Genomic DNA, 63,882 nt, shown 5'->3' with positions numbered 1-63,882 from the left:
ATTATATATATATAGCACCACTTATGTTGTTGACATGACAGAGCAATTGGTCTTTTCCCAAGTCTTCACGACATCAAACATTGGAAATTATATTTAATTTTAATATATCATTTATTCAATTTGAATTGATTGTATTTAATTTTATTTACTTAACATGGTAATTTAAGTATATTGTTCAATTTGAAGGATATTGTTGAAACATTTGTTTCCTCTGCAGATGAATTGAATGACTTGTCGAAAGTGCGAGATTTTTATGTGGGGATACCTTATGGAACCCTTCTTTCTGCTAGTGGCTTTTTGTACTTCATGCTAAGTGGAAGCACTGCTGCCCTTAGATTTGGTGTTATACTTGGAGGTACTATTTTGGCCTTAAGCGTCTCAAGTTTACGATCATGGAAAAGTGGAGAGTCGACTTCACTAGCTTTAAAGGGACAGGCAGCCATTGCTACCATCTTATTTGTCAGAGAATTTCGCATGATGTTGCAGAGACCATTTATTTTCAATTTTGTTACAGCCATCATCAGGTTTCATATTTCTAACCCCCAGCATACCTTTTTAATGCTACACTCTGTTAGTTTGCTGGTTTAGTTTTGCTCATTGTCCTTCTCAAAGTATTCTCTTTTTCTATCTTGTCTTGTCCAAATAGAAGGAAAAGAAGGATTTGACAAGAGGGGACCTGGGGCGGGGGGGATTTGTCTTTATGCGAGCTAGCTCTAGATTGGGAGATTATATAGCTACTGATAATAGGATGAACATGTTTACTTAGAACAAGATAAACAAGTGCACCAGACTTCTCCTCCCTTTTTCTTCTCTCTTAAGCCGAGGGTCTTTCGGAAACAGTCGCCCTATCTTTTAAGGTGGAGGTTAGGTCTGCGTACACTCTACTCTCCCCAGACCCCACATGGTGGGACTATACTGGGTTTTTTGTTTTGTTGTTGTTGGTAATTTATAATTTCTTCTTATACAGAAGATTTATTTATTGTAAGAATTACTACACCAAATCATTGTATTTACACATCTATAAGATAAAAAATTACACCTAACCCTTTAATTTAAACAAATTACATTAACCAAGTCTCAATAGTAGTGTCTATATCAAGTTGAGTCGACTAAACATTAATCAAGCTTTTGTAGTCTTGCTAGGACTAGTAGTATGTAGTCTTTAATATGTCATTTAGTCAATTTTCTCTTTTAAAACTCTTCATTGTCTGTTCTTAAATCTAGAAATACACACAGCCTGATTCTCGTAAAACTGGAGATATATAGACGACTTCATACTGAAGTCTCGGCCGCAACATTCTTCACAATTCTACTTGGTCCCATTAGCATCATCTCGCTAGTCGATCAAAACCGACTATCAAGTCAATGTCTTTGCCCGACAATTCATCCTTTATCATCGAGCAAAGAGAGGCAGTTGTTAACATCCAATTTTGACCGACCTACTGCTATTTAATTAAATGTGCATTTTAAATCTTTTTCTTTTATTGTATGCTCAAGTTTATATTTAGTATAATATTCAAAATTTTATTATTGTTATTATCTAAATAATAATATTTATATATTTCATAGATTATTAATTCAGAATATTTATTTTTATACTCTCAAGTTTTAGGTATTTATTTAGTATATTATTATTATTATTATTATTATTATTATTATTATTCGTTCTATCTTTACAAGGATCTTATAACTCCCTCCGAACCATTTTAAAATGTAATAACATATTCTTATGTGTTGAGGTGGCACATAGAGTGTGTTCACTCTCTCTAAGTATGTAATAGGCTAAAATCTGACCAATATTTAATACATATCTTTTTTAATTAGATACTTTACAATTAATTAAAACACATAATTATAAACATTAAAATTATATATTTTTACTTATTTTCCTTTGATTATTTGTGAGATATTTATTTCCTCATCATTTTTAAGTTTTATTTCCTTTTTTTCTCTTTCATTAATTTATTATCTTTTCAATTTAAATTAATTTAAAAATATTACGTGCATTTTTATAAAAGAACAATTAAATTTTTTTCAAAAAAATATCCTTTACTTTTAAATGTTTTGATTTTCTTCTCTTTTTAATATCCATTCGAAATTAACTTAAATCAAATCCATATAATATATAGAAAATTATGCTTGTTAGTTCATGCTTATTAATGAATAAAACTCTAATTTTTATTACTCTAATTTTTATTGTAGTTAGATCAAATTAAATTTATTCTTAATTTTCTAATGTAATACCAACTACTGGAGGTCGGTTTGAATAAAATATTTAAATAAAAATAAAGTATCAAACTTTGGTGGTCACTATATAAATAATTTAATATAAATCAAATTAATTATGTAAAATTTAATATTACCGACATTCAAAGGCCTGTATTATAATTTTTTATTTTTATTTTACATATAACCGTCCTCCGGAGGATAGTTTAATTTAAAAAAAAATCATAACACTTTAGCAAACGATCCCTTGCATAGTCAAAGATTATTTTATATTTAGCTATAAAAATAATTTCGTAGCAAATAGTTAAATTGTTCAGCTATGAATTTTAAAACGTCTCTATTTCAACAGTGCATATTCTGTGACAAATCTATGTTGTCACGAAATCATGGGTTGGTTTGAGAAAATAAAATTGATCGTCACTAATTGCATATATTATTACTGACAAAAACTAAGGTCACAAATAAATATAAAAGTTTATGGCTAAAGCTTACAATATTTAACTACGAACTCTAATTTGTCGCTATTGTAACAACGTATTTTTTTTGTGACGGAACCTTTTGGTATCCAAATTATAACTAATTTTAAGACAAATAATAGATTGTCACAAATTGGATCATTATTAGCGACAACATGATGTGTCACTAATAAATTTCAATTCATCACTAATGATACTTAATAAATGGTGCCAAATTATTTTTTGGTAGGAAACTTTACTGGACAAAAATTTTCTGCGAAATCATTTGTTTCGTCACTAAAAGTATATTGCTTATGTATTTAAACACAAAATATACTTTTTGTCACAAAAGATGAATAATTAGAGACGAATTTTGTGTTGTACCTAGTGCGGAAGTGATATTTCCAAACTTGAAAACAGAAAGTAAAATAGTGCAGCTAAGCATTTCTTATTTAATTCTGGTTTATTCAAGCATTCCAAAACATAGCTATAAATAATGTCTCCAAGTAGTACGAACGACTAATGTTAACTTCTATGTTTCCAGAAACGTGTCCTTGATTTTGTAGAAAACCATTCAAGAAGATTTACTTGTGCTTGCATCTTTAGTAATAGATAATCTCGCCAGCAATCCCGATAAACTTTTATCCCATCACTAAGGGATAACTTGTGGGATATATAATTTCAACACTATCTAATATCTCCAACCAAACGCAGGATAAAATAATTCTACATTTTATCGCTAAGATTATTACACCTTATACCTCACGCTAAACGTCTCGTTAAATATTAACATACAAAACGTTATTTTTGTTTAAAGGTAAGAATTCCGTCTACACTTGTACTGATAAAGACTATCAATTTGTGTTTGACTAATTAATTTGAGAAAAAATTGATGATTTCGACAAATTTTTATTGCAAAATCATCTCACATTGGCCAACTTTATACAGACAAAAACAAGAAAAGACAGGTGAGAGTCTCTTGTGTTTGCGTAAGTTTAGGGGCAAGAGAATTGATTTAAGAATAGTCAGTCAACCTGCATTATTAAGAAAGAAAGAATAAAATATATTTATTGACATTATTAAGAAATAAATATAAAAACATGTGGATATATATATTATATGGTCCAGGACCAAGTTAATGGAAGTCTCCACAGTCTAAGCATGGGTGGCTCAACAAATTTTGTAGTATTAAGACAAAATGATATTAAGAGGCCTTTAAGTTTTTATACAATTTCTAAACAATAGATTTTAAGACAAAGAATAAGGAATTTAAAAAAAAAAAGAGACTTGAAAGAAGAGCACAAAGAATAAGGTGGTGGATTATCGATGTTGAGGACGAAACTCAAATTGAAATTTTGATTTGACTATAATCGCAAACAAGAAAAAGAAAAAAGCATACAAAACTTAATAGCTGAAGTTTTGAGCATAGATAGTGTCAAAATATATACACCTTCGATCAAATTTCTGATTAGTTTAAATAATAATTGTAGTTTATTTTATTAAGTAGCACTCATTAGTGAATATTTAAATAAATTATAAAAAATTAATATAATATGTTTAATTAAATGTAAAGGAGACTGATGCATGAATGCTTTTGTGTTCATGCAATTTCAGAGAATATGGAAAAAAGAAATTCATTATATTATCAATATATATAACTTAATTCCTATAGAAAAAAAATGAAGGGTGAAAAAAATATACTAACCAATGAGAGAAAAAAATTATCATAATTTATGATCATATTGATACAAAATAACCTCAAACAAATAATAAAAATTATATTGTAACAATTTTATTTATATACATTATCTGATACATAATAAATTTTATATAACAACAACAACAATCCATTGAAATTCCACAACGTGGATCTAAAATAATCAATTTTATAATAATATTAAAATTTTAAAATAAATTGGGGCCTCAAAATTTTTGAGGGCCTAAGACAATGGCCTCATTAGCCAAGCCATAGAGCCGCCCATGAGTCTAAGATAAGTTTAGGAAAAAGCATGTTGTTTGACCTTTTATTATTGGGTGAGTACAAAATTTATTTGTGAAATTTTTTTAATTGTACTAAATAGTGAACATGAACCTATAATATTAAAAATAAAATGTATTCAATGCTGATTAGAAAATTTAAAGGTAAATCCTAAATTTGTCTTTGATCACGTCGTCAGTAATTGAATAGTCTATAAAATGTTGTTATAATGAACACAATAGCAAGTCTGAAATTACACGTATATACAAGGGAAAAAAGCATGATATGTCCCTCAATTTACTTTTTCACTCATTTTCTTATACAATTTATTTTTTACAAATGCAAAAATAAATTACAATATAGCTAGATGCAAAAAAATATTATTTTTAAATTTTTTTCTTACTTTTTTCTCTTTTTCCGTTCACACTTCCTTCTTTCTATTCCTCATATTTTTACACTAAAAATGAAAAAATAAATAAAATACGAATAAGAAACTCAAATAATGATAAGTAAATAGATTTATAAAAAAGATATTTAAACATGTCATTATATTTGTATTATATTTGTCTGACTATAATTTAATTTATTTATTTCCTCATTACAAAATATGAACTATTTTTTTTTACAAACGTATTAATAAAGTTAAATGGTTGTGATTTCCACAATTTTGTGGGGGTATTACACATTATTGAAATCTCATCACATTGAGGAATTGCGTAAACTAAGGGGTAAGGAAATTGATAGAGAAGAGTCAGTCAACTTAAATTATTAAAAATATATAATATAAAAAGGTTGCATTATATATGGTCCAAATCTAAGTAAACGGAAGGTCATGCAATCTAAGATAAGTTTGAAAAAAAGGCATGTCGCTTCAACTTTTACCAATCATGTTTAGAGGTGGATTCGTGATTTTAAATTTATAATTTTTTATGACGATTTTAAATTAATATATAATAATAGTTGGATTTATATTTATAAATATTTTGTGAATTTTTTAATACAATATAAAATTTGAACAAAAGTTATTAAATTCTTCTTTTTCTTGTTCAATCTTTCTAGCAGAATCCTCAAGTTTTTACTGTCAATTCAAAGTACTACTTTTTTAAATCTCAAAGAAATATATTTTTTCTACTATCGAAAAAAGACAAGTAATAAAAGGTGAGAGAATCTTAATAGCTCGATTGACTGATTTTCTACTTAAACCTTCATCATCAGTATTATCATTAAGCTTGTAAAGCTCGGCCTGGCCAAGTTTGGGGGCCAAAGGAATTGGTCGACTAATTATCATAAATCAGTGGTATAATACACATCAAACACACTTAAAATCTTGAATTCCAATCTCATGATACCGAAATACTTGAAAAAGAAGACTTCATTAATGAAAATGCAACGAGCATTTGGGTCCGGCTTGGCCAAGTCTTGGGGTCAACTAAATCAATGACTAACTATTGAAGAATCAGTGGACTAATTAACATACACTAAAAATACCTAAAATCCTGTTTTGTGATATCGAGTCCAAGTGATGTTCCTCTGTACCATTTTCCTGTTCTGCATCTAAAGTCCAAGAATACAGTAATTTCTCAATTCACTAATTGTTTATTTTTTTCCACACTATCACAGAGAGTTCAAAAGAAGTTTATTGAATACAAATGAACATAAAGCAAAATAGTGCAGCTAAACACCTTTATTAATTTCATTCTGGTTTCTTTATAGCTAGCATTCAAAACATACAGGTTCAAAGCCACTCAAATGAAATTACAAACAATACATGACTCCAAGTAAGTACTATACGACGACTTTACTAAAGAAACCAAAAGGCATCAGAAAAGAACACTATCGAAAGAGATGCTGATCACTTCTATCTTTCCTGAAATGTGTTCTTGATTTTGTTAAGCCTCTTGACTACTTCTTTCATGGTTATTCTTGATTCTGGCATTTCCTTTGTGCAGTCTAAACCCAATTCTATCATGGAGGCTATGCAGATTTCACTTTGGGAAGTGATCTGTTCTTCCTCGGAAAAAAGATTGGCATCCACAACGTCCATTATAGTCCCTGAAAATGATTGTGTGATCCATTTCCTCAAGTCAAGATTTTCATTGCATATCTCTTCATCTGTTGGCCTTCTTTTGGTCAAAACCTCCATCAACATGATGCCGTAACTATAAACATCACCACTAGCAGACACTATTCCCTCCGAGCCATATTCTTAAAAAAGGATTGAAGATAAGTTGATTGAAATACAACAATAATTTTGCATAAATAAAAACTTGCTCTTTTTACTTGTAGAATTTGGAGAGACTTAATTATGATAAGAGAAAATCAAAGAGAGTAGATTTTTTATACCTGGTGCAATGTATCCAAGAGTGCCCAATGTCTCAGTATAAGCCATGGACTTGCTTATGGCTAAAATTTTAGAGATTCCAAAATCACCAACACGAGCCACCATATCTTCATCGAAAAGAACGTTGGCTGGCTTTAAGTCACAATGAACAATTGGAGTAACATTACCATGATGTAGATATTCAATTGCCATAGCTACATCAAGCATTACGGCGACTCTTTGATGAAGGTTCAAGTGGCAATCTTCTCTGTACAACCAATTCTCAAGACTCCCGTTAGGCATATATCGCAGAACAAAGGCTCTTATATAGTCACTAGAACAAGTAGTAATCACCGGAACAAGATTTCTGTGTCTAACATTTCTCATCACTTCGCATTCAGTATCAAACCTTCTGCATACTTGCTCATTTTCCAAATCCAGAACCTTTATCGCCACTACACTTCCACCAGATAATGTGCCTTTGTACACAGAGCCAGAACTTCCCACACCAATTAAATTTGATTCATCAAAATTATTTGTTGCTCGTTGAATCTCGTGATAAGAAATAAATTGATAAGTCCCGATCTCCTGTTCTTTTTCCACATCTTTGGACTTTCCTTTCTTCTGTCGTTTCATTATCCAAATTGAAACCAACAAAAATATCAGAAAGGATGAAATAATCACTGGAGTAACAATTTTTAGCACAATCTCCTTTAGCATTGATTGTTGTCCAGGATTGGTGATAGCACAAGAAGGAATCTCCAATATGTGTGCTCCACATAGACCTTTGTTCCCGAGAAATGATTTCAGAGTGGAATTTGCAAACACACCGTCACTGGGTATTTCACCTTCTAAACCATTAAATGAAACATTAATGCTTTTCAAGGACGAGAGTTTTTCCAATGACTTAGGAATAGTACCTGACAATGCATTTAAAGACAAATCCAAGAATACTAAGCTTATCAAGTTGGCAAAAGATAATGGAAGTTGGCCAAAAAATGAATTGTTCGATAGGTCAAGAAACTGTAGGTTTTGGAGTTCCCCGAATCTGGTTGGTATCATGCCTGAAAAGTGGTTACTGGAAAGATTTAGTTCTACAATGGCTTTCAGTCCTCCAATATCTGATGGAACTTCTCCCTCTATAGAATTTTGTGACACTCTTAGAGAGAGAAGGCCACTCATCTTCCAAAGGCTCAACGGAAATTTTGATGAAAATTTATTAGAACCCAAATAAAGATGTTGTAGCATGCTAAGATTTCCTAAGCATTCTGGAATTGATCCAGAGAGCTCATTACCATGCAGAAATAATTTAACCAAATTGGATAAATGGCATACCGACTCTGGAATATGTCCCTGCAATTTATTGTTTTGTAGATACATCCCTCGGAGTTGCTTAAGCTCACCAATCTCAGAAGGAATATTCCCTGCCAAGTTGTTTCCTTGAAAGTCTAGGCTCATTTGACCGCTTATGTTGCCAATACTTGTGGGGATACGGCCGTTGATGTGTGCATCTGATATTTCAAAGATTTCAATTGTAGATGAAAGATTCCCAAGAGAATTGGGCAGAACACCAGTCAATGGATTGGCACCCACTTCTAGATATTTCAACATCCTACAGTCTGCCAAAGAATTGAAGAATCGCAACTCATGCTTTCTTGGTTCATTGGTAAGTTGATTATCATGTAGGAACAGCGCTCGCAGCTCATGAAGATTTCCTAAATTAGTAGGAATAGCGCCTGTGAGAAAGTTTTGTGCTAGCACCAGTTTCTCAAGCTTGGAAGCATTTGTTATGAACAATGGAATTTCCCCTTCCAGCTGATTGACTGCCAAGTAAAGTTCTTTAAGGTTCGGAAGATGAAGACCTGTAGTGGTTGGAATTCTACCAGAGAGGTTACTGAAACTGAAATCAATGAATTCCAAAGAAGATATATTGAAAATAGCCTTCGGAATTTGACCAATAAGATTATAATTATGGGCAAAGGTTAATTGACTCAAATTTGATAGCTTCCCTAATTCTGAAGGAATTTGACCCACTATGCGATTGTTTGCACAATAAAGATGTTGCAGAGTGGAAATATTTCCCAATGAAGTGGGAATAGTCCCTTTTATTGGATTATCACCAATATAGAACCTCTCGAGCTTGGATAAACAACCAATATTTTTTGGTATGTCTCCATTTATGTTGTTGAAAGATATGGACAAAATTTTGAGCTCTGTGAGTTGGCATATATTGGAAGGAATGCAACTAGAAATTTGGTTGTGAGATATATTTAAATATCTCAGATTTGACACAGTATTCCCTTCATCTAGCAATAGAGGACCAGAAAGGCTATTGTTTCCCAGATGTATGGAAAGTAGAGACGAAATGTTAAACAGTGCTACAGGAATGGAACCAGTTAATTGATTATCAGTCAAGTACAAATCTGTAAGTTGGCTCAAATTACCGACCTCCTTTGGAATGTTGCCACTGACTCTATTCCCAGACAAACTGAAGTTCATCAACTTTGTGGCATTTCCGACAGAAGGAAGGATTATACCCGTGAGGCTATTGTTGGTGAGATCAAAGACTCTAAGTTCGGGTACATACCATGGCCCTTTCCACATTTCACCACCGAGTTTATTGAAGGCCAATGAAATTACTTGAACTCTGCGGTGTTGAAATAAACTTGCTGGTATACTTCCTTGGAGCTGATTGTTGTCGAGATTGAGACGACTGAGAAAGGACAAATTGGCCAAAGATGGGGAAATTGTGCCTTGCAGTTGCAAATTAGGAAGAGCCAAGGCCACAACTCTTTGCCTTTTTGAACTGCAAGTGACACCGAACCAAGAGCAAAAAGAAGTATTGTTGGTCCAATTAATGGCCAAAAAATGAGTGGGACTTGTAACAAGATTTTGGAAAGCTAGTAAAGCATGTTGGTCAGTCTCATTTGAGGAAGCAAGTGATATAGAAAATTGAATTAGAAAGAGAAGAATCAATAAGACAATGTTCTTCTTCATTTGTAGAGACTGGGAATGGAATGTTTGTGTGTGTGGTATTTCCAATGATCAAAGTTACTCCACTATATATATATATATAGCACCAAACCAAATACTTAACGTGTTGAAAAGTATAGACTATAATTTCCAAAATGTGAAAACAGATTCATACAGAGGAGGAAAATAAGTAGCTAAAAGAAAAAGACACTAATTGGGTTGTGTTTCCCAAAACGAAAAAGATGTTTCTATCAATTTTCAATATATTGTTAAGAGCAAAGTCAATAGGAATCAATCTATCAAATCAACCTTATAAGGTTGTGTTATATGTAACAGAAAATAAAACACAATACACATTCACTAAGATTTCCTGTATTCACATAAGCAAGAACTAACATTTACGTCTTTTTTCAAATGTCAATGGCGAAAGCTAATGTTCAGTTGATTGTTCTTCGGCAAGGTATTATCTAGTGATCATCTAGACAACTTAAATTTATCTCAAAGTCAGTTTTCAGTGCGTGAAATTCTTATTTTTACATGTATTTTCTCATTATTTTTTAAAAAAAAACGATAAATCAATAATTTAAAAAATAATTAAAATTGTTACCAAAAACGCTAAATCAATAACTCAATATTGATAAATCAATAACTTTTTCTTCGATTCGGATAATCGATTTCAATTTGATTTTGAATAGTCCTAACTAGACAAGTGTCTAACGAGACACAGATGTGTTTAGTTGAAGTGTCCACTTGATTATGGAGCAAGTCAAGGTATCAAATCGATTGTTGAAGTCAAGTTTGAATGTTTGTTGATAGAGGTGTGCAAATATCAAATCAACTGAAAAATCGAGCTGAAAAAAATATTATTGCTTATTTCTATTGGGCTATTAGATTAATGGTTATTTAATGATATTATAAAAAAAAGTTATTGAATTATTGATTCGGTATTGATTTTTTAATATTGAATCATTGAATAAATCGATCCATTAAGATTATAATATTTACTAATTTAATTTTTAATTTTTTACTCGTACACAAATATCAAATAAAAAATATTAATATAAATATATAATCAGTTAATTATTCTTCGGCAAGGTATTCAAGTTGCTACGATGACAATGGTAGGAATCATATATTTATTTAATAATATTTTCTTAGTTAAATTGAATTGCTTAAAGAATAAAATCAATAATAAATATCTTATTAGTTTAGTTATCAATTTAGTATATTTAAAAAACAAAAATTAATAAATCAAACTGATAATACTTAAAATCAAATTGAACAACCATATACACCCCTATTTGTCAATGCATTTTGTCATTATATATAAATAGACATTTTAAACTTAATTTTACTAACAATTGAGAATCATAATTTTCATTATGATCATCTAAAGTCTTGATTTTAAGTTAGTCTCATAAACATATTCATTTGGAAGATCTAATGCATGAACTACCCTAGCCAATGATGAAGCAAAGTAACAAATAAAAGAAATTAATTTTATGAATGCAAATTATCATATGTATACTTCTTAATAAGGGATATTTAAGTTCATTATCACATGAACATGCATTTTTCAACTAAGTTTAAAATAATTCTTTGTTATAAGTGCATGTGTTTTGTGCACAAGTTTTATTACTTAACCATTGTTGGTTTATGTGCCTCACATTTATACTTTTAACTATGGTAAGTCAATATAACGTTTGTTTAAATTAATTTATTTTAAGTGTTTAAAAACAATTTTGATGTGTCCTGAAACATTTTCTTAAGCCAAAAGTCATGAATTAAAAATTTTAACTTAAAGTTATGTACATATATATGTGTTATTTATATTATACTCTCTATGCTCTAATTTGTATCAAAAAGTTTGATTCAACGTGAAATTTGAAAAGAAATTGACAATTTTTTAAACTTTTAATCTTAAAACATATCATAAAAAATTCACAAGTTGCTCAAAAAGATGCTACTAATGAAATTTCCTCATTTACTCAATGGTTCAAAGTGAATAAATTATTTTCAGAATTTCTTTAAACTATTTTTTGTCGAACTCATCTTAATCCAAAAATAAGTTTTTAGAAAAAAACAAAAAATAACGAAGGAGAATGAATGAAGAAGAAAATAAGATGTAGACGAGCAACAATCGAATCGTCAATAGGGAAAAATGACGATCGAAACGATATCTCGCCGGTATCAGTTTGCCTCCTGTAAATTCATATAAAAATGACAAAACACACCAGAAAAATTGTTCATCATTCGATCAGAAGGAGGCATAAAACAAATATACGCAGATCTTATTCCTATTTTGCGAAGATAAAAAGACTGATTTCATATAATTATTATGAAGATTAGCATATCTATGAATATTAGAGAACAGAGGCTGCCATGAATTGTTTAAAAGAGTGAATGTATTGAGAGCTATTAAGGTCATTTATATAGATGACCAAACCCTAGAAAAACCTTCAGAATTGCATTACAGTAATACTCATGGGCCAGGTTTAGGCCCATTTAGGACTTTATGGCTTTGGCATTTGTTTATGTAAAAATTACTTAAAAGATTACTTTTTAATAAATAATTACTGATTTTAGTGATATTTTTTATTTATTACTATTTATGACACTACATAGTAATATTATGATAAATCTGTACTATGTATTAAAAGTGAATTATATAAATTTGAGCTATGTATTAAAAGTGAATTGTGCATGTAACATAAATGTATTATTAGTGTTTTAAAAATATATTACGCTTGCTTAGTAAAAAATTGACACAATGTATTATAATTGTAATAAAGTGTGTGATAAATGTATTATCTATCAATAAAAATTGTATTATAGGTGTTTTATAAATTATTCTTTTGTAATATGTATTAAAACTATATTTAAAATGTAATATAAGTATTCAGCGAAAATAAAAAATATTATTGCTATAAATAATAAATATTTTTTTAATATAGTATATCTGTGTAAGTTTTCCTTTGTTTATCAAGGGGCAAGTTTACGACGACCGCTATTTAATGAATAGCCAAGGTTTATAAATTTAGCCGGTTCAAAATTAACTTAGACTTGTGGATTTATACATATATTGTTTTATGCAATTTTAACCTCAAATATTTATGTAGAAAATTCAATTGAGAGATGAATGATCAAGTCAGCTTGCTTATAATCGAAATTGAAAGTAATTTTTATAGTGTCAATGTATACTCAATACTCATTACCCATCAATAGAATTGATGTCATGTATTTGTGGATGAGCTACTCTGAATCATATGAAAGTAAAAGTATGGAGGAAGAAATGAATCGTTTTATATGATATTTGTATTGTCAATACTGACTACTAATAGAGTAAATATTTTGAAAAGATTTTGATATAACTCAAATAGCACAATGAAATGGCCATCCCATAATTTTTTACGTTTATCAACGACATAAAATTACGAAAAAAGGCTCAAATATATCATCGAACTTTCAGAAAAAACTCATTTATGTCATCTGTTAAAAGTTTGGCTCATCTATCCCATTGCAGTTTGAAAAAAATGTTCATCTATGCCATTATTTTTTAATTCTGATTTTGCAAAACCATTCACACAACTTTTAACACTTTTCAATTCGAGTTTTGGATCAAATGTACTCTTTTTGCTCCTTCTTCTTCAAGACCACCAAGAACACATGAAGAACACTAAGAACTACAAATTTTCAACTTCTTCAATTTTTCGCAAAATCACCTCAAAATTCAATAGTGGCGTCCCTCCGAGCTAGATAACAAAACTCAATATCTTTTGAGCTTGAATTCAACCTAACTCAATAAGACACACTTAAATTTTTTCAAAACTTCAACATCTTTTAATGGTAGACTAAAAATTTCAAAAAACCTATTTTGATTAAAAATTTTAAAAAATCTATTTTGATTCGTATTTTTGTTGTTGTTTTTGACATTTGATCCTTGTTTCCTAGCCTTTTGAGTCTATGTTCAAAATTTCAAGTGATTTAGAGTTGTGGAGAAAATTCTAACATTAAAGGAGGTTTTATAACTCTTTCATTGATACAGTGGAGGTTTGGTCTAGTAATTTTTACTTTACACACTAAAGAGGTTTTTACGTAAATTAGGAGTTTCGTATAGTTGATTTAATTTTGTTTTGCCATATTTATTTAGTTTCACCCATCAGTGGTACTATTATTTCTTTAGTCTCCTGCTTTCTTAGAATTCAATTTTATTATTAGATGTTGTTTTCTTTCCTTCGATATTCATATTGATTGTTGTTGCTACTGATATTATTTACTGTATTCCCCCCGCCCCCCCAAAACTTGTTTGATATGCTTTACTTAAACGGATGGTCTATCAAAAGCAACATCTCTATACACTTACAAATAGGGGTAAACGTCACTTGTAGTACTATGAAGTTCGATTTTGCAGGTAAATCGGGCTTTCTTAGATAAACATGTTCCCCAGCTTAATTGAAAGGGAGGAAACCAAAATTTACTTTTGTAAAGTCATTCTACTAACATCTTTCAAAACATGAAATTTAAATTTGGAATTGTGAAGCTATTGGTTAAGTTAAGCGAATTGGAATGTTAGTGATCTAGCTCATGTTTGTTCATATAATTTATTGAAAAATAGTTTATTCATGCACTTCGTTATACTTTAGGGCCAATTATACCTTTACTATTATACTTTGGGCCAAATATGCCCTTGAGTATAACGGAGTGTCACGTGTCGGTTTCTCAATGACCAACTTATTTCTCCTCTTATTTACACAGATTTAAAAGATCAATTTAAAAAAAAATAGATTTAAAAAGCAGATTTTAAAACAGATTAAAAAAATAGATTTAAAAAACATATAAAAAACAGATTTAAAAAAACAGATTTAAAAAACATATAAAAAACAGATTTTAAAAAACAGATTTAAAAAAATAAATTTTAAAAAAATATTTAAAAACAGATAAAAAAAAACGGAACAGATTTAAAAAGCAGATTTAAAAACAGATAAAAAAATAGATTTAAAAAACAGATAAAAAAATAGATTTTAAAAACAGTTTTTTTTAAAAAAAAAAAAAACTGATTTAAAATAGATTTTAAAAAAAAATTAAAAACAGATAAAAAAACGGAACAGATTTAAAAAAATAGATTTTAAAAACAGATTTAAAAAAATATTAAAAAAACAGATTTAAAAGAGGAAATAAGTTGCCCATTGAGAGACCGACACGTGGTGCTCTGTTATACTCAAGGGCATATTTGGCCCAAAGTATAACGGTAAGGATATAATTGGCTCTAAAATATAACGAAGGACGTGAATAAACTATTTTTCAAAGTTTAGGGTAATTTTAATCTTTTTCCGTATAATTTAATTTTAGTTGGGCAATCACTTTTATTAATTCAACTCATTTTAACTTATTGAAATCTCATCAAACTCATCCTAACTCATCAAAATACGGTCTAAATTGCTCATTTGTCACCCTTAGCAATAAGGGCCTGATTTTAAAGATATTTGCCCTTCCATTAAATATGTTATTGAGGTAAAACACATTTTCGAGGTTTCACACACCTTAACTATCATCTATTCTCTTTCTATACTATCATCTATTTTCTTTCTATATAAACTATCACTGCCATGTAATAACCACACTTATTTCACTATCTACTCAATTAGATGTAATCTAATACATAAATAGTGTCGTTTCTTTTTTTATCTTCCTGTCCCGGCATAGCTCAATTGCTCTTTGCTTACAGTTCTTCAAAAGAATCATAGCACTTTCTTCCTGTTCTTCGAAAAAATCAACTTTACGGCAGGTCTCCCTTTCTTTTATTGATTGGGGAAAGGAAACTATCCCAGTTGGGAAGTTAGACATCAAGCAAATGCTTTCAAATTGTGTTGATGATAATTTAGATTTAAAAAATAATAATACCTAATAATTGAAACGTAAAACTCAAAAAAAAATGATGATTCAAATTCAAATATGCGTTTTACCATTTCTTTGACATTCAGATGCTAAAAAATAGAAGAAATTTCACAAATAACTATTATAAATATCTTAATTATATGCTCCATAACTATAGTTTCATTTATTATATGTATTTTTATTTATATATTTTACTTGCCAATATATAAACAAAATAAGTATATACAAATACTATATTTATATATTTAAGAATTTTGCATAATTTTTCCTAAAAAATATATTGATATGTATCAAACCTTCCAAAAATTTACATTTTTTAATGACGTATATAGGATCTTCTAAAAATTAGACACTTGAGTACCCCATACAATATAAGACGAATTCGAACCAAAGGACTCATCAGTATTTATCACAAAGGAACTTGACAATATTTTTTTTTTTTCCAACCAAAGGTGAGTCTCAAAGGTAAGCATATCAAATCGAAACCATACAAGATCTCAAATTGAAAATCTCAATCTCACAAGTGAAACATTTTCCTTACAAGATCTCAAATTGAAAATCTAACTTTATTATTGTACAAATAGACATTTTTAACTATTCAAAACTTGATCAAATAAACACATTTATCCTGACATTCTACATGACAATTTTGTGTCCTATGTAACATCCTACATGTATTTTGCCACGTAGGACACGTGTATCTACTTATTCGATTTTATACAAATTTAAGTGTGTATTTGTGTACATTCAAAATTAAAAGATATAAATATAAAATGAGGTCAAGTTAAAAAACATATTTATATATTATGCCTCCCACAAATAACAACCAACAAATCAACAATAAATTCATATAAGATGGATGATGAACTTGAAATATAACGAAGTCCCACAACCATCTCTCATCCAACTCTCTCAAACAAAAGCCAACTCATACCTAAGAATCAAATAAATAAATCCAAAACAAAAGGAAGTAAAAGTACAAAATACACACAAAAAAAAGTTGATATAGAAATTAAATAAGCATTTTATTTTTACAAAATAAAACATATAAAAAACTATATAGTCTTTTTTTTTTCACTTTTGAGGACTGGCTTTCACAACAGTGACAGGACATGTTGCATTTTGCACCACGTAGTTACTCACACTTCCAAGTAATACCCTACAAGTATTAAACAGTTGCAAATTAACCCCCAAAAATTGTAAATAAATAAATAAATAAATTAAAACTTAATAAGAGTTAACGTTCGTTAACCCATTTTTAACCAACTCATTTTTGTTCAAATAACCTTTAATCACACATTCTGAGTTCCATTATACTCATTTATTAACTCAGTTATATTAACTCAGTTCATATTTATTAACTCAGTTCATTTTGATCTGTAAAAATTCATATAGTATAAGCACTTTGATTTGTTACCTTTTAAGAATTCCTAAGCCTCTGCTTCCAATTACAAGTGAATCAAGTTTGAGATTTTCAGCAGCATCACAAAGTTTCTCCCTTGCATCTCCCCAATACACCTTTGACACCACTGTCACCTGTTTATTTTTATAAAATAAAAAAAACCACAAATTAATTCACAAATTATTATTAATTAAACATTTTCTTAGTACAGACTCTTCAAAAATAAGGTGGTGTTGTAAAGATAATATTTAAATAAATAATAAAAATATACTTTTTTAAAGCGCTTATACTTTTAATAATGAGTTATCACATATTTCAATATGACATCTCCCCCCATAAAAAACAAAAAATCATGTTTTTAATTTCATAAAATAAAGAAATAAATACATAAAATAAATAAATAAATAAATAAAATATATATACGAATTTCAATAACAATAAAACAAATTCTTTTACACCAGATTATGAACACATCCAATCAGATCCTGTCAAGACTAAGCTGAATTTCTCAGTTATTATTCGAATTCCTTAAAAATGAGATAAAAAATAAGAAGGAAGGGCATTTTTGGGAAAATCAAATGAAAGTTCAGAAGAACACGTGTCGTTAACTAAATCATCGTGATTGAATTAAAAGAAGCAAAGAGCAAGAGAAATTATAAAGGTAAAATTACCCTTTTACACATATTCCCCTAATATATTTACTTTTATTCCCATATACACCAAAAAATTTCCAAATTCTCTCTTTTTCCTTTCTCTCTCTATACCTCTCTCATACATCCGCCTATTCCTTTATTCTTGCCCTAATTTGCTCTAGTTAATTTGTTACTCTTCAACTGTTAATCAATTTCAAGGTTCCAAATAAGGTATATTTCAATCTTTCCTTATATGGAATTTTACTTCATCCTCATTCAATCTGATTTTTCCTAAAATTTGTATATTTTGATTTCTTCTGAAAATCTTTGAAAAATCTTCTAAATTTTTATCATTTGTTTTCTTCTGTAAATCTTTCTGTTTTTGTTTCTCATACCTTCAATGGAATCCGTTCATGGTCTCAAACAGTCCACTAAAAATCAACGAATTCTTGTTTCTCCTGGTTCTGATTCGTCTTGGGAAGGTTACGACGAAGTTAGATCCAAACATCGTAACGATCCAACAGTGATGAATAAGCTACGTGAGAAATTGAAGTCGAAAGCTACAGTTAAACATGCACCCAAAGAAATAGACAACAAGATTGAAGGGGTTACAACACGCCCTAATCTCCCAAAGGTATGTGTTCAATTAAGTTTTTTGTTTTAGAATGAAAATTTTGTGAAGGTTTTAATGATTCTGATACATATCATTTATGTATCAGATTCATAATGTATTTTTAAAAGGAATTTTTTTTGGAGATTTTATATTTCTGATACATCATGTTTAAGTGTCAGTTTCTGTTGTTTTAATTTTTAATGATTCTGATTCATATACATTTATGTATCAGATACATAATGTCTTTTTCAAATGTATTTTTTTGGAGATTTTCTATTTCTGATACATCATGTTTAAGTGTCAGTTTCTGTTGTTTTAATTTTTAATGATTCTGATACATGTACATTTATGTATCAGATACATAATGTCTTTTTCAAATGTATTTTTTTGGAGATTTTCTATTTCTGATACATCATGTTTAAGTGCCATTTTATGTTGTTTCAAGTTTTAACGAAGCTGATACATATCATTTATGTATCAGATACATAATGTCTTTTTCAAATGCAATATTTGAGATTTACTATTTCTGATACATTATGTTTAAGTTCCAGTTTCTGTTATTTCAAGTTTAATGATTCTGATACATCTACATTTATGTATCAGATACATAATGTCTGTTTCATATGCAATTTTTTGAGAATTATTATTTCTGATACATCATCTTTAAGTCTCAGTATTTGTTATTTTCAAGTTTTAATGATTCTGATACATATACATTTATGTATCAGATACATAATATTTTTTTCAAATGCAATTTTTTGGAGATTTACTATTTCTGATACATCATGTGTAAGTGTCATTTTTTGATGTTTCAAGTTTTAATGATTCTGATACTTCTACATTTATGTATCAGAATATAATATATAATTGTTTTTGATACATCTTCTGTATGTATCAGATTCTCATCTCATGCATCAGATATTTTAATGCATATGATACATCGTATTTATGTATAAAGTTCAAGTTGTATTTAATCATTTTCATGTCAATGCAGGGAATGAAATACGTCATCAAGAAGATCCCGTCCCACCCATTGAGATTCGGAACGGCATATAGGGCTAATTTTCTTGATGATTTTGAATCATCAATAGGTGGAGATATTGTTGTCAGAAGGCCATGGATGGTTATGTTAGCGATAACGACGATCCAAAAAAAACTAGGAGAGACATCTCTCCAAACCAAGGAGAACTGATTGATGTCCAGTAGTTTTTTTTTTATAGTAAACATTTTAGGTGATTCTGATTCTTTTAATGTATCTGATACATAAACTGTAATGTATCAGATTTAATATGTTTTAATATTTCCATACATCAGATTTACTATGTTTTTCTCTGGTGTCAAAATCGAATATAAAATCAAAGTTTATGTTTTATATTTCTACTGTATCAAACTTGTATCGAGTATAATATTCATAAGTGTCACATTTTGTGAATTCTGATACATGAATCAAGTTTTATTTATTATGATACATCATGCACATGTATCATATTCTCATTTCTCAATATTTAATGATTCCGATACATTAATTTTTAAAATTCACGTACATAACTGTCGCCTTCTTTAATAGATCAGTAATTGATATAAAGAGCCAATCTTTTATCCATAAATAGCTGATGTGCATTAACTATTCTATAGCTAAAGTTATGTATCAGATACATAACTTATGTATCAGCAAAAGTGAAAAAAATAACTGAAATCAAATTCGGTATGAATTGATGCTCTATTTTTTCCATTCGAGACGACGCTCTGTTTTTTGGCTTGAATCTTCATGGACATAACAATTGATTTTTTTAACAATTGATGTATCAAATACATAACTTATGTATCACCAAAACTGGAAAAAAAAATTGAAATCGAAGTTGGTTTGAATTTATGCTCTGTTTTTTTGGCTTGAATCTTCAACTTCACAACCGTTATTTTTTTAACCAAATTAATCTCATTAATTAGATTAGTAATTGATTTAAAGAACCAATCATCCCTTATATTAAGATATTATCCATAAATAGATGATCTTCATTAATTACTCATTAGATAATTGATGTATCAGATACAAAACTAATGTATCAGAAAAGTTGAAAAAAAAGGGGATATCGGGTAATTTTGATACAATGAGGGATGTATAGTAATTAGACTTTTCCATTATGGGATTTAGGTAAAGTTTACAATTATAAATACTTGTGTTAGAGTGATTGTCTATATCACACTCCATAAGGTGTGATTCTTTCTCAAATAGAGTAAATACAGAATACTTTATGCATCAAATTATCGTAAGGGAACAAGAAATACGAAGAGTGAATCATTATTAGTTACCTTTTTGAGCTTAGAAACAGGGTCAAGCATATCAATAACTTCTTTATCAGGATTTAATCCATAATACTTGGACACATTAATCTGTTTAAATTCATCCAAAGGTATCAAAGCTGCAAAAAGAAAATCAAAAAAAAAAAATCGACAACAAATATGTTTAATTTACAATAAATAATAAACAACATATATAGGTGAAATCCGATAAGAGTGTACGTAATTTTATTCCTATTTTAAAAGGAAGGGAAAAAAAATTATTTTTGATAAAACCTCGACTCAAAAATTAATTGATTAAAATTAAATAAGCAAACAAAAAAAGACTTACGTGATCCACTGTCTTCAAAGAGTTGTTTGCTTGTTGGTTCAACTTTAGAAGAAACAACATGAATAATAATAATTGTATCACCTTCTTCAATTAAATTATCAATTGCCCATTTTAGAGCTATTTTGCTTGTTGCTGAATAATCCATTCCAATTCCTATTGTACGTGCTTTCCCCATCTTTTTTTAAATTTTTTTTACTAATATTCTATTTTTCTCTCTTTAATTTTTTTTTTCTCTCTATGTTATTTGCTTTGTGGTGTTCCTGTATATTTATATTAATCTTTAGTACTGGATTCTAATAATCAAAAAGAGAAGAAGTTCTTGAAGGACCTAGAAGGTAGAAGACCTTTATGTTTCTTAATTAATATTTAAAAAGGAAAAGAGTTAAATTTTTCTTTGTTAATGAAGACAAGATTCTTGAATTTTACAATTCCGTGGGCGCTACTGCTGATTATTTAGGTTACGAAAATGAAATGAATAAAAATATCTTATTGTTATTTAATAAGTTAAAAATGCCTTTTTTAAAAATAAATATATATTTTTTCTAACACAAATTTTTTATTTAATATTATTTTTTATTAGCAAATGTTTATCCTACTTTAATTCGAAAAAAATAAAAAAATAAAAATATTTTTTGTTTTTATTATTATTTAAATAAAAATATGATAAATTTACTGTGATTTTATATATATATATGACATAAATTATCCATTAAAACTTAAAAAAATGCATTAAATTATTCTATTTTAATTGATAAAATGAGATTTAGAAGAAAAAAATTATTTCCTACATTTTTATTACTCAAAATGATTTTTTTAAAAAAATAACAAGATAAAGTTCTTTAAAAGTAATTTTTTTTATAAGGAACAACATTTTTTTAAAAAAAATTATTCAAAAAAAAGGCAGTTTTTATCCATTTTGTAATAATATGGGTACCTTTGAATCAAACTATCAATAGTAAAGCTATTTTTAGACCAAACTATAAATAAAAAATATTTTTATTCATTTCATATAATTTAAAAATAGTTTTAATCTTTTTCTGTTTAAGATAAATATATTCATTTCACAATAACATTCAATGTTATATTATTATTTATTAAAGCAAGGTACGTGATGATTTGGAAAAAGGTAAAGAATATATACCGTGCTTTTATTATGTCATTTATGAGATGACAAGGGACTCGATGATACAGTCTCGATGATAAAGTTTGTCGCAATCTTATAATTAATATATGATTTAATGTCATTTTCATACTTTTTAAAGTTTTTAATTTAATTAATAAACTCTCACAATTTCTAGATTTGTTCTGTGTGCATGTCAAAAAATAATTAGAGAATTATTTGTGCCTTTTATTTTCTAAAAATAAATATAATCTGTAAATTATTTGGTTTATCTTATAAGAATGTAACATATGTATTTATGTTAAAACCAAGAAAAGCATGTTGGTGGATTCTCATCTAAACTTCTAAGTTCTAACCTACTCATCTGTCTTTTGAATAATGACCTCATGATTTTTTATTGTTGGGTTAGAAACGATGAATCTTTTTATGATAAATCGATCTATTTTGCAAGCTCGTTATTATAGATAGTTCCTATAAAGAATTGAATTAGTGACATATATAATACTTAAATTTATGTAAATACTACATAATTGATTTTCATATATTCTTCAGAAACTATAAATATAATAAGAGCATTCGTCGATTAAAAAAATCACCCTAAAATGATCATTTCGTGATCGTTAAGAACGAATAAAATCAGATGATCGAAAAAGATTAAAAATTCCTCCTTACCAAACACACCCTAATTCTACATCACATTTAGATACTAATAATTCCTGTCTTCATATAAGAGTAAGCTTCTGGAGACAGGATCACTACAAAATAGAAGTGCAAAATTCTCATGTTCCCTTGTTTAAATTCACAAATTAAGGGCCATAACATATATTATATATTTAAAAATAAAAATATATTATAATATTATATATACATATTACATTATATATAATATAAATTATATATTATATATACTTCTTTTATTTTAAATTTTTTGTTGGTTTGATTCGGAGTATAAAGATCAAACTAATTAAAATTTGATTTAAATTAGAATCTTCAATTTTTTTAAAATAAAATTTATATATTTAGAAATTATATCAAAATTAGTATATGTCATCACAGTTGTATATAATAATAATAATAAAAATATCAAAATAAACAACGTTACACTCCCATATGCAACTTCATTTTTTTCATCCCCTTTTACTTGGTACATAGATTGATACAATTGTTGGACCTTGTTCCAAGTCTCCTATTAGATAAGAAAACAAATAGTGGTATGGGATAAATTAATTTCTCTCATTTTCCCCCCCAAAGTGAGGTGTCTAATTTTTTAACAAACGCACACATCTTTGTGTGAAGTGCACCCGATCGAGAAAATTAAATGATCACTCCATGTGCTAGTAATTAAAAAAAATCGTTAAAAGATTGTGATGTAGTGATAAATATTTTTTATTTTGCGAAGTTTGATAAAGAAATAGATTTTGAACTGGTTTAATCTGAAACGCTATTTTACAACAATAACTCAGTGAAATTCCACAACGTGGGTCTGGGGAAGGTAAAGTGTACGTAGACCTTACTCCTATCAAGGTAAGACGGTTGTTTTCGAGAGACCCTCGGCTCAAAAGAAGCATAAAAAAGGGTCAGATAAGGCTAAGAAGTTCAAATCATTATGGGAAAGCAAATAACGAATAATGCAGATAACGAAAGCGACACAGATAAAATAGAGTAATCAAATTACAAGAAATTATAGTGCGTTAATGCGCCTACTAATACGGAAGAATAACGAGACTATGTACTAACCTTCTACCCTAATATGAGTCCTCCACACCCTCCTATATTTTATGAGATAAAAATTATTCAAGATCCTAAAAAGTTGATGAGAGATTCAGTATCATGACTCGAATGCTAGGCTTGCCAACTGGACTGTGGACAATATGATATATGAAGATCCACCATCAGGTAAAATAAGAAATTGAATGAATCTAACTTTAATATCGTGATGAAGAAATGACTTTGAATATTACTCAACCTTAAGTATAGCTCGTGACTTTTTCAACAAAATCGCATGTTCTAAATTTGGGAATGAAATCGTCTTTAATAGAGAATTTTTTATATTTCTCGATGTGAATTAATCTAAATTAGTTAAACTATAATATCTTCGAATATTCTTTTTCAACTTTAACTCAAATACCTCTCTTTCAAATTTAACCAAATATTGTCCAAACTCTTACATAATTTGTCGGTTTTGTTGTCACCCTGCGAAAACTTTCAAAAAAGTTTAGTTCAAATATCAATTTTTATAACAGAAAATTAAGGTTACATTACAAACAAGATGAGAATTTCTTGTACTTGTTGATCTTAAAATTGAGATTAGTGAAACAAGCATATTGTGTCACCTCAAAAAGAAAAGACAAATTCTTACCAAAAAATAAATAAATAGGGTTGGAGGCTGGGGGATCTTGATAGGTTTGGATGAGTAATTTTGAATGAAAATCATAGAGAAGTTGGCAAATCAAATCACTAGCAAGGACAATAATTAATTGTTTGCTACCAAACCTAAGAGACCTAAAAGATGTAATATTTGACATTAACATGTGGAAAATCTAATTACAAATATTTGGACCAATTTCAACAGTTAATTGATCAGGTTTTCATCAACCGACTTAATGGAGCAAATAGTTAAGATATGAAACTAATAATAAAAAAAAATAATAATAAATCATAGATTGGGCATTTTTTAATATACCATTTACTCTTTATTTATGTGTACTAGGATGACTAAAGTTTAATTTTGATAAAATTATGTGTACTAGGATGACTAAAGTTTAATTTTGATAAAATTAGAAAATATATTTTTGAAAGTAGATAAAGTGGCGAAATGAATGAAATATCAACTTTAAAATTATGGGGAATTAAAAAATTCTTAGTTAGGAGCATTCTTCTTTTAATAGCTTTACACATCACAATTTCGAATAATGGGATCCTACTTTAGCAGGAAACCAAATAATAGTGCCAATGAGTATCAAATACCAATGATTATTTTCATAATTAAAAAGAAAATAGATGTAGTGATATAACGCATTGACGAAATTCTTTATTTTTAGTAAGAAATTTCATATTCAAGACTTGCAAATAAAGAAATTTTTAATTGAAAGCGCTCTTGTTTTAATAATCTCACAACAAATTCAGATTAACTGATGAATTCTAGGTGATGGGAATCCAAATTATTCCTTTGATATGGATTGATCATTTCTCATGACATATTAAAATCACGTCATTCTTAATAATTCCATTCTTTATATTGGTAATTATCCATATCAATTTAGCATTTACATCAAATTAAGTTAACTATAAAATTAAAAATTATATAAATATATATTTGATTATGTTTAAATGGAAAATATGTATATGAAAGACATATACTTTAATATTCATTGATTTAACGTATATAACGAGTAATTTCTAATTGTGACGAGGCAAATTTGGGACATTAAAAAAGATAGTGAATTTGAAACCTCAATTTGAGGTAAGTTATCATAAATTTTCTAACTTGGCAGAGATATCTACATAATAATTATAAGAATTCATAGCCTAAGTTAAATATTTATGTTTCTTAAATGTGTGTAATATATTCATAAATCATAGAATGAGTTCCACGTTGTTTGTTTGCTGAGATTTTTTCAAAGAACTTTGAAACTTGTTTGACTATGTGTTTGTTTCTTTTAAAAAATATTTTATGAAAATTAATTCTAGCAAAGTTGCTTTTAAGAGGCATTCAAGCAGCGGTAAAATTATCTTCATATGATTTATAAGTCATATGTTTAAAATGTAAAAATCACTAGTCTACATCCGATTAAAAAAGGGTGTGATCTTTGTCTAAATTCCACTAGCGCGAAATATTTTGTATTTCGAACAATTTGTTTTTACAAAATTTGAGCAAAGTTTTCCTTTTGTCTAAAAATTGTTTCAACTTGGAATAAATAAAGAATTATATTTTCTTCTTTTTTCACAGAAACTCAAATTTTCTATAAGTAAAATAAAACATAGGATGAATATCCTTTTTTTTTAAAAAAAATGGTATAAATTCTTGTATTTCGTACTCATTATGCTAATTAATCTAAAATCACATTGTATAGAGTCATTAGAGGGGAAAACAACACTTCTAAGATATTTCTCTCTCGCTCGAAACCGAGATTTCAAATTAAGCTAATATTTTATCATTAATTTTAAGATTTTATCTTCAAATTTTTATTTGATTATAAAATTTGATCAAATTTTCAAAATCTAAACTTCAAAACTAGCCAATTTTTGAGAGAAAATTTACTTTCACTCTCAAAATTTCAATTTTTTTTAATTAAAATATATGTTCAAATACAACTTCAATAACAACATATTCGATGTAACGCACAAGTGAAGTATGAAAGGGTAGATTGTACACAGACATTAACTCTACCTCATGTAGAATCTCTTTTTAAAAGACCCCCGGGGCGTAAATGCAGCAAATCAATATATTCACGAAAAAAAATACGAAAGTGAAGAAAGACATGTCAAATTATAAGAAAAACAGTACAAAGCATCCAGACAAAAAAAACAATAACAACACCAAGATAATACGGTAACTAAAAAGAAAATGCATGAACAAGCGTATAATATGAAGACAGACATGGTGCTTCTAGACTCCCACACCCAAGCCTAAAGTCGCTGAAAAGCGAATCAGAACTCAACTACCTATTAATCTTCTACGCTTAAATTCGTGACTTCCATACCCTTCCTCTACCTCTTTTCATAACCAATGTATATCGAAGACACGACTTTAAGTTTTAAAAATCACAACTAACTCACTCTTCAAATTTTACCTTTAAAATCTTTAAGGTTTGAGAAATTCCATTCATTATATAAATGCATAAATTAATAGTCTTCAGTTGACGAGTCACGTTCTCCTTCCTAACGTCCGTTCAAAAGTCGACGTTTTGTTTGATCTTCACTCTCTACAAAAAGCGCGTGTGCAAAAACCCACTCCCTCTCCTCCTCCATATCTATTTCCCCATTTCATTTCTCAGGGAGATCGAGATCTGTGCTCACACCCACCCCCTTCCACCCCCTACCCCTACCTCCCCTAAAATTCATATATACAACATTGATGTGCACAAAATTCGTGAAGGAAATGGAGAAGATGGCTTTGTACGTCGTTGTTTTGTTAATCATATGCATTGCATCGCCGGCGAGAGCAGACGGTTCCGATCACAAGTACAAAGCTGGAGATCAGGTTCCTCTTTATGCTAACAAAGTCGGTCCTTTTCATAATCCGAGGTAATTCATTCATTCATGAATTTATCGCCGTTAGATCTATTGCTTTTTTGTAATTGTGAAGCTGCATTATACATTGCTATGTGATTTCTCTTTGAAATGTGTTTTTTTTTGTGCTCGGAAAGTTGTCGGTGGTTATGAAAATGAGAGATTTCTGTTGAACTACGTTGATTACTGGTGTTTTGAGCTGACTTATTTGTTGTACAATGTAGAAAGAGTTAAAGATTTGGTGAAATTGAGATCTCTTATTGATGTGAAACTCCATGTTTGTGTTGGGGCTTAGAATTAGTTGGTGTTGATAAGCTTAAACTGAGTTTTTTATTTTTACGGGATTTGTTTTAGTGAAATTAGAGATTTGTATGTTCGTGATATGGAATAAGGGTGAGATTTAGGGATGGTGAACGTTTACGATGTGTGGAGTTGAGTTAACACTGTATTCTATCTGGTTTGATCAAGCTAGAAGCTGTTTGCTTTCTCGTTGAAATGTAGTAAGTCTTGATTTCGTTGTGTTCAAAGAGTTATGGGTAGTTATAAAAATGTAAGATTTTCTGTCGAAATACGTTGATGATTTTGTACAATGTAGAAAGAGCTAAGATTTGGTGAAATTGAGATCTCTTTATTCCTATGATTCCATTTTTCTGTATAAAGACTTAAATTAAGTCTTTTGCCGGGAAGTCTTTTAGTCTAATTAGAGATTTTTATGTTCATGGTGTAATAAAGGTGAGATTAAGTGATTGTGAACACTTACAATGTGTGAAGCTGAGTTAAAACTGTATTCTCTCTCTCTTGATCAAGCTAGAAGCTATGTGCTTTCTCGTTGATATGTGGTAGTGTTGATTTCGTTGTGCTCAAAAAGCTGTCGGTGGATACAAAAAGAAGATTTCTGTTGACCTACGTGATGCCTGTGTCTGAGCTAGCCTGTTTATTGTACAATGTTGAAAGAGCTAAGATTTGCTGAAATTGAGATCTTTTATTGCTATGATTCCATTTTTGTGTCGGGACTAAGAATTAGTTGGTGTTGATATACTTAAATTAAGTCTTTTTATGGAGTTCTTTTAGTTTAATTAGAGCTTTACGAATAAGGGTGTTGTGAACATTTACGATGTGTGAAGCTGAGTTAACACTGTATTCTATCTGGCATGATAAGCTAGAAGCTATGTGCTTGGATTTTCCGATTTGCAAGGCCTAGCTCTTGTTACCCTCTTATAAGTGCCATACTCACCTACAGCCCGGTAAACAAGCTAGTTGATGCAAATCTAATGTGCAAATGTTGAGGCATAGATGGTATAATATCCTTGTGTGTAGCACACTCTTGTTATTAAAATTCGAGTGTACATGTTGATGCATATGAATGTGTATGCCTAGCGACTCTTCTAAAGATTGTTGGAAAGATCAAATAAAATGACAGTGCCCCCCTCCCACTCTTTACTTCTTCATTTAGTTTGATTCTTAATAAGATTATTTTATTTGGTCTATCTACCATTCTAATAGAGGTGAATAAGTTATATAAGTTATCATATGACTTGTAAACATCTCTCATGAGGATATTTGTGCTATGGAGGAACAATTTTGTGGGTAGATAATAAACAAAAGAGTCAGTTCCATCCTTGGCATGTTACAGCAAATTTAACTCAAGGAACAAAGCAGAACTTGGCGTAAATTGTAGATGGTGTATTTACCAAAACAGGAAAAGAAATTGTTACCTTCTAAAAAAACAGGTAAAGAAAAGATAATAAAATGTAGAGCAATATACTCATAGTAACTTTCTCCACCACATAATTTGTACAAGTAGTTGATACTGAATCCCCTAAACATTCACTACTTCTCATCCCCTGTAACAAATGGGTGATAAAGAAGTATAGTCAGGAAACATTGAAGTGCCATGTCTTTTTCCCCCACAAGTTTTAATGTTCAAATTCTTTGGAAACAAATAGTTGCCTATGGCTCTGCTTGTGTCATATATGAACTTGTCTCTGTTCTGTATTTTTAAAAAATGTCTGGGTAATAACTGATGGCCTGCTATGTTTTGGATTATCCTTCCAGTGAAACATACCGGTTCTTTGACCTTCCTTTTTGTACTCCAGGTATGTAAATATTGTTCGTAAGTTTCCTTTCTTAAGTTACCCTGTAGATTTTAAGTTTCAATTTACCAAGGGATGTTCTTGCAGATCATGTAAAAGAGAAAAAGGAAGCACTTGGTGAGGTGTTGAATGGTGACCGATTGGTCAGTGCCCCTTACAAGCTTGACTTTTTGTACGACAAGGACTCAGAAACAGTTTGCAAGAAGAAGTTGTCCAAGGAAGAAGTTTCTCAATTCCGCAGCGCTGTTGCTAAAGACTACTACTTCCAAATGTATTACGATGACTTGCCCATTTGGGGTTTCTTAGGGAAAGTTGACAAGGAAGGAAAATCTGACCCCAGCGAGTACAAATATTACCTGTTTAAACATCTTCATTTTGAGATCTTTTACAACAATGATCGTGTGATTGAGATCAATGCACGAACTGATCCCAATGCCCTGGTAGATATTACAGAGGATAAAGAGGTTGATGTTGACTTCATGTACTCTGTGAAATGGAAAGAGACAAAAACACCTTTTGATAAGAGGATGGAGAAGTACTCACAGTCTTCATCGTTGCCGCATCACTTGGAAATCCATTGGTTCTCAATTATCAATTCCTGTGTGACAGTTCTTCTCTTAACTGGTTTTCTTGCCACAATTCTTATGCGGGTCCTTAAGAATGACTTTGTCAAGTATGTAGTAATTTCGTTATTTTGCTTGTTATGTACTTTTGTTGATCTTTTGGTACAAAATTTTGTCTTAGTCTTTCGCTCAAATATTATTCATATTTTTTTATAAAGGTATGCACACGATGAGGAGACAGCTGATGACCAAGAAGAAACTGGGTGGAAATACATCCATGGTGATGTGTTTAGGTACCCAAGTCACAAATCCTTGATGGCTGCAGCACTTGGTAGTGGCACCCAGCTATTCACACTGTAAGTTTTTTTTGAGTGGTTTACTCTGAAAAATAAAGTTTTCAGTAAAATATTCAAAAGGTCTGTTCAATGTGTATTTAATCTGACAGCTTCCTGCTTTGGTAATAAGGAAATTTTTCGTCTCAAGCATGCTTTTGTTAACACTCTCTTCCTTTCATTTTGTAGGACCATCTTTATTTTCCTTCTCTCACTTGTTGGTGTTTTCTATCCATACAACCGCGGAGCTTTATTCACAGCACTGGTTGTCATATATGCTCTCACATCTGGGATTGCAGGCTATACTGCTGCCTCTTTCTATTGCCAGCTAGAAGGGACAAACTGGGTTTGTTTTCTTGTCTCTATTATATTGCTTTTCCATTTGAATATAGTTTGAGAATTTTGTCTTCTGTACTAACTTTAAATTCTTAATTTTAAATATTTGCTTACTATCGTCCCAAAACAAGGGTAAAGTCTTTGATTATTTTTTCACAATCACAAGCTTCATGGAATTTTTTGTCTATCATTTTATTAGGACACTGAAAAATTGAAGGTTTGTAAATAGCAAGTCTAGTCATTTGTTTGCCGAAAGGCACATACTCTAATGGCATTACTTTGACCCTCTATATTAAGGGTTTAGACTATTCATCTGCTATCCCATTGCTCTATTGCTAATCAAAGGCAAAACCAGAAGTTGGTTACTCAAGAATCCTATTCAACCAGGCAAGCTGGACATAGAGTTTTGTTCTTTTCCTAGATTTAGGGGTGTGATGTTTTGTATGGTAGATGATTTATTACTTATTCCTTCTGGACGGAACATTAAGGAAACCGAGTTGGTATTTAGAGAAGCAGTTTATTTTCATTCCGTCGTACAATTAACTTCATCTTTTATGGGTTACACTTGGTCAAGGCCAAGATATATTACATGCTTCATTCTTTTTTTGGTTTGTTTATGCCATCAAATAACTATGTCTCTGTGTTTGTTTAGTTCATTGTTGTCTTTGCTAATGAAACCAAAAGTGAAAATGGAAGCGTACAGCAAACTTATTCATTCGCTTTCATTTCTTCCCTGCAGGTTAGGAATTTGATATTGACCGGAGCCTTGTTTTGTGGACCCCTGTTTCTCACGTTCTGTTTCCTTAACAGCGTGGCAATTGCATACAGTGCCACTGCTGCACTGCCTTTTGGAACCATTGTGGTCATTTTTCTCATATGGGCTCTTGTGACGTCACCTTTACTTGTATTGGGAGGGATAGCTGGAAAGAACAGCAGGGCTGAGTTCCAAGCTCCTTGTCGAACCACCAAATACCCAAGAGAGATCCCACCATTACCTTGGTACCGCGGATCTCTACCTCAGATGGCAATGGCTGGGTTTTTGCCTTTCAGCGCCATATATATTGAACTTTACTATATATTTGCAAGTGTTTGGGGTCACAGGATTTACACAATATACAGCATCTTATTTATAGTTTTCATTATTCTTATAATTGTCACTGCTTTTATAACCGTGGCCTTGACATACTTTCAACTCGCTGCTGAAGATCATGAATGGTGGTGGAGGTAAGTCTGTCATTTTACTCGACTGTTCCTTGATCTTTCTTATGAATAATCTACGCATTTAAGCAATCCAAGAAAGAGCGCAATATGTTAAATTTGATATACATTTACAGGTTCATAATACATTCCTAACTTGTATATGTTTGATCTGAATAGGGCTTTCCTTTGTGGTGGATCGACTGGACTGTTCATCTACGGCTACTGCTTGTATTACTATTATGCCCGTTCCGATATGTCTGGCTTCATGCAAACCTCATTCTTCTTTGGATACATGGCTTGCATCTGCTATGGTTTCTTCCTCATGCTCGGGACTGTTGGTTTCCGTGCAGCCCTATTTTTTGTCCGTCATATATACCGGTCAATCAAGTGCGAGTAGGAAGCTGGTGGGACGGTTTTCCGTCAATGCTTTGCAGATGTGGTAGGGCAATGTGGTATCCAAGAAGACCTTGTAGGATCTTAGGATCTCTTGAGATGATGAAGCATGTATTATTACATCGGAAATTTAAGAACTTTTTTTTGCCATTTTTCATTTACAGCTCAGCAATTTATATCGATTAATAGATATATTAGAGTTTCTGTTCCATATTTTAATCCCTGTCTAGTATTATTCCTTTTACTGCATTGGGCAAACTTTGAGCTATAAATTGTAATGGTCCCAATTTACAGAAGATTGTATCAAAAATGAGTCATTCACTGATTGAGCAATGTTCAATTTGTTTTAAATCTTGATTTCAACTTCAACTTATATCTTGCTCCTAAAAGCTTCTCTTGTAACTCTTAACCGTCCCATCCCTACATACAAGCTTGTGAGATTTCAGGGCTTAATTTTTGCTTTTCTTCGACATGCAATATTATCATTGTAGTATGGGTTATTGAGAACGTCAACAACTAAGATATACACGGAGCTCATTGCGAAAGTCATATACTGGAAATTAATTACCTCATTTCATCCATCTCAATCCTGGCATTTGATATTAGAACTTGTGAAGTATTAAATAGAAACTTAGGAACTTGAGAGGGTTCTGGTTAATACTCACCTCCTGTGGTGTGGGGGGGGGGGAGGGGGGGGGGGAAGAGGGGCTAGTGAATAGTTATAATTCATTAAATCAATATCCCCAAATGCAATTTAAGCAAAGCAAAAAGTATAGAAGAGATCAAATCCTGCAATGATGAATGAGTCTTACAAGTTTGTCAATTGCTTTACGTAGTTGAAGTCAGCTTCATCTAACGTAATAATAATGTTTGAACAAACAAAGGGACATCTAAAATCCATCCAATATTGTAACACCAAGTCTAAAATAGTAAAGGAAATCCAGTTTACACAGCTCTGCCCAACTGCACAATCATGAAGCAGTATGTCCTCGCGGCAGCTATCAGTTGCATATTCCCTCTTTGACAAAAGACTAGCAGACAGCGTGCTCTTCTGGGCAGGTGAGAGAGAGTATCCAAATAACACTTGCAACATGTAATGTGACCAACTACCTCCACGTAGAACCACCAAGTCTGATAACCTCCTCGGTACTTGTATCCCTATTTGGAGCCCTGTCGTCGCCTGAGTTCTCCTTTTTATTGCCGAAGTCACCATACAGATGTTTAAGCTTGGCCAGATTGCTAGATGCAGCCTTCTTCTCCTTGCTTTCATCCCTAGGTGGAGTTCGCTGCTGATCAAGACTGGTACCTTGATCATGCAAGCTTCGGCTGTGGCTTCTACTCCTACTACGGCTCCTGCTCCTCTCATAGTCTCTTCTGCTTCTCTCTATTGACCTTCGATCATAATCATACCTCCTGTCTCTATCCCTTCCCCGATCTCTGTCATAATCATGCCTCCTGTCTCTATCCCTTTCACGATCTCTTTCGTGATCATACCTTCTATCTCTATCCCGATCCCTGCCCCTCTCCCTCTCCCTTTCTCTTTCCTGGTCCCTATCACGTTCTCTGTCCCTAGTTCTTTCCTTGTCCCTGTCCCTGTCCCTGCCCCTTTCAGAATTTTCTCGGTCAGATAAATCACGGCTTTGACTCCGGCGCATGCTAGGGGACCGTCTGGAATCATTTGCTCCATCCTTATCATAGGGTGGTGGTGCAATTGTTCGTCGGATGGGAGATGAATCTCTAGTTGATGCCCGATGGGGTGCACGCTGACCAAAGGACACTGAAAGGGAAGCTTTGACAGAAGGTGGCCGGCGAGAAGTTTCCTCAGATCCGCGACTAGAGTCCCCGATTGATCCAGAGGGTTTGGTCGGCAGATTCATTTTTTCGAGACTGGCAACTGCTGTCCGCATAACAGGAACAGGAATGCGGGGTAGTAGTGTGTCAAAATAATACTGCAATAGACAAAAATGTGCAAGTAAATCATGGGAACAGGTATGAAATACAATAATAGCATTATCCAAGAAAGTCTCAGGTAGTAATTGGATGTATATGAATGGAAATTGAAGACCCCGATCCACCAAAGCATAATTCTTGCCTCCTCCCTCCGGTAGAGGCTCCCTTACTAGCAAGTCAATGACCTAATAAGTGAATGACATAAATGTGAAGTACCCATACAAGCTTGTATGTGCTGAGACAAATGATAGTTCCTATGAAGGGTCAGTGCGAGCATGGAGTAACACCCATCAGTTCATAATGCAATAATCATCATAATCAGAAGATGTAGACTGCAGAATTCGAGACTAAGGAAACAATAACATGAAAGCAAGACTCATATGCATTAAGTATAAGCACATAATTGCAGCCGCAGAAACAATCAGGTAAACTATCACACAATTTTCATTCAGCTATTAAAAGTTGCACATATGACAGAGCAAGAGTTCAAAGAATCATCTAGTGTCCAACTCCTTTGGATGAACTGCTTTGACTAAGCTACAGTCATGTGCTACTTTGCAAAGTTAGCAAACAACATAGATGCAAATAGGAACCCCAGAGATGAGCATGCGTTAGAAACATCACAAGTGTATATCTATTGCATCACTTGTGATAAAATATTCTCTAAAAGGTGGGTTTTAGAGGTGGCACCTTACCTGCCCGAGAAATAAGTCACGCACATATACGCACATTGTGGTCATTTGGCCACTGGATCCAGGAGAGAATTCCTGAAATAAATAGTTAATAATCAGAATGAGCCCCAAAAATCAACTCTGACCCTGAAGAATAAACATTGTAGGTGAACAAACTAATGACATAGCGGTTCAGTTTTCTGAGATGCTGCTAAAACTACTGAAAAGGCTCCCACTGCTTCAAAACCCCGGTTCACAGTAAAAGAAGGAATAGAAGATGGAAACTGTAGAAAAATAAAGAGCAAAAGGTAAAATATCAGAAGTATACCACCATACAAATATTAAAATCAGTTCACCTGCAAAAAAAATCATGTCCACGCACCTTCAAGCAAGAGTGGTCCTTGCATCCTAAGGCATAAGGTGTGAGAATCATAGCATAAATTATGCACAGATCATGTAATACTTACGGCACACAATCAAGATCAATATCTCAGAAGCAGAGCTGAGACCAACATGGTTCTATGCAGACTAATTAGCCTATTTGGCCAAGCTTCTAGGAAGCCAAAAGTGCTTATTTTAGAAATTTGAGGTGTTTGTCCAAGCTTCTAGGGAAAAAATAAGTGCTTTTGAGTAGTGGCAGAAGCTGTTTTTTAAAAGCTAAAAAAAGTAGCTTTCTCCAAAAGAACTTTTGGAACATTAGCCAAGCACAAAGTACTGCTATAATATTGGCAAAAGTGCTTTCGAAATCGATTAGCCAAACACAAAATGCTACTCTTCAAAAGTACTTTTCCGAGAATCACTTTTGACAATAGCACTTCTCAAAATAAGCAGATTCTGGAAGCTAGGCCAAACAGGCTATAAAAAAGAGAGACAATTCTATAACTAAAGCTATTGGAAAGTGAGCTCCTGCAGTAGAAACAGTTGAGTGGTGGTGATTCAAAGGAGACCATTAAGATTCTAAAAAGATCTGATTTAAAACAGATCAGCTAGGTTAAAAAGAACGAAAGCAGAAAGGAAAAGCACTATCGTTTCAGGAGGGGCAGGAAATTAACTATAGCAGCAATATTTTGAGCAGATTGATGAGACAAGAGAACAGTAACAAATGATTTCATCTCTCCTTCAAACACTATATTCCATGAAATAGATGAAAATAGTCAAAGTTGCAAACAAATCTATAGAGTGGAAATGATCAGAATTGACAGACATGTCGTTTGTATGCAAAATGCCAGAATCCTAATAGAATGCTCCAATGCATCTTTCTCAATCCAGAATAACACAATAGAATGATCTAGTTCAGGTAGAGCATTTCATTTTTACCTCATCATCTTTGAGGTAGGGCTCATACCAACCCCATAATGTCTTAAAATCACCAAGATATCTCAGATAAAGGAACCCAATCTGCAAAAGAATAACACAATCATTAAAGCCATTGCAAGAGGCTCAAGCATGCAAGTACGATAATGTAAGAAAACAAAAGCCCATGAATTAGAGGAACAGGATACATGGTTTGATTGGGAATGCAACTGAATTATCTATACATACATGTGCTACTTTCAATGGATCATGAAAGGAACTGATGCGCATTAGATGGAATTCCAAAAGCCTAATTTGATTCATTACTTGGTAAAACAGTGAAGATGATGACAAGAAAGAAGAAGAGTTGGTTCCAGTTTGATTAACATCTAAGCATCAAAATACAAAAGGTAATTAATTAGCTTTCTGCAGCATTTAGCAGAGAAGAATAGAGAGAAGGAAATGTACGACATAACCTAGCTGGTAAAGAAAAGACTGAACTATTTACGCCTCATTACTCAATATCACCTAAAAAGGATGAAGTGGGTCAATTCTCTCTAAAAACCTAAGTTGCTCGGACTCCTCAAAAATGTCGTCGAGTGCGTGTCAAATCCTTCAAAAGTAGTGCATTTTGGAGGATCCTACACGGGTGCGGCAGCATATTTGGAGAGTCCGAGCTACTTAGCTAGAAACTTTCTTATAACATAAAATGTAATTTCTGATTGTCTATCAACAATTATTGGAAGAGTAGAAGCAATATTTTCTTTTCCTTTCTGCTTTTGGAAACACATGACACACGGATGACTTCCACTCCTTTACTTCCAAATAGAAACCTTTTCATAGAAAGTACTGTTAGATGCAGTTAAATCTGAGGGTTAGGGTTCTCATTTTATCCAACTCCACTTATCATTTTTGACTCTATTTCGGCACCTCTGACACAATAGCATCACAAATTAGACCAACTTCCAAGCCAACCAACAGCACCAAAAACTCTCTTTCATTAATGATCCTTAGGTCATTTCCAATCAACACTTAAAAAGGAACAAAGGTTTTTAAGGTGGGAAATATGTGCATGACTAGTCTACTACTAAAAAGGCATGATCATCAGCTATTAATAAAAGCAACATCCCCTAAATATCTATACAAAATTCTAAGGGAATCACAGCCAGTATATTGCAAAAAAGAAACAATTCACAGCTAAGAAAACAACAAATCTAATACATAAAGGGTAAGATACAGAACACAACTTACAGCTCTAATGTAAGGAGAATCTGGATGCTTTAACAGGCCATGCATTTGCTTGACAGTAAGTTTCATCGTAAAGAACTTGTAGAGAAGGCAGAAGGCTGTTGAAGGACCACGACAGTTGCCAGTCATCCATGGTTCCACATGGTCAACTTGATTATAGATTTCATCAATCACTTCATGATAAGTTTTCAGGCGCAATAGGTCTCTGAAGTAATCAGAAGATAGAATGTTCATGCAGAGAACCTTCTCCAACAATTGGTCAATAGGTCTCCCAGAAGTCTTAATCTCAGCCATGCCCTTAGTGACGCGGACACCAGCGTGTTACCTTTTCTTGTGTAGCCAAAAATAAAAATGATATTGGAAAAGGTTTAGGTTCAGATTCTGAATTACCTGTCACAGGAAAAAGTGAATAAATTATAACCATAACAGCATTGATTGAATTGAAACAACAACAACAGTGTGATCCCACAAAGTGGTTCTGGATTGATTAAGTTGAAACTAGTAAGAAATGTACACTGATATAACCAAGTTTAAGCTAAGACAACCATCCCATGTCTGAACAACTAAATGATCATTATTGCTTGGCACATTCATACAACCAATCAACTAAGTGTCAATCCTCTTAGTTGTGATCGGCTATATGAATCATCTTTATTCATTCAGCTCTAGTTAGGTCTATTTCATCCCAATAGTAAACAATTATCTTTCCAGGCAAATAGTAAGTTAACTAAAAGGCCTTTATAACCGACACTTACAAATATGTAACTACAAATCTCTTGTCAAAATTAAAAGACTCTTGACAAACATCAGACCAAATGTAAGTATACCGGTGCTCCCCACAAACACCGACAAAATTATTACTTTATTGCTGTTATGCATCCACTACTTCTTCATTAAGTGGGAGCGAGGGAGACTAACTTTATAGCTTTCCATCGGGTAATAACCATAGGTGCACCTAACCACCTATCAACTCATCTATATGATGTTCAACTAACTTGCACTAGTAGACTCCTATTGTATTGGAATTAAGTACCTATCTTTTTACTATTGCCAACGTTTTCTTCCAAGGTTCGATTTTTCTACATTAAAACACTTCTTTACATTGGTGAGCCTCAAACAAGAAGATAACACATATTCCTCATCAAATAATTTCTTTCATTTCAGATGCAAAAATAGAAAATGAACAAACAAAAAAAAAACAGCTAAGTGGAATCAAAAAGCTGTTTTCACTCCAATTTTCTCACAAAAATTCAATTCCAATTCATATTCATGGCCAAACACAACTCCAATTTTCAAATATAATTTTTCACTTAACTCAAATCAAGAAACACTAAAAAGGAGCTAAATTTCAAAACAAGCCACTACACGAACATTTAGAAACCCTAGATTCCAATTAAAACTCAAAATAAGAAGATTTTAATGATTTCAAGCTCAAAATACCAATAAATAAATGGAAAATTTGAGTTATTTTTACCTTTTTTCGGTATTTCGCCGGAGAATCGATGAGGAAAAATGGAAAATTGACGAGGAAGAAGAGGAAAAAGAGAGAGACCGGGGATCGAGGGATACAAAAGCTACTGATAAAGTTAGTATTGGGCTTTTGAGAGATCCAATTGAAATTAATTTGGGCTGAGAAATTAATGGGCTTCTCATGAACAAGAAAAATTGTTGGGCTTTCTGTTAAGTAGAGCCCAATTTATAGAAAATGTTGAATGTCATGGACTCCATGGTAAATAGTTGAGTTCGATTCCAACTTACTATATTTTGGAAAAAAAAATGACATAGTTCGTCGGTTTTAACTGATATTTGTAAGTTTAAGGAAACTGACGGACGGCCCCGATGTAGCCTGTCGATTTTCACAAACCTACTCACCATTTTTCGATGTAGTCTAGTTTGTCGATTTTGGATAGAGTTTAGTCAAAAAAATTGAAGACGACTATTGGTATTGACTCTCAATTTTTGATCAGTTTTTAGTAGTGGTTGAATAGGTAGGATCCTGTGTCCTTTTCTAAAGTCTTGGGTACGAGCTTTAAGTATGAAAAAAAAATTCTGATAAAAAATGTTTTCCATTTTTGAAATCAGATATAATACAAACATCGAATACTGTATTGAAAAAAAGAGTTATTTTTTGTGTAAAGGAAACTAACTATATATGGATTGCATTTCTTTATTCAATAACAATGACAAAGATTTAAAGTACACCCAATTAAGTAGATCCTAACTCCTTAGCTAGAATCTAAAATAACCTAACCAAAATTACAAAAATCTTATATCACATTCACAAATCAAACCCTTTTAAGTTTTATTCAACAATGAAAAATTGAAGATGTCAAAAGAAAAAACTAGTTGTACAAAGCATATATATATTTACATCATTGACAATTATGAAACTAGCTTCATTTTGCCTTCATGATTATTCACTTGACTTGCTTCATAATGTTGAAAATTGAAAAGTTCATGTAGCTAGAACATTTGCCATTCAACATGAAACTTGGTTCTTTTGGAATAGTCAAAGGCCTTGTTGATCTGTGGTCAAATTAGAAACATGAATTCTTAGTTAGAGGGGGAGTCGGTATTTTCACAAAGAAGTGTCAAAATATATAAAAGTAAAAAAAAAATAGTAAAAAATGTTAATTGACAACTCTTGAACAAGAGTGACTCTGCTACTAATTAGAGACATGTTAGGGATGGATTCAATTGGACCCGTTATTCTTGACATATAAGACTATATGGGTATGTGTATAAAAACCCCGAAAAATAATATAAATGTTATGCATGAACCGATATTCTCAAAGAACTCAAAATCTTTAATTTGTTAAGTTTAAATTCTGAAACGAAGAAGCCACTGATATAGTAAATGGTTCAAAAAAACTCTATAGCCGCGTGAAAATATTCATTAATATGTATGATAATCTATTTAGAGCTTAGTAAACAAAATTGATTATAGTCCACAATCCATAAACTAAAAATTCTACACCGACTCTGACTCGGGTTAAATTTTCAATTTTTTCTAAAAGAATTAAATTTTAAAAATTACATCATTTTAAAAATTTGTTTAGAGAGGAAAATTTTGTAATAGAGAACCAACTTTTTGTCCTTTAATATTTAGTTTAATTATCATACCTTTGTGGAAGGAAGGGCTTATCAAAAAACGGCATCAATTGAGCTCTTGGTATCATTTCTTTTCTTAGCAAACGAACTTCTTCTTCCTCTATCATCTGTCCATTAAAAAAGATTATTTATTTGTTACACAAAACAAGAAAAAAGTATATATATAATAAAAAGAGATAATGGTCAAAAATATATTAAACTATCATATTTTTGCGTGTTTCACTCTTTAACTATTATTTCTTCTCTTTTTATACTTGAATTATCGTCTAGTTGAGTAAAGATAGGAAAAGAAAACAACTGATAGTTAATGCGTGAAACTCGCGAAAAAATAATAGTTCGATATCTCTTTGACCATCAACTCTAATAAAAATATGAATGCTATAAAATAATTAATGATTTTGAAGAGATATATATATTCTTACCTTTTGTACTTTCTCTACTGTTTTCTTCTGTTGCTCTATGAAGTAAGATTTGGTTTCCATCTGTAAATTTCTTTTATTAGAGTAGTATTCTAATTCTAACTAAGAGTAGTATTGAAGGTTTTCAAAAAATTTTCTCTCGTAATAAGAGAAATAAATAAAGGAATTTTCTTCAAAATAACTACTAACATAATATTTGACTCTTGAATAATCACTATAAACATTTAAGGTCATTTTAATCGCATCTGAACGATACATAGTTTAAAGAGACAATTATTGAAAATATTTTTAAACTTGATGTAAATAATTAGTTTTGTCCTCAAATTATTGACCGGCTTAAAAATACGTCTTTACTTGACTAACTAAACTTAGATACACCCCCGATTTACCACATGACATAGAAAGTGATTTCAAATACTTGTAGGAAGATGAAACTCTTAATAAAAAGCCAAGAGAAGTATTGAAAACACTTTAAACTTGGCGAGAATTTAGGGGTGTATTTTAATTTCAGTTAGTCAAGTAAATTAGTATTTTTGATACCATCAATAATTCATGAATGGAACTAATAATTTACGCAGAGTTTAGAAGTGTTTTCAAACTTCTCTCTAGTTTAAACTATCAGAAAGTATAGTCTTTGATCAAATGTCACTCTTTTTATTATCTTATGATAATGTATCCTTTTTGCAAGAAGCAAAGGATTTTATTTTTGCATATATCTCATAATAGTGATAGTCATATCGTTTGAATACGAAATTACATTTTTTTTTAATTGCATTTACAATCACATTTATTATATATTAAATTAAATAATAGTGAGTAGTAAAATGTTTGAAAAATCATGATTAACAACTTTTAATGACATGAATATAATAAACACTAATTAATTAAAACACTTACTGAGTAATTGAATAAAGCACGTCTTCTTGCTCTTTGTTGAGTATGAAGTTTGATCTCCACAGGTTTTGTATTATCCTTTGCTAATGACTTTTGTTGAGCCTAATACATAATTAAGTTCAATTTTAGTTAATTAGCTCTCAAATTAAATTTTGAAGGGAACTAATAATTAATTAATTCATCTTACACAATATATTGTACCTTGTTTTTGTCAATTGATTTTTCTTTTGGCTCATCTCTCAACTGTAAAAAAAAAACATTTTAAAGTTGTATTAATGTTGAAACAACTTTAAAAAACAACAACTAGTTTTTTGATCATTAAATTTCAATTACATAAGAAAATTGACACCAATGTCTTTTTTAGATATCTCTTTTTTTTAAAAAAAAAATAACGAATTTATGACGGACGTTCTCATCAAAATATCATCAAAAATTAAAGTCTATTGAAAAGAGTTTCCAATGACTAATTTATGATGAACTCCGTCAGAAATAAATGTTGAAATATCTTAAAAGTCCAGGCATAATATATACAAATTTTTTCATATATGAGAAAATAAAGTCAAGATTAATGACAAAAAAAGCTAGTCTTTTCATTAAAATTCAATTACAAAAGAAATTGACACCAATGTCTTTCTATAGTCGATAGTAAATGTCACTATTAAAAAAACACGATTTTTATGGACTGTTTCATCATAGTGCCATCGAAAATATGACATTTTCAATGAAAAACGTTTCCAATGAACTAATTTCTAACGGTGTATTTTTATAGTATTGAGTGGATTAGGTAGTTAAAATCATATTAATTACCACATTATTGTTTTTCATCAATTGATATTGAGGAGAACTTGATCTCACTGTTCTTCCAGGAGAATGGATTGGAGATTGTGAACTGCTCCTCACAAGCTGAAATTGAACAATGAAAAAGAAGGAAAAAAAAAGTTGAAGTATAAATCAAATAGTAAATGAGTTTAATTTATATATACCGACAATATTGTAAAGAAAACTATCGATATATCACTCTCTATAAAAAAGAAGATTTGTAATCTCGACAATAAGACAAGTTATCTATTATAACATATACAAATTAAATGACTTGATAGTGCAATTTTTTTAAAAGTATATATATGTGTATGTACGTAAGTTCAACTCATGACAAATAGTATCATCAAGGGTTATGGTGGAGTGAAAAATATTCCTCAATCCTTAGTTAGAGGTAACTTGATCAATTCACCGATCAAACACTGGCCATCTGTTTTTATTGTTCAATTTTTTAACAACACGAAAAATCCATTATTTAACTGGCACGAGTTTGAACTCTGAATATAAAAAAATTGTGGTAAAAAGCGCTTCCCCCTTTATTGAAACTTTACACAATACAATATTAGGGAAGTCGAAACCTTTATAAAACGGATACTAAACATCGAGTGAAACCAAAACAAAAAAATTAAAGACCTCATACTATAGAGTAAAACATGTTTGAAAAACATGTAAACTCATAATTCTCACCTTTTGAGAAGATTTGGTGTTTGGGCTCTCCATGTGGTTTAGCTAAAGGAGATATGATTAATTCTAACTAAACCCTATATTTATATATAATACAAACACACCATGTGATAAAAAATAAAAAAAATAAAAATATATGTTTGGAGATTTGCAATTGTCTTTGGATCAGAATCACTTGTTGTTGCTCAATCACAAGAATTTTTTTTCAGAAATTTGTGATTTCTCTTTTCTACCAAACTTTCAGATTGAATCTCCCTCTCATATCATAATTTAAACTTTGTAATTGAACATATTTATTTAATTAAAAAGTTCATGCTTAATTCTTCATATGATGAATATTCACTTATGATTATTCATGCATACATATCTTATAGCTTAAGTTTAATGATATGTTCCTTTAACATTAATAAATAATTAATAGATTACATTCTTCAAGTCTGGTCATGATGACAATATAATTCACGAAAGATGACTACAACAAATACCACCAAGCATCTTGATTGGATGGATATAACTGATTCAAACTTAACCAGATATCTCAAGTTAGAATTCTGTATAAAAATCTTGATAGAGAGCACTCCCACTTTAATAGGCCTCACGCAACGCATATCTGAATATGTCAAAATATCAATACTGATACCAAACAACGAATGAAAAATCTTTTTTGTGGACTCACATAATTATATGATATATGTACTTTGTCTAATTATTTCCTATTCGTCGTATTTTTTGTCCTTTTGATTTTCACCTGGTCTCTGGTATTTTCTTGGAACTCGACTAAATGGATACTTGCCAAAAAGTCCCATTATAGAGGCAAAGATCTCCCCAAAAGTCGACTCAAGGCTCGAATTTGAAATTTCTAATTAAAGAATGCTTGGAGGAGTATTTATCGCTCAATCATAACCTTTGACAGTTTTGTTCTTCGTGCTTAAATTATTTAAAATATTTTCCCATACCCAAAAGCAAGAATTGTGTATTATAAGAATTTAAACAAAATAAAAGGTCAAAATCCATGTTCTAATTAAACGTACTAACTGTTTAACAAACTTGATGGAGTTATTAGTTTGTGACATTGTAATTATGAAAAGGGATCAACGTAGGGATTAAGATTTTGTTTAAACTAATTAAAGTTAATTATTCAATAAGTAAAGCAAAAACAACAACAACAACAACAAAAAATTAGTACAATCTTATAAGTGAGGTCTGAAAAGGATAAAATATACGCAATTTTATCCCTACCCTAATGGGGTAGAGAGGTTATTTCCAATTAACGCTCGACAATTCTCCTCCTTTATAATTCGAACTTGAACCAACAATGTGAGCAAGCTCATATAAACGGAGTTATATTCAATTAGTAGAACAGTTAAAGAAAACAAAAATTGGAAGGTAGTCTTTCATTTCTTGGGCAGTTTGTTGGTATCTTATCAAAGGGGATAAATTAAATTGAACATGTCATATAGTTAGGTCATGAAATTGAAAATCAACCAAACTAATTTTGAATGCTTATGTTTCAAGTTTTGTTACTACTTACTACAACTTTATTCATTGATGACATAAAATTCATGATCACTTGGACAAAAGAGATTGGACTAAAACTAAATTTTATTTTAAAAACAAGACTTGCTAAGTAAGTGTTATAATATTAACTACTAAAAAACAATGAATTTTTGATAAAATATTTCGATGAAATCTATCGAAAATTGACTTATCGGATGTGTTTTCAATGAAATATCTATTAGAATTTAGAAGTCTCATACTTTCGATGACATTCGACGGGAACACTATAGTAAATTCACACTTCTTTTAGTTCGCATACATAGAATAATTAATGAAAGAACATGAAAAAAAAACACATATTAAACAATAAAAATAAGAATAGAAGGCACCGTGTTTTGAGACTAGACTTTAATGGTTATAATTCTCGATTTTTTGGGGAAGATCCTTCTAGAATTACGTTTAACATCTCTTTAATTTTTTCAGGCGCCTCGGGTCTTTAGCTGGGCTCACATTTTAAAATCATTGATTTTCTTCATGGGTAATTTACACATGGATTGTTCATTTTTGTTGCAATTTTTTTGAAGTTGAGAGCCCAAAAGAGGGGCATGAACTCTTTTAGATTAATAATTATTGTTTGGGGTATAATTTTTTATTACAATTTATAGCATATTTATCTTAATTAATAACTAAAATCACCTCATTACCCCTTCTTCTCTCTCTCTTTTTCTCTGTCTCTCTCTTTCTCCGCGTGCTTTTTCTCTTTTTCTCTCTCTTACTCGGGAAAATAAGGTAAAAGGGACCTTTGAGAGTGAAATAAAGGATAGGGGATTTGTATTTTTTTTTATTATAAATATTTAATTAGATGTTAATTATGAAGAGATGGGGTTGAATTAGAATATTTAAAAGTTTAGGGTAAAAATTAAAAGATCAAAAACTTTTAATAAAACCTTAATTTTCATTCATTTACTCCACTTTTTAAAACTTATGTTCTCTATTTCCCTCTTCTCTTCTCTTTTCTTTACTCCATTTTTTAAAACTTCTGTTCTTCATTTTCCTCTCTCTTCTCTTCTCTTTTCTTCATTTTTTTAAACGCTCTTGTTTCTTTTTCTTTCATCTTCTTCTTCCTTAACTTCTTTACTTTTTTTCTTCTCCGTTTTTCCCTTTCTTTTCAAACTTTTTGTGTTTTCATCTTCTTCTTCTTCGAATGTTGTCATTCTCATTTTTTTCTTCACTCCGATTTGTTGTGAAAATTATATTAAAAAATTGATGAAAAGAGAAGAGAACAGAAGAGAGGATATGTTGTAAATGTTTATATAAACATGAGTTGTTCAAGCAACCAAGAAGATATTTAAACAACCAAAAGTTGTTTAGTTCAAACAACCAGAAGATATTTAAACAACCTTAAATTGTTTAGTTCAAACAACAGAAGTTGTTTAAACAACCAAAAGTTGTTTAGTTCAAACAATCAGAAGATATTTAAACAACCCTAAGTTGTTTAGTTCAAACAACGAGAAGTTGTTTAAACAACCAAAAGTTGTTTAGTTCAAACAACAAGAAGATATTTAAACAATTCTAAGTTGTTTAGGTGTTTTTTACAACCCTCTTATATGTTGGACCTATTTGTAAATAGCAAAACTTTGGGGTGTATAAAAATATTCTTTTTAAAATTAGCATAACCCATTAATACCTAATTATACTAGAGTCCTTTTACCCAATTTTTAAAACTTGTGTCCTATATCCTCAAATAGAGAACTCAAAAGTCTCTTTTAATTAAAATCCCCCTCTTACTCCCTTGTTCTCGTGTTCTTCTCTCCTTTCTTTTTAATCTATTTTTTTCTCTTTCTCTTTCTCCCTTTTTTAAAATAATAATTAATTATCTTAATTTAAAACAAATTAAAATAGTATCAAAATATTTGAAATTCACATATAATACGTATAATATATTTGTATTAAAAATATTTTAATTATATATTCATCACATTCGTTGAAAGTTGTCTATAATATATATCTCATATATTGATTTCAAAATGTATTATAATTAATATTTATTTTTTCTCTTATTAATGATACTAAACTATATTATTGTATTAAAAATATTTTAGTTATATATTCACTCTGTGCATTAAAACATGCCTATAATATATTGAATTCAAAATCTATTATAATTTTTTTATTTTTTCTCTTATTAACGGAATATATTATTGTATTAAAAATATTTTAGTTATATATTCACCACGTGCATTGAAACATGCCTATAATATATATAATATATTGAATTCAAAATATATTACACTTGTATCGTTTATGTTTATTTTTTTATTGTGTTAGAAATGCATTATATAAAAATGTTTTAGCTATATATTTCACCATGTGTGTTAAAACATGTCTATAATTTGTATAATATATTGAATTCACATGTATTACAGTTGTTATTTTTTTTCTTATTAACGAAGTTAAAATATATTATTGTATTAAAAATATATGAATTATATATTCATAGTGTGCATTGAAAAATACACACTATTTTATCTGGGTTTTTTTATGCTTCTATTGAGCCGAGGGTCTCTCAAAAACAGTCGTCCTACCTTGGTAAAAGTAAGTTTTGCGTACACTTTATCCTCTCCAGACTTTACATTGTGGAATTTCACTGGGTTGTTGTTGTTGTTGTTGCAGCATTGAAAAATGTCTATAATATGTATAATGAATTAAATTTAAAATGTATTACAAGTATAGTTTATATATTTTTTAATTTTATTAATAATGTCAAAAAAATCCTCATATTTTTTTTTAAAAAAATATTAATCTTCACCAAACATCCTTAAACATTAAAATAAATAAAATTTAAAAAAGAAAAAGAGAAAAAAAATGATTAAAGAACAGAGAAGAGAGAAAGAGAGAGAAAATGATGAAAGAAGAAAGGAGAGAGAAAAGAAACGACTTAAGAAAAGACAAGAAATAAAGAGAGAGAAAATGAACAAAGAAGAAAGGAGAGATTAAGAAAAAATAAAGAAAAAACAGAAGGAGAGAGAGAAATAAGGAGAAAAATTTATTTGAGGTAAGAAAAGTAATGGTAATTTGTGTAACAATAAAAGATATGTTATAATTCATAAATAAAGTTATAGAACATATTATTTGTGTACATTGCCCTTTAGTTTAAGGCTTAAAAGGCTGTTGGGTGGTTCGATGTAGTGGCGGAGCTACGTAGAGTGAAGGAGGTTCAACTGAATTATTCGTCGAAAAATTGTATTATGTAAAAAATATTCTTATGTGTATGTATAACTTATTGAATTTCATTTATATATATATATATATATATATATATATATAAAACTTTTTAGTGTTATTGTTCTTTGTTTTTTGAGTCCCCTTATTTGAATTTCCGATTCTAGCTCGATTGGCTAGATCGAGAGAAGCGCGATAAGAACATAAGGAGATAACAAAGATAGACACTTTGTTACATTATCTCATTCAGAATTGTCATAACTCACGAGCATCTATAACAAAGTTGCAAGTATTAAACACCGATAATAACATATTATGTATAGTTTCACGTGGGTCTGAATTGCAAGGAAAATACTTGAATTATTCACGTACTTCGACTTTTTGAAACAAATTTAAGACATTAATAATAGTTTATGTAATGTTCCTTTTAAAAAAATAAAATGGATCATTTCGATTTGTGCATGTCATCTTGCAAAGAGATAATGCTAATCTTCTCGATTTGTGTGCACATTATGTCACTCATTAATCAAAGTAATTATAACTTGCAGTACACAAACTGTCAGACCATTAGTACAAACACAAAAACTCTGTTTCTCTAATAGAGTTTAACATCACACACACCAAGGGATTCCCTCCCTAATCTTAAGTCAATTACAATCATTTCCCTACTTAAACACAACAACAGATTTTGTGAAAGTAAATACTAAATTCATACCATTGTTACAAGTCATAATCAATACACTCACATTGTACAACAGTCGACTCAAAAAGAGCAGTGCGCATGGTCCAGAAAGAGCCGAATTATAAGGATCTGTTGTACAACAATCAACTAACATTCTCAATATACTGACCTGACGAGCTCTTATCGTCCGTTAAGTGATATATATATATACCAAAATGCACACGTTTTCGTTTTCCAATATATCTCACGGTACTGAGGAAGTAAGTGAGCCAAATGTGGAAGGCTATTCAAGTACTATTGCTCAAAGCTTCAGTGTGAGATCTGGTGACAAATCGTCTTTTTCAACAGACGGAGTCCACTCTACAGAATTCACATTCGAACATCCAGTAAAAGTAATAGTAGGATGATGAGAGATGTTAACGTTAGTTACTTGACGAAAACTGCCAGGCCATAATAAGTGATCAGTCTCATCGATATCCTCAACGTATAAAGGCGGATTCTGATGGTGTACATATCCAAATCTAGCACTCGTATTGAAATCTAGTGACCTTATTGCTGCTGGAAAACCCTGGTGCATTGAAGAATGAGCCTTGATACCCAACGATCGAGCAGTAGACCCGGGCAATGGCAGAGCAGCCAAATTACCATACCTTTCCGAAAAGATCCCCATTCTCATAGCTCGTTTAGCTAATGTTCTCTCTCGTTTATGAGCATTCTGGTGACCGCCAAGTGCTTGTGAACTATAGAATTTACGTTTGCAGAAATTGCAAGTGAAAACTCTTCTAACTGCTGCTTCCCCTGAAGTTTGGGATGCTGCAAGTTCATTGCTGCTTTCGTCACACGTACTTGATACTGAAAATCCTATCGAATCTTGGCTGGCAAATTCATCGGTACCAGAATTAAAGCCGAGAGACAAGTCAAGTGACACAGGTTCGGGACTAAACTGAGGAAACTCAATGTTAGAAGCAACCTGGCTAGTGATATCAGAATCATTTCCAGATGATGCTTCCATCATAATTTGTTTATAATCTGTTCCAACGGAGGGACTAATTCACAGAATTTAGTGATCGATAACAAGATCTAACAATACCAATGGACTACATCTGCATTACTAACGCCATCCTGCACGTCACAAGAAAACAACATAGTATCATTTTCTGGCTAAAAAATTTATACTTTTGCCCTCGTGTCAGATCCTCCAAACATGCACTAGTTTTGAAGGATCCAACACGTGCCCTCAATATTTTTGAAAGTCCAAACAACATAGGAAAAATTCCGGTTGATGCAACAACCAAATCTTGAAAACGGAATATTGGCAGTCATACACAAAAATCAAATCTGTATCTAAAAGTAACTGTTTTGAAGTGTCTGGCTACATAGCAATATAAAAGACTGCGAAAAATAATTTTATTGTCAAAAATTCTTGAGTTAATGGTAAAAAACACATATGGATCCCTTATTTGAGTTTCATACCTGAACTATCAGGCGCTCGAGTTTCCTACCTGAACTATCACCAACTATCTATCAAAACACACGTCAACTACCAGTTGTTCTCCAATATAAAAAATCACCACGTAGGAAAAGGTAACAATTGATAATTGAGGTGTGTTTTGATAAATAGTTGATGATGGTTCGGGTATGAATTCGCGCACCTGCTAGTTCAGATATAAAACTTGAAAAACCAGGATACTTTAGGTGTGTTTCTGAACCTTCACTCAAAATTCTTTATACCCTTTTCCCTAAATTTATAACTATAAATTCTGTGATGACGATTAGACTCCAGATATACATGAAAAACTATTTACACATAGTACACATACTAAATTGGATTCAAATGAGGTTTTAGTTATGTGAAAGCACTCAAAGAGAAAGGATTTACAAAAAGAATAACTATAGAATTATGATGTAGTTTATATATGAAAACATGAATATGAAGACTTAAGAAAATAAGAACAAGCTAGAAGTGTTCCTTTTTGCAATTATTTTTCAACTATTATTAAGATAAGACAAGTTTTTGAGGTTTTTTTTTCTTTCTTGTACCTATGTATCAACTATTGATGAGACAAGACAAGTTATTGAGATATTTTTTCTTTCTTTCTTTACCTATGTATCATACTTATGGACTTGTGAAAGGGGAAGAGGCCATGAATAATCCAAATTCACGTCACGCAAGGTCCATTCAAGATGAGAACACTTTCTACTATTTTTTTTTATTTTTTATTTTTACATTTTCAAGGCTCGATGTAACCTGAAACCTCTGGTTAAAGGTATTGGAAGGATAACAATAATAATAACTACTATTACTAATACACAAACAATGAACCACATAAGATATGGTTATTAAGGAAGATTAAAATAGAGTAGCTTCTAATCCAATTTATGTATCACAAAGGTTACAAAAGTACATATGATAGAGATTCAAATTTGCAACAAGAAATGATAAATTCTTGCACAATATGATATCTAGTCCCCACCCCCACCCCCTATGATCAAAGTTCAAAATTGATGGGGAAAAAAGAAGAAGAAGAAGAAACACAAGAATGAACAATTAGTAGTGAGATATTATTTATCCTTGTTTAATTTCACCCAAATCCAAACCATAAAACAACAACAACAACAAACACAAAAAGATTTAATTGAAGAATTTAAAAGAACTAATTAATCAAAAAACAAGAACAAAATAAACTAACAAGATATATACCTGTATGGTAGCATACATATTTTTGTTGAAGAGGAAGGGGGAGGTTTGTTAATTGTGGTAATACCAAACAGTATTTTTCATCAAAGGACAAAATATGGTGCTATATCAAATAGGCCCACAACTTTGATCAAAGTGTTACAAGAAAAAGGAACTTTAGGAGTGGGGATATATGGAGGTGTTCTTTCATGTTTAATTATGAGAAACCCAAGGTCAGTTTGTGGGGTGGGTGGGGGGAATAATGGTATATATAATATATTTATCAGTTGTGTTTCTACAAAATCAAATAATTTAACCATATAAAAATACAATAGGAATGTAGTGGCATATGCATGATTTTTTTTTTAAAGTTTCATAAAGTGGTGTCTCATGACACTGCTTGGTATCAAGTATGACATATTTATGTAGGATCCAAAAAAGAAAATCGCATCCTAAAGAGTGTAATCGAGATAGTTTATCTTGACTTAAGTATCAATGAATGATTCTACGACTTATAAAGTCACACAAAAATAATTTTATTGCTGCTTCAATATTCATTTCAAAACTTTAGTTATGAAGTCCACACAACTCTACGAGCTAGGATTCGTGTGGAGTTCATTCAATTTTTTTAAAAAAAATTATATTATATATATAATATTAAAATTATTTCACATATATATATATATATTAAATATTGAATTTTATTAACTTCTTAAATATTAAATTTCATTAACTTCTATCTATATTTCATAGTTATATTTTAATTTTTTTAATAAAAATTCTGATTCCGCGGTATATATCTTTCCTCTCCAACACTTTAATTGTACCATTATAAAGTAGAAGAGGACAGAGAATCTTTGGTGGGACTAACGACATGAATGACTATATAGTTTAACTGTTTTTTTGCTTTCTTTTCACTTAGAATCTCATCCTTTTAGCTTAGCTACATGATCTATTCTGGATTTTTCTTGAAACTCCAAATATCTTTTCTATGACATCCCACAATTGTTCCTCTACCTTTTTTGTGATACATACAAATTAATTCGAATGTATATAACGTGAATTATCACGTAAGATATCACGTAATATATAAAAATTAATTTAAATTTTAATTATCTACTTTTATATATTTAAAATTGGAGATCATAGATATCAGATGAAATCAAATTAAAAAACATATTTATGTATTATGTTCAATTTTTAATTACTAAATATCAGAAAATAAATAACAAAATCACTTATTTTTCTAAAAAATAGTTTTCATTAAGATATTTTTCTAGAAAAAGAGATAATCTACTATTTTTTCTTCTTAAAAAATCAAAAAGATCAATTAAAAAAAAGAAGAAAATAAAATTATATCATATATGCATATATTAAATTTAAATTATGAATCTGCCCCTCATCCTCGGACCATAATAAAATGGGAAGATGGCCTTTCATCGTGATGAATCCATATAAAGTCACCACTCACTTACCTACTTATTTATTTGGGAAAATTAGGCCGATAAACAAATATATACTAGTTAATTAGCTAACATAGCTATAGTTCGAATTAATTATGGTTCGCGGCAAACATATAGTTGTAATTATAGTTTGAGTTTTGTATAATTCGCGCAATTTATACAAACGATGTGCACGAATCGAATTGTATAGTGAAATATACAAACGTTATACAAAAATTACAAATTGTATAGCGAATTATACAAACATATATAAATGTTGCATGGATTATACAAACGCTGCTATAACTATATCTACGAAATATAATTAGCAAACTATAGCTATGGAGCATAATTAAAATATTTTTGAGTGACTTTTATTTTTATTTTTTGGGGGTGGGGGTGGAGACCATGTCCACCATGTCTGTCATAATACAATAAATATATATATTTTATTTTTATTTTTATTTTATTTTTCATTCAATTTTATTTGTTTCATTAATTCACCATGAAGTATTGCAAACTGAATATATAGAATAATACGTTTTTTTTTTTGTTTCCTTATAAGTTATAATTGTAAAGTCTGCTTCCTAATTACCAAAACACACAGGCCACATGCCTAGTGCAGTTTGTTCAGTGTCAACATTGAACTATACCTTCTTTAATCACTTTCTTTTAGATTAAAGTACTAGATTTAACTTATATACCGCGGGATGCACCTGTAATCGTTAACTTCAGAAAATATATATGTATATATAAGATTAAATTTCATTTTAATGTATATATAATCAAATGTCAAATCAGAATTTGAAGTTAATGAGATCTGAATTTTATTGTATGTACCTTGTACATATTCAATGTTTTCTCGATAAAATATGTCATCTTCTTTAATTATATGTATTATTCTCATGAATTGGAGCCGGTCTGAGGTTTTGCGGCTTAATGAAGCTAATTCGTATAATAAAATTAGGTCATCACATATTTTAAGTAATTAATTTATCTACGTAATGGGCCTTTGAGAACATGTACAAAGAAATTTTTGAAAATTTGAACCAAAAATATTTAATAGAAATAGTTTATCATGTGTCAAAGCTCAATTGCAACCAGGGTCGGAGCTAAGTGGGGGTTCGGACAACCCAATAGCTTTTTCGTGAACCCCTACCAAAATTAAATGACGATTCGGTGATAAGAAAGGGGCCATGAAAATGTCTATTACAACGAGTCATAATTTGAATATCTAAATGACATTTACTTATAGGTTTAAAGAGATATCCATGTATTAAGCCTTTTTTTAATTAACCAAATTTAACTGCAACGTCCTTTCTATATTCGTTTTTCCATGATCATATCATTACTTTATCGTAATCCATAATTAGTTGTCTTGTCTTTAATTAATTATCAGTCTTTGAGGAAGCCCATAACATTATTTCATTTTCACCAATCTCTAGGACTAGTCCAACTAACACTTGTATATAGGAAGTATCCTTCTCATATAATTAATTAACACTATTAATATCCTAGGTTAGTATTAAACTTTAATTTTATATATGTTAAATCAATAACAATGAGACACTCATGGTAATCTCACACGTGACAAATATTTAGACTGTAATTACAATACATAACTACGTATAATTTCAAAAAATTATGAAACGTAGTTATATTTGGAGTTTTATGGCTGTTTTTCCGAATTAATGCTTGAAGATGTTATAGAAGTTAATAAAGCCGATGTATCATCAGATGGGGATATAAGTTTGATAAGAAGCATTTCCTCATGATTGTTTGTGGGCGAATCTTGGATTGATTGACTCTAGGAGCTGATTCGGAGAAAGAAGAAGCATGACATGAGCTAGGCGACGGAGAAATTTCTGATAGCGAACTACTTGACTCGATGGATGGAGGGAGAGCCCATAATACACACATGCTTTGATATGGTATGTGTTGATGCAACTTTCCTACACACGATTTTCAACGGATACAATATGCACTTACACAACAGATACTCGCCGTATAAAGCTAATATCCCTCTGATTTAGTTGATACTTGCCGCATGAATACAATTGTAGTTACGTTTCATAAACATGCATATTGTAACTACGCTTCGTAATTATGTTCTCAATTGTATCTATTTATGAATTTTCTCTATTTTTTTCACTTTATTCTAACAAATTTAAGTAAAATAATTTGTCCCCCAAATCCATCACACATTTTGCACGTGACTCCCTTAGATCCAACATAAACCATAGATTAAAATTAAATCTTGGCTTAATCCCAAAATTAACCGACAAATGCACGTTAGCGCCGCTTAAAACGCGGCTCAAGAACCCTTTAACCTTAAACTAATCTTCAATTAAGTACTCTTCAAACATTAATTAACCTAATTGAAGCTTTTGTCAACTAGTATTAAATTTTATTTTAGTACACACTCATTGGTTCTCCAACAACCTAATAAAGCACCCACTAATTAACTTTATTTTCCTTTTTTTAAGATTAAATAAATTGTAATGATCCAAAATTTATAATACTAGGTTAATAATTAAGATAAGGTACTATAATTAGAGGCCATTGATACAATTAATTAATTGAGTATACATTCTTAATTCCACCAAGTTAAGGTAGTGCATTTACTTTTGTATATTCACATGCTTTGCTTTTTATTAATTGTCCTTTAGGTTAATTGTTTATGTATAATCATGTGGAATATTTCTCTACATCTATGTGGTATATGCCTTTCAAGAAGTAATTGATAGATCTTTTCTTTGGTATTAGATTCTCCAACTTGGTAGGATGAGGGGGGGTGGGGGATTGAAAATTAGTTATATATTATCAAAGTTGTTGAGTTGTCCATATCAAAATCAAATATAATAGAACATAGAATTGAATTTACGGACTTAATGGTTGCATGTTGGGGGTACATAGACCGGGTTGGTTCGAATTTTTTATAAACCAAACCAAACCATTTGTGTCGGGTTATTAAATCTATAAACCAAACCAAACCAATAAAAGTCGGGGTTTTTATATCAATTTTTCTCGAGTTTTTCGGGTTTTTTGATTTTTTCGGGTTTTTTTGGGTTTCTCGGATTTTTATAGTATCTAGTAAAAAGCACAGCGCAGTACTTCTTAAAAAGAGTTCTAGTACAAAATATCAACATATAAGATGGATGCAAAATACTGTTTGAAGTTTTAACTTTATAATATAACTTTATAAGATGAGCTTTTTTTGTATATTATTTAGATAAGCTTCTCAAATCTAAATCTAAATGTAAGAAAGAAAACAAAAATTATGAAAAAGTTTTAATAGATATTTTTATGTATAACATAATTTAAAAGTAGTATATCTATAATCGGGTTGGTTTGGGTTCGGTTTGACTTTTTTTTAGTTAAAACCAAACCAACCCTATAATGGTCGGGTTTTTTTTTCAAACACCAAACCAAGTCAAACCAAATCACTAGTCGGGTTTTTTTTCCGGTTTGGTTCGATTTGTCGGTTTGTCCTGTACAGCCCTAGTTGCATGTATATATACTCAAAGTTGTTGCATGTATATAGAGTTGTCCATCTGTCTCTATTTATGTGGTACCGTTTGACTTTACAGAATGATTATTTTTTTTTATGGTCAAAAACAAATCTTAAACATTTATGTGGCTATGAATAATTTCATGAGATGTATATAAGTGTACGCTAATATTTGTTGGAGTTGTATATAAGTGTCAATATCTCGAAAACTTGGCCTTGGATCCAAGTGTGAGGCCCATCATCATCCATGTCCAACTTAAATGATTAGTTCTCTTCATAAAGCCCAATTACTGGCCCAATTATTTTGAAATCAAGCCCAGTTCAGATATTCAATCCAAGTGTTTGCATGATATCTCGGCCGTGAAGTCCAATTTCATTAAAATTTTTATATATATTTAATAGATGTTGAATTTACTAGATTTTTTTTAAGTTAAATTATTTTTTTACATTTTGAATTTCGAAAAACTCTAGTTCCGCCAATAACGAGTTTTTGTCTAATTTTGACTTATATACACTATTACAAGTAGGGGTGTACATGGACCGGGTTGATTCAGATTTTTTACAAACCAAACCAAACCATTTGTATCGAGTTATTAAATCTATAAACAAAACCAAACCAATAAAAGTCGGGTTTTTCGATATCAATTTTTCTTGGGTTTTTCGGATTTTTTCAGATTTTTCGGATTTTTTCAGGTTTCTCGGGTTTTTCATAGTATCTAATAAAAAGCACAGAGCAGTGCTTCTTAAAAAGAGTTCTAGTACAAAATATCAACATATAAGATGGAGACAGAACATTGTTTGAAGTTTTAACTTTATAATATAACTTTATAAGATGGGCTTTTTTTTGTATATTATTTAGATGGGCTTCTCAAGTCCAAATCTAAATGTAAGAAAGAAAACAAAAATTATGAAAAATTTTAAAAAAATATTTATAAATTACATTTTAATAAATATTTTTATGTATAACATAATTTAAAAGTAGTATATTTATAATCAGGTCGATTTGGGTTCGGTTTGACTTTTTTTTAGTTAAAACCAAACCAACCCTATAATGGTCGGGTTTTTTTTCCAAACACCTAACCACGTCAAACCAAACCACTAGTCGGGTTTTTTTTCCGGTTTGGTTCGATTTGTCGGTTTGGTGCGATTTATCGGTTTGCCTTGTACAGTTGTAATTAATTACAAGTATCAAAAAACCTTTTGCTTTTTACAACTCGCAAGAAAGAAAGTGTATCACACCATTCTTTGCTTTGCATTTATCAATCCTAATATACCCATGCAAATTTAGCCAATCTGCGCGGTCGAACCCTTGAAGAATCTAACAAGATAGATAAAATGAAAATAGTACTAAATTTGGTATGTCTAGCAAAACTTCTGAACTATTCAAAAAACATGCAAGTTTTGTTAATCTGACAGAACTTGTGAACAAGTTAACAAGATAGAAAAAAATAAAGATTATATCACGTTTTATTAGTCCCAAAAAATTTATGAATAATTGAACAACACAAACAAGTTTTGTCAATCGATTGAATACGCTACCTAATCCAGAAAAATTTGAGAACAATTTGTATTAAAATTAGGTCTCACCCAACATATGGAAACAACAATAGGGCATGCGGATGTGGGGCAGGAAGGGTTAATAAATCTTTTCTAATAAATGTTTGCTCCCACACAAAGATGTGGATACATATCATCTATGAAATGACAAAACATTAAGTTCAGGTTGACCTATAAATTTCATTTTTTTGCAACTTGCAGAGTTGAGTATTCTTTAGGACATATTTGTTATGTTATGTGCACATCAACTGATTATCTATCAAAATTAAAAGTTAGTACACTGTTTTTTCCCAGCGCACAAGGTTGACCCTTCTAATACTCTAGTCCACAATGTTGTCATTGTTTCTTTGTATTATTACTGGTTCGAACTGTGAAAATAATTACTAATGTTTGCATTATATTAGCCATAGATTATCCATACAAATTTCATCAAGAATGATCTTTAGCGGCAATAGTTTAATTGGGTAATTAACACTTTTTGTAAATATCAATAAAGTTTATAGCAACATTGTATCTAATGACAATTAACTAATGTCAGTAAATATTTTAGCACTCTTTGTTAATATATATATTTATTACCAATAAAAGTTACTTTTGTTGTAGTGATATCACACTCAAAACCCCTTAGGGGTATAAGCAACCTTTCCTCGAACGCTACTAACGTGAGATATTTTGTGCTCGGGGCTGAAAAATTTCCAAGGAGAGTTTAATTTAATTTCTTAACTCTGTTAGGCTAGCAAAGTGGCAGGATAAAACAAAGTAAAAAACAAGATATTTTTCTGGTGATTTAATTAATTATATCAACAAGTACAATATTTAAAGTTTTTAATCGCAATATGATATACAATTGACACGTTAAACAAAAGGACTTATGTACCTTCGTACTTTCAAAACTTCAGATTTTTTTTTTGATACTAGCAGAATGAGGTTTTGAAACATTAAAGTAAAATTGAAGAATAGAAAAAGTATAAAATCTATTATTAAAAAAAACAAACTGTTTTCCAATTTATTAAAAAGGAATTATGGGGTTCAAGTGAAGTTTATTTTTTATCTTCTCATTAAGTCATTATCAAATTTGGGGGTGGGGGGTGGGGGGAGAGAAACTCGATTGTTCATTCATTTTAGGTCATGTCACTATTTGTAATGCTTATGATAGAAGATTGATTGATGAGAGTGCATAAATAATAAAGAAGAACTATCAGGCTTTTAGACTAATAAATTTTTAAAGAAAAGATATACATAATACTTTAGATAAATTTTGCATCAAAATTATGAAATTAAAAAATTAAGGAATATATTATAAGTTCAAAACATCATATTCGTGCTTTTAATTTCTAGTAATATATCTCAAGGGATAAATTTATAATGTCTATCAAGCTAAAGTATACGTATTGTCATGAGTTTGAATCGAAATAAATATGATATTACGGTTATTGTATGACAGAGGATGAGGACATCTAGACTTTGTCGTTTACCGTCGGCTGATACCTCAACAACTTCTTTTTGTAAAAAAATTTAAAACCATTGAAAATTGACCAGTATATTATTGTGGATATTCTTTTTAAATTTTTTGGTCCATATATGTGGATATATTAATTTATAACATGTTAGCTTTATGTTGGACATGTTCAACGAACTTCATTAAAAACACAAAATAATGTGAGCATCATTTTCAAACTCACTATTGACGATTATAAAATTTGAGTATGAAATAATTATGATAAGGAGCATTATGCTAAATAAGTTCAAATTAATTAGGGTTTAATACGAATATCAAATGAAAAACAAAAAAAAAAATCTGAACTCATGGAGGAAATAAAGTCTGATAGTACTCCTAGATACTTCAACTTTTACTTGGAATTATTATCTAATCAAGTCTTGAAACAATCTAGTTGCAAAAATGCAATAAAAAGGTTAATTAAGCAACATATTAGGAGTGTAAAAAATGCGAATTGAACTGAATTTTGACGAATCAAAATAAATTAATAATGCATCGTAATTCAGCCGATCAACTCTTACCAAGTTTTAATTTTATTTTTTATTTTCTTATAATTTGTTTAATTTACTAAACAAAACTAACAAACAATTTTTCTGTTAATTATAATTATATAACATGTCAAACAATATATTTTTGGATAAAAAAAAATCATAAGTCTATGTGGGGATACATATTAGATTCAGATTAGTCTAACTTCTAGTTGGGCAGAGTTGAGTGGATAAAAATTGGTTGAATTAATAAAATAGTCAAAAATTCATTAACTACCCTAAGCTTAAACGAGATAGTCGGATCATAGTTTTATGAGTTAATTTTGTCATCCTATATCATCACACGCACTCTATTCCCCTATGATCACATTAACGTACGGGAGCGTTAGAAGAATTAGAGCATGTTTGAATTGACTTTTGGCTTATGACTTATAAGTCAAAAGTCATAAGTTAGAAAGCTTTTGACTTATTTTGGCTTAAAAATAAGTGTTTATAAGCACTTTTTAACATTACCCAAGCACTTTAAAACTGATTAAAATTTATTTTGGCTTAAAAACACCTAAAATAAGTCAATCCAAACGGGCACTTAATTATAAACGCCAAGAAGAATATTAGATTTAAAAAACTAGAAGAATAATTGTGCCAATTTTTTTAATTTTTTGTTTCAATTTTGCCTGCACAAAATTATAATTTTTTCTTGACCCTACAAATTTCAGTTTATATATTTTCTCTACGAAGATTCTTTTTTTAAAAAAAAACTTAAAATACTTCAATCATTATAAATGACCCATTCATATTGTTTTTAAAAGCCTTAGAAATATGGGCAGCGTACATTAGTAGCAGATAATTAATATTTTTTTCTGAAGAAAGATCAATTATGTACATATAAAATAAAATTGCGTATATACTTTGGTAAAGTTCCTATTAAATTGAGGTCAAAATTGTTGATAAGATTATAATTATTAATTCGTACAAACGTCCCAACGAATGACTCACAGACCAACCATAGAAATGTCAAAGAAGTACAATGATATATACTAGATAATGAAGGAACATAAATAATATAAATAAATAGTACAAATGAATAAAGAATGACACAGACGAATTAAATTATTAAAGAATATAGTAGGATGAATGAAATTAGTTTATTCATAATAAAAAGTTTCGAATTTGAGATTTACTATTTAATTTTTTTTTAGCAAAGAACAATGTTAAAGAGTTTCAGATTGAATGAAAAAGGAATGGTGGTCTTGAACTAGTTTTAACATTGACTTATATTTCTTTATATGGTATCATAAAAAAACTTTGAAGCAGAGCCTTGGAGTAACTGGTAAAGTTGTTGCCATGTGATCAGGAGGTCACGGGTTCAAGCCTGGAAACAGCCTCTGACAGAAATGCAAGGTAAGGCTGCGTACAATAGACCCTTGTGATCGGGCCCTTCCCCGGACCCTGCGCATAACGGGAGCTTTAGTGCACCGGACTGCCCTTTTTTTTTAATCATAAAAAAACTCTCCCCCTTCTTCTAGATGCTAGCCTCCATATTAAATTATTACTCTTGCTTTGTCCAATCTTGATCACGAGGTGAGTTATTGAAGAGTCTTACATCTCATAAAAAAAGATTGATAGTATCCTTATATAATCTTAAAAATTAAAATCCTTCCTATTGAGCTAATTTTTAAGAGTTCAATTAGGTCCAAACTCAATTTTTGTACAAATGATTCCCCTTTTAATGGGACATAAACAACAAAATTTGAATTAGTCAAGCAAGTAGATATAACTAAAATATTGGTTGACTACGAATTACTAACTAGTATATTATTGTGTACAACACTTATTGTGTACTATTTGTTATACATTGAGTATAATTGAAGGCGATTAGGAGATAAAATATTTTTTAATTGATTGGCTAAAAATATTTAAAATAAGATATTTTTATTAGGTGATTAAACAAACTACTAAATTAAACATTAATCAGTAACTTGATAAAAAAGATAACTATTTTGCTATCACATGTCAGATTATATTGATAGCGTAAAAAACTTGTTACATTAATATAAATTATATATATTATGAATAATAATATAATATAACTTAATATTCACGGGAACATTAAGACAAAAGCAAAAAGAAAAAAAGGACACGTCAGTGTTTTGCAGCCTGGAAAGGAGGAAACTCGACAAGACCGAAATATATAGAGTTATTTTGATAGAAAAATAAATATGTCAACTGAGAATAATTAATTCTTGTTAATCTTTTTTGGTTTTATCAATTTTTAAATTAGAAATATTTTTAAAAGGTATAATATGATTTTAACTTAGAACATTTTAATCCTAATTAAATGAAAGCAGTCATTATATTGTGGGGTGAGAGTGGAGAGATGTTCGCTCAATCTTGTTCAGTTCTATTCAAGTTCGGTTTTGTTGATCTTGATAATTCAAATACGAGAAGTGTCTTATAATGTAAAAAAAAAGTACTTTGAATCATTGCTATTTGACTCGGACTTGTTCTAAAAAAGTCGAGGTATTTCAAATTGTTTATTGACATTACCGTGGCTTAAGAGAAAAATACCTATTTAATTACTTCACTCTTAGTCACTGAGATGCAGTGATATATTTCTTGACCTTTAGAGTTTTGAGCTCGAATCTTAAAGAATATTTTTTTTTCAGTAGAATTTACTCTCTCTACTCTCTCTAAATGTATGAAACACGAATTTGGACTATGGGGCCGGTGTTTTCTGATATCGGGCAGAGCCACCTATTGCTTAAGAAGTATATTCGTATCTTATTCGGTAGAAAATTATATTATTTATAAATGATAAAAAATATTTTTTTATATATGTATAATAAATGTCAAATTTCTTTTGATAAATTTATATGTTTACTTCTTCAAATTTTAAACGTCCTGAATTAAAATTCTGGCTCTACGATACCACATGATTATACAAAAGAAAAAATAAACATCTTTTACATTACTGAAACAAATATAATCCTTTTTATCTTAAATTAGAGATATAGAATAATATTAAAAACAAGCGAATCCTCATGGAAAATTGGCTCATCGGAAGCTTTTCTAACGAACATTACATCAAGAATTCCACATTTCCAGCACGCATCCCTTGGAAACTCGCGTGTTCGTAGTAATAACATTAAAAATGGACAAACCTCTGTTAAGGAGCTTTAATTTTCTCCTTTAATGAGCTTCAAATTAATTCGATCGATGAATTTTGAATCCCAAATAATTAATTATACACAGAGAGGCATTGCACAAAAAAAGGAGAGCATTTTTTTACAAACAAGTAGAAGAATTATTCTAAGATGAACTCATCAAAAGTTCATCTAACAATTCAGTACCCAAATCTTCAAATACAAAAACATTATTTTCCCTCTTTCTTTTCTTTCTATTTCTCTTATGTTTAACACATCTCATTTTATTTGTTGCCTTTAAAACAGCAGCTGGTGAAATTCCATCTTCACAAATATACTTAATATTTTCTAGTGATTCTTTTACTTTGTCCAATGGAAAATTTAGAAGTGCCAATGAACCTCTCATTGAAAGTGCAGCTTGGTCATATGCTAAAGCAGCTTCTTCACCAGTATTAAATGTCCCTAACCAAACTCTTATTCCATTTCTTGTTGAGTCTCTTATTTCTGCTGCATATTTTCCCCATGGTCTCTTTCTAACTCCTATGTAGTGCTTTTTTTCTTCTAATTCTGTAGGGTTATTGTTATCATGAGATGTAACCTCTTCGACGTCATGATGGTTGTTGCTTCCTTTTGAGGAATCAGTGTTGTCTGAGGATGAAGAACTTCTTGGTAGTTGATGTTCCT

General features: G+C 30.4%; 9 protein-coding genes and 1 non-coding gene across 13 annotated transcripts in view; 2 read left to right on the top strand and 8 right to left on the bottom strand.

Moving 5' to 3' along the window:
• The window catches only part of LOC129869960 (leucine-rich repeat receptor-like serine/threonine-protein kinase RGI4), a 1,101-nt gene extending 658 nt beyond the window's left edge, over window positions 1–443 (bottom strand). Inside the window, exon 1 of the mRNA XM_055944513.1 lies at window positions 304–443. Coding sequence (XP_055800488.1) covers window positions 304–443 — 140 coding nt within the window. The remainder of the gene's footprint in view (window positions 1–303) is intronic.
• A 5,873-nt stretch (window positions 444–6,316) lies between these two features.
• On the bottom strand, window positions 6,317–9,999 carry LOC129871672 (receptor kinase-like protein Xa21). The gene is made up of 2 exons (XM_055946631.1): window positions 7,003–9,999; window positions 6,317–6,864 (listed from the first exon to the last, which is right to left on the bottom strand). Exons 1-2 carry the CDS (start codon window positions 9,974–9,976, stop codon window positions 6,518–6,520), a joined length of 3,321 nt encoding a protein of 1,106 aa, XP_055802606.1. The 5' UTR covers window positions 9,977–9,999; the 3' UTR covers window positions 6,317–6,517.
• A 2,076-nt stretch (window positions 10,000–12,075) lies between these two features.
• On the bottom strand, window positions 12,076–12,213 carry LOC129871877 (small nucleolar RNA snoR111). Its single transcript, XR_008762342.1, has one exon. It is a non-coding gene; the product is annotated as a small nucleolar RNA snoR111 (small nucleolar RNA).
• A 4,456-nt stretch (window positions 12,214–16,669) lies between these two features.
• On the bottom strand, window positions 16,670–21,462 carry LOC129870613 (universal stress protein PHOS32). Its single transcript, XM_055945433.1, has 4 exons — window positions 21,124–21,462; window positions 20,805–20,914; window positions 17,265–17,383; window positions 16,670–17,006 (listed from the first exon to the last, which is right to left on the bottom strand). The coding sequence occupies exons 1-4, from the start codon at window positions 21,296–21,298 to the stop codon at window positions 16,922–16,924; spliced, it is 489 nt and encodes a 162-aa protein (XP_055801408.1). The 5' UTR covers window positions 21,299–21,462; the 3' UTR covers window positions 16,670–16,921.
• On the top strand, window positions 18,184–19,940 carry LOC129870614 (uncharacterized). The gene is made up of 2 exons (XM_055945434.1): window positions 18,184–18,515; window positions 19,489–19,940. Exons 1-2 carry the CDS (start codon window positions 18,282–18,284, stop codon window positions 19,684–19,686), a joined length of 432 nt encoding a protein of 143 aa, XP_055801409.1. The 5' UTR covers window positions 18,184–18,281; the 3' UTR covers window positions 19,687–19,940.
• Window positions 21,463–27,095: 5,633 nt separating the features above from the next.
• LOC129870091 (transmembrane 9 superfamily member 3) lies at window positions 27,096–32,605 on the top strand. The gene is made up of 7 exons (XM_055944682.1): window positions 27,096–27,490; window positions 29,531–29,571; window positions 29,656–30,241; window positions 30,350–30,487; window positions 30,653–30,809; window positions 31,539–32,023; window positions 32,177–32,605. The coding sequence occupies exons 1-7, from the start codon at window positions 27,321–27,323 to the stop codon at window positions 32,394–32,396; spliced, it is 1,797 nt and encodes a 598-aa protein (XP_055800657.1). The 5' UTR covers window positions 27,096–27,320; the 3' UTR covers window positions 32,397–32,605.
• Window positions 32,606–33,147: 542 nt separating this feature from the next.
• Window positions 33,148–39,146, bottom strand: LOC129870281 (pre-mRNA splicing factor SR-like 1). Of its 4 annotated transcripts, none has more exons than XM_055945004.1 (5): window positions 39,029–39,144; window positions 37,558–37,944; window positions 36,331–36,411; window positions 35,038–35,109; window positions 33,148–34,341 (listed from the first exon to the last, which is right to left on the bottom strand). In XM_055945004.1, the coding sequence occupies exons 2-5, from the start codon at window positions 37,846–37,848 to the stop codon at window positions 33,499–33,501; spliced, it is 1,287 nt and encodes a 428-aa protein (XP_055800979.1). In that variant the 5' UTR covers window positions 37,849–37,944; window positions 39,029–39,144; the 3' UTR covers window positions 33,148–33,498. The 4 variants fall into 4 exon arrangements, with proteins under 4 accessions (XP_055800979.1, XP_055800980.1, XP_055800981.1 ...); XM_055945006.1 differs by having other exon boundaries at window positions 33,771–34,341; window positions 35,033–35,109; window positions 39,029–39,146; XM_055945007.1 differs by lacking the exon at window positions 33,148–34,341 and adding an exon at window positions 35,370–35,421 and having other exon boundaries at window positions 39,029–39,146.
• A 564-nt stretch (window positions 39,147–39,710) lies between these two features.
• Window positions 39,711–43,521, bottom strand: LOC129871110 (microtubule-destabilizing protein 60). The gene is made up of 7 exons (XM_055945987.1): window positions 43,485–43,521; window positions 42,786–42,881; window positions 42,180–42,221; window positions 41,982–42,080; window positions 41,088–41,147; window positions 40,678–40,772; window positions 39,711–40,080 (listed from the first exon to the last, which is right to left on the bottom strand). The coding sequence occupies exons 1-7, from the start codon at window positions 43,515–43,517 to the stop codon at window positions 39,972–39,974; spliced, it is 534 nt and encodes a 177-aa protein (XP_055801962.1). The 5' UTR covers window positions 43,518–43,521; the 3' UTR covers window positions 39,711–39,971.
• A 5,177-nt stretch (window positions 43,522–48,698) lies between these two features.
• LOC129871714 (zinc finger protein 4-like) lies at window positions 48,699–51,783 on the bottom strand. Its single transcript, XM_055946685.1, has 2 exons — window positions 51,584–51,783; window positions 48,699–50,004 (listed from the first exon to the last, which is right to left on the bottom strand). The coding sequence occupies exon 2, from the start codon at window positions 49,895–49,897 to the stop codon at window positions 49,184–49,186; it is 714 nt and encodes a 237-aa protein (XP_055802660.1). The 5' UTR covers window positions 49,898–50,004; window positions 51,584–51,783; the 3' UTR covers window positions 48,699–49,183.
• Window positions 51,784–63,314: 11,531 nt separating this feature from the next.
• The window catches only part of LOC129870483 (ethylene-response factor C3-like), a 1,138-nt gene continuing 570 nt past the window's right edge, over window positions 63,315–63,882 (bottom strand). The window contains exon 1 of the mRNA XM_055945288.1: window positions 63,315–63,882. This exon is cut by the window's right edge and continues 570 nt beyond it. Coding sequence (XP_055801263.1) covers window positions 63,365–63,882 — 518 coding nt within the window. The 3' untranslated portion in view covers window positions 63,315–63,364.

The sequence above is a fragment of the Solanum dulcamara genome, chromosome 10 (assembly GCF_947179165.1).
Source record: "Solanum dulcamara chromosome 10, daSolDulc1.2, whole genome shotgun sequence".
NCBI classification, from domain to species: Eukaryota; Viridiplantae; Streptophyta; class Magnoliopsida; order Solanales; family Solanaceae; genus Solanum; species Solanum dulcamara.
This window is presented reverse-complemented; position numbering and strand designations above follow the sequence as displayed.

Coding starts and splice junctions, on each gene's coding strand:
- LOC129870281 (XM_055945004.1), bottom strand. CDS start 37,848: ATGGCTGAGATTAAGACTTCTGGGAGACCTATTGACCAATTGTTGGAG. Junction 35,110..36,330: donor CCTACCTCAAAGATGATGAG/GTAAAAATGAAA, acceptor TATTTATTTCAG/GAATTCTCTCCTGGATCCAG. Junction 34,342..35,037: donor GTGACTTATTTCTCGGGCAG/GTAAGGTGCCAC, acceptor TGTCTATTGCAG/TATTATTTTGACACACTACT.
- LOC129870613 (XM_055945433.1), bottom strand. CDS start 21,298: ATGGGGAAAGCACGTACAATAGGAATTGGAATGGATTATTCAGCAACA. Junction 17,384..20,804: donor CTGTTTCTAAGCTCAAAAAG/GTAACTAATAAT, acceptor AAAAATAAACAG/GTGACAGTGGTGTCAAAGGT. Junction 17,007..17,264: donor GGCTTAGGAATTCTTAAAAG/GTAACAAATCAA, acceptor TAATACTTGTAG/GGTATTACTTGGAAGTGTGA.
- LOC129871672 (XM_055946631.1), bottom strand. CDS start 9,976: ATGAAGAAGAACATTGTCTTATTGATTCTTCTCTTTCTAATTCAATTT. Junction 6,865..7,002: donor TCTTGGATACATTGCACCAG/GTATAAAAAATC, acceptor TCCTTTTTTAAG/AATATGGCTCGGAGGGAATA.
- LOC129871110 (XM_055945987.1), bottom strand. CDS start 43,517: ATGGAGAGCCCAAACACCAAATCTTCTCAAAAG. Junction 42,222..42,785: donor TGATGAAAAACAATAATGTG/GTAATTAATATG, acceptor TTTTTTTTACAG/TTGAGAGATGAGCCAAAAGA. Junction 42,081..42,179: donor AATCAATTGACAAAAACAAG/GTACAATATATT, acceptor ATTATGTATTAG/GCTCAACAAAAGTCATTAGC.
- LOC129871714 (XM_055946685.1), bottom strand. CDS start 49,897: ATGATGGAAGCATCATCTGGAAATGATTCTGATATCACTAGCCAGGTT.
- LOC129870614 (XM_055945434.1), top strand. CDS start 18,282: ATGGAATCCGTTCATGGTCTCAAACAGTCCACTAAAAATCAACGAATT. Junction 18,516..19,488: donor CACGCCCTAATCTCCCAAAG/GTATGTGTTCAA, acceptor ATGTCAATGCAG/GGAATGAAATACGTCATCAA.
- LOC129870091 (XM_055944682.1), top strand. CDS start 27,321: ATGTGCACAAAATTCGTGAAGGAAATGGAGAAGATGGCTTTGTACGTC. Junction 29,572..29,655: donor CCTTCCTTTTTGTACTCCAG/GTATGTAAATAT, acceptor ATGTTCTTGCAG/ATCATGTAAAAGAGAAAAAG. Junction 30,810..31,538: donor AGCTAGAAGGGACAAACTGG/GTTTGTTTTCTT, acceptor TCTTCCCTGCAG/GTTAGGAATTTGATATTGAC.